This window comes from Cnephaeus nilssonii (genome assembly GCF_951640355.1).
Source record: "Cnephaeus nilssonii genome assembly, chromosome: 16".
Taxonomy (NCBI): Eukaryota; Metazoa; Chordata; class Mammalia; order Chiroptera; family Vespertilionidae; genus Cnephaeus; species Cnephaeus nilssonii.
The window spans coordinates 61,030,831-61,101,844 of NC_137087.1; the positions used below are offsets into that span (position 1 = coordinate 61,030,831).

The 71,014-nt window shown below is 50.1% G+C and overlaps 2 protein-coding genes across 5 annotated transcripts in view; both read right to left on the reverse strand.

Moving 5' to 3' along the window:
* Positions 1–222: 222 nt before the first annotated feature.
* ZRANB1 (zinc finger RANBP2-type containing 1) lies at positions 223–47,720 on the reverse strand. Of its 4 annotated transcripts, XM_079793206.1 has the most exons (12): positions 27,352–27,409; positions 25,132–25,200; positions 17,230–17,350; positions 15,360–15,491; positions 13,370–13,557; positions 11,103–11,256; positions 9,719–9,790; positions 8,997–9,195; positions 4,208–4,328; positions 2,943–3,072; positions 2,621–2,850; positions 223–1,768 (listed from the first exon to the last, which is right to left on the reverse strand). In XM_079793206.1, the coding sequence occupies exons 4-12, from the start codon at positions 15,403–15,405 to the stop codon at positions 1,550–1,552; spliced, it is 1,359 nt and encodes a 452-aa protein (XP_079649332.1). In that variant the 5' UTR covers positions 15,406–15,491; positions 17,230–17,350; positions 25,132–25,200; positions 27,352–27,409; the 3' UTR covers positions 223–1,549. The 4 variants fall into 4 exon arrangements, with proteins under 4 accessions (XP_079649332.1, XP_079649330.1, XP_079649331.1 ...); XM_079793204.1 differs by lacking the exon at positions 25,132–25,200 and having other exon boundaries at positions 27,352–27,490; XM_079793203.1 differs by lacking the exons at positions 15,360–15,491; positions 17,230–17,350; positions 25,132–25,200 and adding an exon at positions 47,314–47,720 and having other exon boundaries at positions 224–1,768; positions 27,352–28,202.
* A 12,124-nt stretch (positions 47,721–59,844) lies between these two features.
* Positions 59,845–71,014, reverse strand: part of ABRAXAS2 (abraxas 2, BRISC complex subunit) — a 19,006-nt gene continuing 7,836 nt past the window's right edge. Inside the window, exons 4-9 of the mRNA XM_079793615.1 lie at positions 68,920–68,986; positions 65,817–66,007; positions 64,875–64,994; positions 64,327–64,411; positions 62,342–62,456; positions 59,845–61,926 (exon numbers count right to left, since the gene is read on the reverse strand). Of these exons, the coding sequence (XP_079649741.1) occupies positions 61,460–61,926; positions 62,342–62,456; positions 64,327–64,411; positions 64,875–64,994; positions 65,817–66,007; positions 68,920–68,986 (1,045 nt within the window). The 3' untranslated portion in view covers positions 59,845–61,459. The remainder of the gene's footprint in view (positions 61,927–62,341; positions 62,457–64,326; positions 64,412–64,874; positions 64,995–65,816; positions 66,008–68,919; positions 68,987–71,014) is intronic.

Sequence of the window (71,014 nt, forward strand, 5' to 3'; positions counted from 1 at the left end):
ATGCTCCTGGCTTTAGAGTTCGAGCTCGCGCACATCCTGATACCGTCGTAACCAGGACTTGGAAACAAGCAAATATTCCGAGGTTTTCACAGCCTTTTCATCAAAAGGAAGGAAAACTCTGTGTGTGTGGGGGGGGGGGGGGGGGGAGGGCTGCTTTCTGAATTCTCTGCCACATCAACCATCTACTGGTCAGGACATGTCTGTGCCTGAGATGGTCTGAGATCCTGACCCATCTGAATGGATGGGGTACCTGACGCAGTCAAATACTCCTGATAGGAAGTCTTTCTCACTGAAGGTTATAGTTTTAACTTTTTTTTAAATATATTTTATTGATTTTTTACAGAGAGGAAGGGAGAGGGACAGAGAGCTAGAAACATCGATGAGAGAGAAACATCCATCAGCTGCCTCCTGCACTCCTCCTACTGGGGATGTGCCCGCAACCAAGGTACATGCCCTTGACCGGAATGGAACCTGGGACCTTTCAGTCCACAGGCCGACACTCTATCCACTGAGCCAAACCGGCCAGGTCGGCGATATAGTTTTAACTTTCAATAAGGATGGCTCTCGGACTGCTCACTGCGAAATTCATTCAGACAATGCACTGACCACCTTACTGCGTTTTAAATCTTTATTCTGTACTGAACTGATATTCCCAAGTAGGCGAGGCAAAGGCATGCCTTCTAACACAATTTGCTTCAAGCAGAGCTGAGGATACAAGACACCAGGACCCGAGCCTCCACGGGGGCTGGAGCACACGCTGTCCAGTGGGCAGGCGCGAGCGCGCCTCTGCTCGCGGGGATGCTGCCCGGCATCCGGCAGAAGCACCTCGTTGAAGGGCGCTCTTCCAAACAAACAAACACCAAATACTGGACGGGGCAGGTCGGCAACAACAGGAACAAGACGAACAGCACACGAAACGAGAGGAACCCAAACAAGGGAGCAGCGTCCACATGGAGTTCATTCAATAAAAATTCTTACTTTCCTTGTAGTTTGTTCCTTAAAGATCGGGTTTTATTGGGCACAACAGGAACTAAATTATTAATAAAATAAGTGTTTTATTTTAATGTTTTGCTGTGGACAATTTGTACAAAAAGTTTGCAATCTCGAAGGAGCTCGAGTGAGGCTCGATGTAATAGATCTTTTAAGATGGAAAGAGGATGCCAGGTTCTACTTAACAAACATCTCAAAGGAACAAAGTCATGTGCCTGTGCTTCTGGAGGGGCCCATGCTGAAACTCCTCGGGGACATGGAGGTGCTGGTACGACTGTTCCTATCACACAAGTTCTTACACAACCACATGCGCTACATTTATAGACAGGGTTACGACTGGGAAGGCAGAGTTCTGTCTGAATGGAATTGGTTTTTACAGGCTGTCGTCCAAGCGAAGTGCTGTCCTCGCTCGGCAGACGCGCCACCTCCACTGGGTGTGGGTCAGAGCCCTCCAGGCAGGTCCTGCGGCCGCTCGGTCCCACGCCGGGCCTCTGCCTGGAGCAGCAAGCTCGCTGGGGGTCACCGCAGAGCCGATACCTCGGTCTCCTGCTCCCGGTGCTCATTCGTCTTCGTCGTCTTCGTCTTCCTCTCCATCAGACAGGGACGTGCAAGGCCGGATCTGCCGGTAGCGGTCGAGCCACTTCTCGACCATGTGCGTGACCAGGGGGTGGCTGCGCCGCCGAGAGCTTTTCTGCATGGCGACCAGCACGCCGCCCTCGGTCACACAGCAGTCCAGCCACTCGCGGAGCAGTCTCTCCTGCTGCTCCTCGTTGCCCAGCTTCCGAGCGAAGGGAAGAAAGGAGACAATGCAGCGGTCAGACTGGCGCCGGTTCCCAACCGAAAGGCCAAAGCAGCTCCCTGTGCTCACGTGGCTTCACCTCTCCTCCGTTTCTAATTAAAACCCAGCGTCCCGTGGCCACCAGGAGAGACAGCAGGGACTGGCAGACACCGCGAGGGAAAACGCCCCGTGACTGACAGACAGCCCCCGCCGTTGACAGGGCCGTGGCCACCGGCACAGGCGCAGGCGCAGGCACGGCCCTCTGCGCGGCGCCCGGGCTGACGCCGCAAACGGTGCTCCGAGTGCTCCCTCAGGTCGCCATAAGCCTCACCCGTCAGCACATGCAGTAAAAGCAACACTTCACACGCGGGCGGTTTCCCCGTGGGCTTCACTTAGCACGTTCTCCCTTCTCGGCCTGGTCTCCACCTTCCTGGACCGGCCAGGTCCTGGGTCCTGCCCACGCCTCTCCCTGCGGTCTCGTGTCCACTGAGCAGCCTCCTCAAGGCAGACTGGCCACGGGCGTCCCCGCTTCCCGAGTCAAGGCCACAGCTTCCCGCCACGCTGAGCCGCCCTCCTCCTGCCCAGCTCCCCCGCTCCCGACTCGGGTGTCACTTCCTCACGACGCCTTCCCTCACCACCTTCTCAAATCGGAAACCCCGTGTCCGCCTGCACCGCCTGGTCCCCTCACCCTGCGCGAGGGAGGGCAGGGACTCCCGTCCTCGCTCCACGCTGCCCCACACAGCACCCCCTGCGGGGCAGCTCTGACCAGCACAGTCCCACGGTACCGGCGCCCCTCGCTGCGTGGGGGCACGGCGTCCCCACGTTCAGGGGCCGGAAGGCGGGGCTGCTTACCTCCTGCGCGGAGAGGAAGTGCACGTGGAGTAACTTCCTCTCGCTGTCCACCAGAGGCAGGAAGGTGATGGTGACGTCATCGTCGGTGTTCAGGTTAGCACCAGCGCCGCGGGTACCGTAGCCATCGTTTTCCATGGCAACCAGAGCAGAGAAGTGGCCCCTCGTATAGCCCAGAGCAATCGGACTTTTCCAGCAAAAACTCTGTTCCCACAACAAAGGCAAATACACACCTGGGGGAGGAGAGAGGCACACGATTGCGGGATGTGGTGCGACGGCGCTGAGCTCACCCGGTGAACAGGCCCCTCCCGCTGGCCAGGCTCACCTTGAAACCGAGTGTATCCCAGCGTCTCTCCCCGGAAGCTCTTATAGTACTTCACGCCATACACTATGATTGGGCGCCTGAGGATGTGCGCGAGCACAAAGATGTGTGTCTGCTCCAGGCTTGCTCCAGGCTGCGCAGGACAAAACGAGAGTCATTTCTCTTCAAATCACTGACCACCACACCCTGGGCACCGGCCGTAAACACAACGCGACCCGCCTCCGACTCTCTCGATGCAAACGCGTTTCTTCAAAAACCTCTCTGTCAGCTGAAGCAGCACTGGGTTCCTCCACCGCCGTCTGCGCAGGCGTCCCTGACTCCCACCCGGGTCCCCCAGGAGCGGCATCCCACCGCCGGGCCTGCTGCCACCTGCCTTCGGTCAGCCCCACAGAAGAGCGGCCACAGGGCCTCGGGGAAGACGGGCTGCCCGTCCTACACACTGACCGGCAGCGTCGCTCCCTGAAAACACTCCGGGCCACCCTCCGACGACTCTGACCACACGTCCTCAGGAGGCCCCGGCGCAGACGCACAACAGCCGCTCGGGAATGACTCTTGTCTGGGCACCTTCTCTGGGGCCCAAGTCACAGGAAGAGCCTCCCTGGGAGCAGCCAGGTCTCCGCTTGACCCCCAGGGCCAGAGCGCGCAGCCCAGCGCGCCCACTGCCAGCCCAGGGCCCGGCACCGGATGGGAGCTCACCAGCAGGAGGGGAAGACGGGCACACAGCCGCCTTCCCGAGAGGAAACACGAGAAAAGCAATCTGAACACACGCAGTGCTTACACACGCACACGCACACGCAGTGCTTACACACGCACACACACACGCACACGCAGTGCTTACACACGCACACACACGCACACGCAGTGCTTACACACGCACACACACGCGCACACGCAGTGCTTACACACGCACACGCAGTGCTTACACACACGCACACACGTGCGCACACACGCACTGCTTACACACGCACATGCACACGCAGTGCTCACACACGCACACGCAGTGCTTACACACGCACACGCACACGCAGTGCTTGCACACGCACATGCACACGCAGTGCTTACACACGCACAAGCAGTGCTTACACACGCAGTGCTTAGTCATCCCAGTCCGTCACCGGACAGACTGCGCCCCTCAGTGAGGAAGCGGCCACTGCCCCGCGGGCGCCCTGTGGCCAGAGTCTGAGCAGCGGTGGCTCGCGCCTGAGCACCCAGGTCCAGGCGGCTCGCCCACGCCGTGCTCACGGGCAGCGTGCGCCGCAGCTTCTCACCTGGCTGGCGAGCGAGAGGATGAAGGCCCAGTCTTCCTGCCACTGCTCTTCCCGCAGGGAGAAATGCAGGCCGAAGCTCTGCGAGTACCACGACTCCCAGTCCTTCCAACGTGTGTAAAACCTACAGCAAGACAGTGCAAAGCAAGCCTCTGTGAACAGGACGTGTAACGTCCAGTCATTCAATGTCATTTTTAAGCATCTCGAGTGAAGATTACCCCTTTTGTTCCTTTTACCTGGCTTGCAATATGTTTTTCAAATTAAAAATGCGTCCACTCTGCTAGCAGCCATCTTTTAAGACCTCCTCAGACATAACGTGGCTCACTACCCTCCAATCTTCACCAAGACTTCCAACGTTAGTGAGAGAACAGTTCATTTCAATTGTCTACTATTGGTCTACAAATTAAAAAACAAAAACAAACCGAAAACACTCAAAATCATCCGAGAAGCTGAATCCAATCAAACATGCCTCTCTCCGTGAGCGCACGGTGTTCATGCCTGGTCACTAACAACAGCTGGAAACAGCCTCGTGTTCCTGAGAACATCAAAGCCACTTCTTTGAGATTTCTTGCACTAAATAGAATTATTTCTCTATGATTATCTACAGAAACAATTCCTTCTTTATATTTAATGCCCCCCTAAATACTTCAGCCTAATTAAGAAGATTGAAAATCAAACTGGGTCATTGGTAGACTGAATTACTAAAAACAAAATCTATTGTTCTTTACATCAAGTATAAAATTAAGCAAAACAAGATATAATTATGCTCAAAATTGTGATTCACTGTCTTACAAAACGAGCCAGCCAAGACCTCTGCAGTAAAGACAGACATTTAACCTGTCCCATCACCTTTCTCTCTCATCCTATATAATAAAAGCCTAATATGCTAAGTGTCTGGTCGTCCAGTTGTCCGTTCAACCAATCAAAGAATGATCTAAGGCCACGCAACTGCTCACTATGACGTGCACTGACCACCAGGTGGTAGACGCTCCAACTGGTAGGTTAGCTTGCTGCTGGGGTCCGGCCAATCAGGACTGAGAGAGATGGGCTGGACACGCCCTGGAGCCCTCCCATGATCCCTCTCCGGCTGGCCAACCTCCCACAACCCTCCCTGGCCCCAATCATGCACTGGTGGGGTCCCTCGCCCTGGCCTGCGCCCTCTCACAATCCGGGGATGTCAGAGAGCCCGTTTCGGCCCGATCCTGCAGGCCAGGCCCAGGGACACCACTGGTGCACGCATTCGTGCACCGGGCCACTAGTAAAGAGCTAAAAACCAGGTCCGTTCTTGTATGTGTGTGAATTCCATCAGTACACACACACAAAGCAGGTCAGGGCGGCTGGGTCACCGTGTCTCCACGGGCGCTGCCTGGGGACTCGGGACAGGAAGTGCCTGTAGCTTACGTTTTCTAAAACACCCGGAACAGATGGGACAGGGTCTAACTCTTGGTTGGTTAGAAAGAATTCTCGTGTGGGATGGGGATGAGGGGATGAGGACAAATATGTGATACCTTAATCAATAAAGAAATTAAAAAAAAAAAGAAAGAAAGAATTCTCTACTCCACGTAATCAAGGTGGGTTTTTACCAGGAGTGTAAGTTTAAATGTCAAGTGTCTTAAAAATAAAATATGGATATCCCTCTTTTAAAATACCTAAAAAATGCAAAAGTAGGTTTGAGTGCACCAATAACAAATGCACTGCTTTGAAAAGTTCACGGAGAAATACCAAAAACCTAGGAAGTTGCTACAAACCAAAAGATGAGCACAGCTGGAAATGAACTGGTTAGGTCCTAGAATCCTACATAATAAAAAGGCAATATGCAAATTGCATCACTCCGCTACGCCCACGATTGGGCCGGCTGGAGGCGCGGGGGGGCGGGACTCAGGGTGGCCGATTGGCTGGCAGTAGGAGCGGGGGGCGGGGACTCGCGAGTCCCCGACTCCCGCTCCTCCCACCGGCCGTTAGGCCAACGCTGCGGAAGGACCCATGGGGCCTGCGGAAGACGCTGGTGGTGGCCGATTGCGTGGCTGCTGGCAGCAGTTTTCCGCCAGCACCAGTTTTCCTCTGGCCACCCGCCGATCGGAGCGCCTCCCGATCGGAGTTCCTCTCGGGTTGGCCGATCGCGCTGGCGGGAGGCGCTCTGATCAGCGGGTGGCCAGAGGAAAACTGGTGCTGGCGGAAAACTGCTGCCGGCAGCCAGGTGAAAGTCTATTGCACGAAACTTCGTGCAACGGGTTTCTAGTCATTTTATAAATGAGATTGCTAAATCTGCATGAAATTAATGATGATGGGGTATTCAGAACTCCTCAAAGAAGACTGTAGGACAAGAAAATTCAAAAAATACGTCCTTTAAAAAATAAGCTAGTCAAATAATCATGCCCACAACACAAAGACATAAACTCTGAAATACCAGCTCGTTAAGAACAGACAACCAAACTAAATCCAGGGACAGCAACGCGAGTTTGGCTTCACGTTCAGAAATCCACTCCACGTCCATGGACCCAATACCGTCAACCTGATGGTGCTCTGCAACTCCACCCACAGGGTCAGGCGATCCCGATCCAAGTCCCAGAGGAGGATTTTGCAGAAATTGATAATATGGATCCAAACTTTAGATGGAAATCCAAAGGATTCAGAGCAGCAAAAAGAAGACAGTACCAACAGCACAAGAACACAGGGGAAACAGGACACCCTGAAACTTGCCACAAGCTCTCCTCCCCAGACAGGCCCCCAGGGGGAAAACAGAGTTCAGAGACAACCTGGACCTTGTGGTCAGATCATGGTCAACAAAAGTCCAGGGCAATTAAATGGGAAAACAAGACTCTCTTCCCTCAATGACCCTGGCACAATCAGACATCCACATGCAAAGCTCGTGGTTTTAAACCTCACACCTCTCATAAGAATTAGCTCAAATCAGACCAGAAACACTAAATGTGAAAGCTAGACCTGTAAAGTTCTTAGACAAAACATAGGAATGATGCTTTCAAATGTTACTTTTAAAATTTAAAACCACCATGATTCATATGCGAAGGGCTGTAATGGATACCAGGACAGCATGCAGGAACAGATGGCACTGTAAACAGAGATGGAAATGCTCGAGATGAGAAACCCCAGACAGAAATGAAGAATGCCTCTGAGGGGCCTGTTGGTGGATCGCCCAGCTGAGCAGAGACACCCTCAGCTAGAGGGCATGACAACAGAAACTTCCAGAACGGGAAAGAGAGAGAACGCAAATGGAGAGAAGAAAAAGAGAATTCCAAACAACTGAGGGCTACAGACAGTGTGATCTGCAGCCTCGTGGAAATAATGGGGAGGTGGGGGACAGAGAAATATTTGAGACACTAATGACTGAGAACTTCCCAAACTAATGTCAGACCACACCACAGATCCACGAGGCTGAGAAACACCAGGAGGAAAAACGCCAGAGAAGTTAGGAGGAGGCCTATCGCATTCCAACCACAGGAAGTTAAAGAAGAGTCCTTGGGCGAATCCTCCAAGGCAGACCTGTAAGTACAGGGCCCAGACACCACCAGCCAAGAACAAAGAAGTCATTACTTCCAATCCACCCTCAGAACCCGGGCAAACAAGAAGAAAATGGAGTGAAATGTTTTTAAAGTTTGGAGAGAAAAACACCACCCAGAATTCATCCCGTGAAATTATCCTTCAAAAGAGAAGAGCTAAAGACTTTCTCAGTCAAAAGCTGAAAGAATTTGCTGCCACACTCCTGCCTCACAAGAAATGTCGAAAATTCTTCAGAGGAAATCTATATATAAATCCGAAGCTCTGAGCTACATGAAGAGCATCAAACAGCAAAGCCGTAAGTGAAGGTAAAGTGAGCCCCCTTCTCTGAAGGTCACGCCCCTCGGGTGACACGGGCTGCTTCCGTGCCGGCGGATGGGGACTGCGCCGCGTCGTGCCTGCAGCTGTGGCCCAGCTGCTCCCGGACTCTCACTCGAGAGAGGCGTTCCCTCAGCGAGTGCTCAGCGCACGATCTCTGCCTGTCAGGCTACTGCCGGCACCGCAACTCCCGCAATGAAGACACCACCTCTCGTGGCGGTCACAGTCTAACGGACTCCATGTCACCTACACACCGGCAGGAAGACTCACGCTGGGCAGTGCGTGCTCGGGAAGTACACCAAGATCGAAGGCAATGACGGTGTGTGGAGGAGCCACTATCACTGGGTGTCAGCATTCAATGAGGTGTATGAGAAGAAAGGCCCATTTTGATACTGAGGTAGGGAAAACAGGACACGTTTTTAAATGACCCCTGCTACTTACTACCGTCGACAATGTAAGTTTAATTTCGCCTCTTTCCGCCTCCCTTTTCTCATTTGTAACTGACTGACACCGTAAGTGCAAAACCAAGGGAAGAGCCTGAGGCAAACCAATGTCAAGAGCAAACTGCTGCTGCAGAAACAGGATCGTGTCCAGTGCCTGCCCGCTCCGTGGGTGACCTCCGGGCCAAGCTTAGTCCTGTATTTTGTCAGACGCTGCCCTGCACCATAAAGACCTGGTCTCCAAACCACCTGCGCCTCAGAAGAAAAAGAACTCACAGTACAATGTCTACTACCTTTTAACGGGAATGAAATCCTAACCGCCTACAAACAGGAGCAGAGACCGTACTAGTGTATAAGGCTCCTCCTTCAACTTCAGGTATTTCTACTTTAAAGCTCAGCAAAAAGGCATAAAATCCACTGAGATGTTCAGTGTCTCCCTGAGCGTCCACAGAACCCGGAGCAGCCGGGCAGCGCCCGCCCCCGGCGGACTCGGCAGTGGGAGTGAGCGGGCGGCTCACCAGTGGGAGCAGTCGTGCAGGCTGTCGTGCAGGGCCTTCCGCAGCACCGAGTCCTTGTCGTAGATGCCCCAGGTCGCTTGCAGCACCGAGTCCAGCAGGCAGTCTCCCGCCGTCCGGTTCCAAAGGGCGTACAGCCGACTGTCCAGGCGCGTGGCCAGCTCCAGGGACCAGTTGATGATTGGAGACTCCTCCTCGAGCTCTAATGAGGGAGGGAGACAGCACGTTCATTCCTCACCCACAGGGGTCAGAGCCGTCGATGGAGGAAGGGGCTGCTTCTCCAGGTGCTAGTGGTGTGTGTGTCATCTACGAATAAGCACCTAAACCAATTTGTCAGGTGAAATATTTACCCTCTGAAGAGCCCAAACCGCTTGTGGCTCGAGATTAAGTAATTTGTTGATTGCTTAAGTTCTTTACAGCTTATTTTCTAAGGTCGGTGTGGAATAAGAAGCAAGCCAGTCCAGCACCCTTCATACCGCGACTTGGTCACGATCACAGCGAAGAGCGTGAGTGCGCACTTCCCCGGAAGCACAACCACCAGAACGAGCGTTTCCACAGCGCCCACGGCATTCTCCTAAGGGTCCTACGCTTTTAATTTAAGTTGAAAATAAAACAAGTTGGCACACACTGACCTACTGAAACCAGGCCACTAGCAAAGCACAAAACTAAGGACCAAGTTTCCGGAAACCGAGGCCAGGTAACAGCCCCCGCGGCGCCACGCCCACCTTTCTGCACATCTCGGTCCAGCACCTCGTCAAACACCTTTTCCTGGACTGTCGGGGGCAAGTCTTCGATATCTGCAAAGAGAAGGCGTCTGAGGAAGTCTGCACAGGGCTCACCTCCAAGCTGCCACTTTAAATACCTGTTCCTTTCATGTCAATCATAGCTCAATAAAGATGAAAGAAAAGGACAAAAAATAATAAGGCTATCTGATATTCAAATAATAATAATTAATGACACAAAGTTTTATCTATTCTCTTCCAACATTCTCAATCTCTGTGTGGCCTGTTAATTTTTCAGACTTTAGAATCCTCTTATAAAAGTTACTACCCCAGCCCTGACAGTGTGGCCCAGTGGTTGAGGGACCCATGAACCAGGAGGTCGTGGTTTGATTCTCAGTCAGGGCGCAGGCCCAGGCTGCAGGCTCAATCCCCAGTAGGGGGCGTGCAGGAGGCAGCCAATCAATGGTTTTCTCTCGTTATTGATGTTTCTATCTCTCTCTCCCTCGCCCTTTCTCTCTCTCTCTAAAAAAAATCAATAAAAACATATTCTTTTTAAAAGGTTTAGTTATTATCTCCTACCATTTGTAAATGCTCCTGTTCACATCTGAATACAAAAGCTGAAAACACTCAGAACCAAGAAGGAAGATACTTGAGAAACTTTTGGTGTTTGGTGCATTTATTCAATGCCAACTAACAAAAAACATCTAAGGCATTTCCCAATTATCACTGAATGAAAAATGAAAAGTTGCTTTAAAGATACAGTAGAAATCAATGCAACGAGTAAAGAAAGTAAATGATCCTTTCAAAAGAATGCCAGTATCTTTGATTCAAACAAGGTGATCTTTTTTTTTTTAATATATTTTTATTGGGTTCAGAGAGGAAGGGAGAGATAGAAACATCAATGATGAGAGAGAATCATTGATTGGCTGCCTCCTGCACGCCCCACATTGGGGATTGATCCAGCAACCCGGGTAGGTGCCCTGGGCCGGAATCAAACCTGGGACCCTTCAGTCCGCAGACTGACACTGTGTCTATCCACTGAGACAAACGGGCTAGGGCAAACAACTTGATTCTTAGTTTCAAAGTATTAGGCAGGCATGAAAAGAAGAAAAACAAAGGAAAATGACAATACTTTAAAATAAAGCCAAAGGGAAAAACAAATGGGCTAGGCAGGTTTTTAAAAATCTGAGGCCCACAAAGCAGCCAGTCACCAGCGGCTGTCCTCCTCCCAGACGCACCGTCAGGTCACTGGTCGCTTCCGTATACACAGGAGAGTCAAGTCCTTTCAGATGCACACAGACCAGCTTCCCAACAGAATCACTTTCTAGGCCTTAAAGGAGCTACTGTAATAACGGAAACGTCTTTTCCCACGGAAATGTGGAGTCACCTGCCGGCAACGTGAACGTGACGAGGTCGGTGAGGAAGTAGCAAGCGAAGTCCCCCTTCCGCTGGTGCAGAGAGGCCGCTATCTCTCGCCGGATCTGCTCCGTCAGCTCGGGACACACCATGGCTGGGATGCACTTGGCTGCTTGCTGGGACACCTTCAACACAAAAGACACGTTCCTCTGCACCCCCGTGCCAGCAGGAGCAGGACACCAGTGTTAACAGGAATTTACCAGCAGGCCCAGGAACTCCAGGGGGTATTTTGTGTGTGTTTTTAACTTTAAACTGCATTGGGTATGGGTATCATTTCCTTACCGTGCAGGGAGGCATCAGTACATCCTTCCAGGAAAACAGCCAGTTAGCCTCTGGCTCAGCAATTTCTAAGAATTTATTCCCAAGGAAATATACAAAGATGCACATATGAAAACGTATGTAAAATGGTGTTGTTCCCAAAGGCTCATCCTAGGGCGGGGGGGAGGGGGGGAGGACAATACACAACCTACATAAGACTAACCATCACGCCCCCAATAAAAACGTTCTTAAAAACGGGGAATTCCAGCTCATGGGGGAAAGCAGCAACATTCCTCTCCCGCTCTGCCAAGAATATTTCAAGTACCCCGACCTGGAAAAATTAAACACGCTATTTCTAAAGGTTAGTTCCTGCTGACTTCAAATCCCTGCCCATTTTTATAATCCTGGATTTTTACCAAAGCATCTGGCTTCCCACGTGTGGACCAGGCAGACGCTGGGAGCCCGGCCCTCAGGAGAACAGGAGCGCTGGCGCAGTGCGCACCCGCAGAGCGGCCGGGAAAGGCTCGCATCTCCTTTTCAATGACCAACAGCAGCCCTGACCGGTGTGGCTCAGTGGACAGAGCGTTGGCCTGCGGACTGAAGGGGCCCAGGTTCGATTCCGATCGAGGGCATGTACCTTGGTTGCGGGCACATCCCCAGTGGGGAGTGTGCAGGAGGCAGCTGATCGATGTTTCTCTCTCATCGATGTTTCTAACTCTCTATCCCTCTCCCTTCTTCTCTGTAAAAAATCAATAAAATATATATTTTTTTTAAAGTGAAAATTCCTTTAAAAAAAAATAATAAATGACCAACAGCAGCAAATGACGGAAGGTCTGATTCCCACTGAGGTTGGGCTCCTTGCATGCAGAGAATGCGGGTCAAGGCTGAGTATGGACAGGAGGAAATGCGTGAGTGCAGGGTGGCCAGACGGCAGCCTCGACCCAGCGGGCTTCCCTAATGGAGGCTCCCAGGCACAAGTGGGGTCTGGAGCCAATCTTCTAACAAGCCGCCCAAAGAGTCAGTTTTACGGGTCATGTCACCTACGTAACATATGCAGAGAACTCAACTGTGATTGCTCCTAAGGGAAGTAAACCGTTTCAATAACCCTGCATCCCCCACCCAGCCACCAGTGTGTCATTCTGAAACTCTCCATGAAAATTCGGTCCCACTCACCTGATGTGATGAAATTCTCACTACATCTTAACTCCAGGAACCCAATCTTTAAGTGACAATGAATTATATAAAACCAAATATTAAACATGTTCAGAATATAATTGCCTGTTTCACACCAGTGTTGAAATGGATCCCAAAAGAAAATTCAAAATTAGCTTATTCCAATCAGCTAACCTTCAGTCCCTTTCCAAAAACCTGGGAAATTTTTCCAAAAAACGACTTGGACTGAAACAGGAATGCTGCAAACAGCAGGAGTGGCTCCAGGCCTCCCCGCCCCCTGGAGCATGAATGTCCCTGAACCCTGCCCCCACCTCTGGCCTCTTCCACCTCAGGACTCACCCATCTCCTTAGGCCAGCAGCCCTTAACTTCAGGCCCGTGAACTTGGCAAGGGCCCATGAACTTGAATAGCAATTTTAATTAAATTTAAATCCTCCATTTTTACTAACCTTGTGCCTAAATTTAAAAGGCATTTTCTTATATATCACAAATTTGATTTAGCATTGTGATAACTATATTTCAATATACGGTTGAACTTTCAACAACACGGGTTTGAACTGCGTGGGTCCACTTACATGTGGATTTTTTCCGTGAGTACTGTAAACATGTACACAGTCATACCCCTTTTTTAGCAGTGCCTGGCACATGGCAGGTGCTCAGTAAGTATTTGTTAGTGGAGTAAGAGATACATCCCAGTTTGTAAGTCACATGTAACTCAGTACTGAACAAAAGCACACACACGAGAGAGAGGAAAACAGAAAACAAGAACACGCTCCCGTCCTGTGAAGAGGGCTGTGCTGCGCACTCACCTCCGTGAGCAGGATGGCGAGCATGTCCTGCCTCTGGAAGCGGATGGCCAGGTGCACCAGCGTGTAGCCAACGTCGAAGGCAGAAGGGCGGTTGAGCAGGCGCACCTCATCCGCAGAGAGCTGCCGGGCGATGTCCCCTCCCGATGACTTGTAGGCTTCGATAGCAGCTAGATCGCCCTCTACCACCCCTGAAACAGGCACCAAGACAGAGAGTTCAGCTCTGGTTTTCTTCAGAAAGCAGGAACCTGCAGCGTTCCCTCTGAACTCTCTCTCTGTGCTCCCTGGGTCCTGGCACAGCCTCAAACGCCCTAAAGAACTCCAGTCAAATCAGTGGGTTCCCTCCCTTCACCTTCTTTCCAGAACGGGACTGCCTGGCCAGGCACCGGCACTTACCTTCCCATCAGCGCGCGCCACGCTCGTGGGGGTCAGAGGCGTGATCAGAATGAGTGAGTGGTCGGGTGGCAGACCGATCACCCAGTGAGGAGGCGCCCTCACGGAGACCTGGCGCTGCCCTGCCCGCCTCTGCGGGAGCCAGAGCCAGGCTGCTTCCTTGGCACTGGGCGCCCGCCCTTTACGCCGCCTTTTCAAAGGTCAATCAAATCAAAGGCTGCGCCTTCCCCACTGCGGCAGCTTTGAGACAATTTAGAGCAATTAAAGCCAGTTTCAATGTTAGGTGCAAGTTAGCAATATTCTGATTTCAGAATCTCTCGGGTCAAGTCTTTCTTACACCCATTAAGAATTATTAAAACTTCAGTAAAACTTGAAGCGGATGATTTTGAACAAAAATGTGCTAAAACAAAACATTAAACAGCAAGTGGAGCCGGTGTGGCCCAATGGATAGAGCGTCAGCCTGCGGACTCAAGGGTCCTAGGTTTGATTCCAGTCAAGGGCATGTACCTTGGTTGCGGGCACATCCCCAGTAGGGGGTGTGCAGGAGGCAGCTGATCGATGTTTCTCTCTCATCGATGTTTCTAGCTCTCTGTCCCTCTCCCTTCCTCTCTGTAAAAAATCAACAAAATATATATTTTTTAAAAAACAGCAAGTGGAGAGATAAAACAAGTAAGTATCACCTTTCCAAATCCATAGAGAACTTTCCATTTCCACGGAAGCACATTATTAATCTCACCACAAATTACCGTGGGTGGAAACAGGAACCCTAGTTGCGAAGCCTGACAGAAATAGAGGTGCTGGGAGCTTCCGGTGCACCACACAGCCGGAGAACAGAGCACAGCGCCTGGACTGCAGGACCGTGCACGTGTGTGTGTGTGGGGGGGGGGGGGATACTAACACTAATTCAAAACGTTCTCAGTACATTTCCACAGTCTTTCGTTGCTCTCCTGAATTAGGAATTAGATAAATAAGAGCTGGTCCTTGGAGTATGACATTGGCACAGTTATTAAAAAGGACTAAGCTTTAAAATGAGAACTCGATTCCCACACCACTCAATGCCTGTGACTCGCAGAGCGCTACGCTGGGCAACGTGAGAAACACCAAGACAGTAACACCTGGTTCCTAAACTCAACACAGTCCTTTTGCACCACATCGGTCAGCCAGAAAAAGCCCGCACTGACGCTTCAACCTCGGGGGCCAAAAACCCTTTCTGGAAACCTACAGCCTGTCCCCGGAAGAATGCCCCCCCTTTCCAGCCACACAGAGCTCCAGTGAAGAATCCACGGTGTCAAACGGGAATGCCTTCTCAGAGGGCGTTTATTCTCGCAGCAGCGGAGAGGAAGGCATTCCTCAACGTAAAGGCCACGGACAGCCGGAACCCCCCCCAGAACATAAAGGGCTTTAGAACACCCTGTGCATGTGTGTACACGAGTCGTTTCTTTGCATGACATACATGCTCCCAGCACTTCTGCAAGCAAACCAAGGACCAGAAAGTCCGGTCCCTGACCTGAGAGACCAGGCGGAAGGCCTGCACAGCACGGGTGTGTGTACAACATACAGCAGTTCCTGTCTGAAGACAAAGTCGGGCACCGAAGCTAACCAGCGCTCTCTCTGGAGAAGGGGGTCCTCCACACCACAGTGCTCATCCTCTAGCGGCCTCCGCTGGGACTCTCCTGAGACAGTCTTGCTTAAGACTCACTTCCTCTCTCACGTTTCTGAGGGATTTCTGTAACTAGAAACGAAGGAGCACAACGTGAGAGGGGGAGGACAGACCAGACACCAAATAGCATGACAAAGGGGGCCAGAGGCTTCCGAGTCGCCGTTACAGTGTCACCGTCTGCCTCCAAATACAGGGTTCAGAACTGTCAACAGAACTCTCCAAGGTGAGCTGTGTGTCACCTGAGCGGACACGCGTGCGACTCCTAACCCGACAAACCAAACACAGTTCCCGGCTGGCCCAGCCCCAGCTCTGCACAGCCTGCAGGGGGCGCGTCCCGGCAGAGGGCGAGGTGAACAGAGACGCTGCTCTCCATTCTTCAGTGGGAAATTCTCCAAACTTCTCAGAACATGAAAAACACAAATTTAAGTATAGGCACAAGGTAATATTTAAAGAAAAGCAATTTATTATCTCATGTTTTGGGAATATATCTTTTTTTTCATGAACCATAATTAAAAGCTCATTAGTTACTGGTGAGTTTTCAGCTACAAAGATGAGTAAGTTCATTACAAATAATATTTCACAAGAGAATCACTGACCTGTCCTCATTTCTGGTATATTCTATCACACATTGTTCACGGGGAGCCACTGATCAAGTTTAGACAGTTTCTTGAAAGGTGGGTATCCCTGTACACATGGTGTTCAAGAGGGTTCGGATAATTAAAGTCACAGCTACCACATGGTCTCTACTTGGGGGGTAAACAGGGTCTGTGCACAATAACTTATAAATGCCTTGGAGTTCCCACATAACACTGCATGTCCACCCCTTCTTCATCTTAGGGAATAGGGAGTAGGAAGGTAGAAGAGGTGGTAGGCAGCGAAGGAGCAAATAACGGTCAGGGGCAAAACCTCAACATCCGAGCGCGGGAGCAGGGCCGTTCGGGCGGGGGAGCCCAGAGGCTCTGGCTCGGACAGCTCACCTGCCTCCAGAGGAACGGAGCTCCCTCCTCTCACAAACGCTTTCCCACGACCCGTCCCTTCCTCGGTCACGCTCAGAAGCCAATGAAGGACAGCTGAGCCCCTCCGAGAAGATTCACTTTTAGGGCTTTAATTCAAAACTGATGGAATGAATACATGACTGGCTAAGCAGTGGTGCAGTTACAGACAAAGAAAGGTGTTAGCAGACTTTAAAAACATGAAGACCAGAGAGTAAATGAAAGATACTATATTATAGATTATCTACATAGATAGATAGATATATTCTAATTAGAAGGACGACCTTCTGGATGAAGCCGGGGCTGTGAGGGAAACGGGGGTCCTGGGCGCCAGAGGGAAGCCGGTGCCAGCAGCCAGGGGAAGGAAGGCCTACTCTTGCACGAATTTGTGCATCGGGCCTCTAGTAAACTATAAACTTGTTAAAGAAAACAAATGTGCATATTATTGTTGTGTAAGCTGGGCCAGGCTTTAATATACAGGGTGGGCAAAAGTAGATTAACACTTGTGAGGATGCAAAACCGCTTATCCCTGTATTGTTGCTGATTCGTTGCTGTATTTTTATTACGAGCAGCTGTACACCTGCTCCGGCTCCCCTGCGATTGGAGCCACAGGCATAGCTCGCAGGGGCCTCATAGCTACTATGGAACTCCTGGTCGGGAGCTGGAGCTGGCTTGTAGATGTTTGGAAAACAGACTTCTTTTTCCCCCATGTATGGCACCGTTTTCAAAGTTTTGCCTTATTTTCTTTTATGACAAAATCATAACGGTAACTAACTTTGAAAAGAATGCCAAATGGTTTAAAAAAAGCCAGGACTTACCTGAGCCCACACGGGCCAGCCCACCACTACCCTGGAGTTCTATGGTAGCTGTGAGAGCACAGCGTGCTTATGCTGGGGGGTCAGGGTGCACTTGGAGTCAGCTTGCACACTGTCAGGAGCCCTTAAAGAGAAAAGTGGGTTTTAAGTGGGAGTGTTCAGAACCTTCACCGTGGGCAGCAGAAAGCTGCGGCTGGCTAGTGTCTGGGTGCCTCCTCCTCTAGCGGAGTTCACTCACTCGGCTGGTTTTGCACATTAACAGGAAGCTAGACCACCCTGAATGCCTCTTCTTTATACTCCTTCCTATCTGGCTACAGTTCAATCAGGAACTTGGTTTAGTCACAGCAATCTCTTCCCTTTTTTTTTTTTAAATCCTCATCTGAGAATATTTTTCCATTGATTTTTAGATAGAGTGGTAGGGAGAGGGCGAGACAGAGAGAGAGAGAGAGACATCCATGTGAGAGAGACACATGGATTGGTCGCCTCCTGCACGCACCCGACCAGGCCCAGGAGCCAGCCTGCAACCAAGGTCCATGCCCTTGACCAGAGCATAACTTGGGACGCTCAGCCCCCAGGCCAATGCCCTATCCAATCAGCCAAACTGCTTAAACAGGAGCTGCTCTGTAAATAAAAGAGCAGCATTTTTAAGTGTATCTTCAGGTGGTGCAAGCTCCGTGGCAATCCCCAAAATAGTTTGAGCAGACAGAAGAAATCCCCTCTAGATGTATTTTTCATACACTAACCCAGTGATGGCGAACCCATGACACGCGTGTCAGCACTGACACGCGTAGCCATTTCTGATGACATGCGGCCGCATGCCGAGGATGAAACATTTGCGAAATAATGTTTTTTCCTCAAAGTGACACACTACCCGAGTTATGCTCAGTTTTTTGGTGAAGTTTGACACACCAAGCTCAAAAGGTTGCCCATCACGGCACTAACCAATGGCAACAAGTTAAATCTACCATTTCTATTCCCAGAATAGTGCTATAAAACCATAACCCTTTCAAAAGGCCAAGAGATGAACATCACAATTGGAAATAAATCCTTAATTTAAACTAATCTATACTATATCGAGATGAGCGTCTACTCAACTCATTCCATAAACTCACCCATTATGAAAACATCCTCTTTAGAAATGTAAGAGTCAATGACAGGAATTCAGAAGAGGCTCTAATTAGGCTTTTAAATGTTCTATTATTAATCATGACAAACTATGCCAAGCACAGTTTATCCTTTGGAGATCTTACCTCCTCCTTCCCTTTGATCAGACTGTTAACCACCCAACTGCTGTGGGAATGTAAATGCCCAAACCCGGACACAAGGCCTGAGTGCTGGGAGCCCCCCTGAGAAGGCGAGGCTCGCACGCGGGAGGGCGGCGCTGAGCGCCGTGGGGGACTCACAGGAGCACGTCACAAAGCTCCTCTGGACGGTGACAGAGAGGAGAACACGCGGTCACAGGTTAAAAAGATGATGTGAGTTCTGATTACAAAGTTCACTTAAAACTTCGCCAAGGGAGTCACCGAGGGGACCCTGTGGCTCTTAAAGACCCAGCACTCTTGTCACAAAACAGTGTCAGCAGGACCTCACTCCCCACGGAAATCAAACCCCAAAGCTCTTCTGACTTCAAGTCAAAATTCCTCCTGCTGCCCTAGCTGCTTTGGCTCAGTGGACAGAGCGTCAGCCTGCAAACCTAAGGGTCCCGGGTTTGAATCCATCAAGGGCACATTCCAGGCGGGGATGCAGGAGGCAGCGGGTCAATGGTTCTCTCTCATCATTATGTTTCTATCTCTCTCTCTCCCTCTCCCCTGCTCTCTGAAATCAATAAAAATATATTTCTAAAAAATTTTCTCCTGCTATGCTGCCAAGTTATCCTGGCTGAATTTGAAACCAAATTTTAGATTTTTAGAAAAATGCTATTTTAGGTAGGCCTGGAGAAACAGAAGAGCCTAGCCCACCCCCGTTTCCGGTGAGAAAACCAGAGGGCAAATGAACATTCCAAAGCAGGTGGGTGTGGGGGGAGGGGAAATAAAAGGAAAACCTCTCATGAGAGAGAACTTTATATTGTTCATATTAAATCCCTATCTTTCTTTTAGCAAAATACTCAGAATTGAAACAGAGACTCAAACCGGAAGAGATGTTGAAAAGCCATTTGCCACCCTGAGGAGGTCCCGGTGGAAGCACAATGCGAGAAGACGGCCATAATCCGCCTCTGAGGCTGAGGTCCCACAGCGGCAGTAGATTCACGGCCTCAGGGCCCAAATGAGCTGCGTGGCAATTTCCCTCAAAGTTTCAGGTCCGCACACCGAACCACCCCCTAGACAACATGTCTAACGGGCCCTTTCCACCTCCCGTGTTTGGGGAAATACTGCTCTCCAACCCGAGCGTCCAACCCAGAAACCTGGGTAAGATCTTGAATGCCTCTCCTCAGCCCCAATATCAATCTTTTCCGTGTTGTCCATCCACCTCTTAAGCTCTCTCAAATCCATCCCCCTAAGTGGATAAACAAAACGCGTTACATACATATGTGGGGGAGGGGAAACTCTCCTGTTTTCCTAGTTCTGGTTGGTCTAGTACCAAATGGACATGTGACAGATGAACAGGAGAAAACCACCCAGTGAAACTGTGTGTGACATGCGGGGCTCCGGGAGAACGGGGCCGAGGACTAGCCGGCACCAAAGCCATCTCGAGCTGAGGACCACGGGTTCTAGTCTGGGACTGCAAAGGGGAGGAAGGCAACTGGCGCGGAGAGGGAAAAAAAAGCAAACGTCTGCTGGGCCATCTCTGACGATGGGGCCCTGAGGGCTTCCATCCATGGTACACTATCGCTCAGACACCGGGACAGCTCCCCGGGGTAGGCCCTCTAGCTAAATTACCCGGGACAGCCACAGAGAGGTCAAGGTTCTTTCTGCGTCTTCTGTTTCTTAAAAAGAACCAGCTTAGCCCTGACTGGTTTGGCTCAGTGGATAGAGCGTCGGCCTGCGGACTCAAGGGTCCCGGGTTCGATTCCGGTCAAGGGCACGTGCCTTGGTTGCGGGCACATACCCAGTGGGGAGAGTGCAGGAGGCAGTTGATTGATGTTTCTCACTCATCGATGTTTCTCACTCTCTATCCCTCTCCCTTCCTCTCTGTAAAAAATCAATAAAATATATATTAAAAAAAAAAAAAAAAGAACCAGCTTAGCCGAAACCGGTTTGGCTCAGTGGATAGAGCGTCGGCCTGCGGACTGAAAGGTCCCAGGTTCGATTCCGGTCAAGGACATGTACCTTGGTTGCGGGCACATCCCCAGTGGGAGATGTGCAGGAGGCAGCTGATCGATGTTCTCTCTCATCGGTGTTTGACTCTCTATCCCTCTCCCTTCCTCTCTGTAAAATATATTTTAAAAAAAAAAGAACCAGCTTAAAAGAATGAATATCCCCCCAAAAATGGTGGTAACCACCCCTCCCTTAAAATAGAATATTATTCAGTCTTAAAAGGGGAATTCTGGCACATACTACAACATGGATGAAGGTTGAGACATCACACTAAGTGAAATAAACTAGTCACAAAAGGACAATACTGTACAAGTCCACCTGTCTGAGGCCCTAGAACAGCTGGTTGCTCAGAGACAGAAAGCAGAGTGCTGGTTCCCAGGGGAGGGGGATGGAGAGTGAGTGTTCATGGAGAGAGTTTCCGTTTTGCAAGAGGGATCTGGAGATGGATGGTGGTTACAGGTGCACAACAATCTATAATAATAAAAGGGCAATATGCTAATTAGACCGATGTCATTCCGGACAAGGGGGGGCCGAGGGAAGCCGGTGCCGGCAGCTGGGGGAAGGAAGGCCTGCTCTTGCATAAATTTCGTGCACCAGGCCGCTAGTGTGAATATATTTCATGCCACTACACCATACAGTTACAAATGGCCAACATGGAAAATTGTTACCTATACTTTACCAAAATTAAAATAAATGTAAAGAAAAGAAAAAATGATAAAAGGGTATTATTAAGAGATATTAGAAATGTTGTTCAAATATCACCTATGTAGCATTCCTTCCTCCCCCCGCCCCCCAAAAAAAAAGATAAAATGTTTAAATTTTATGTAACCATATCCTAACTGAGGATCACTCGGTAAAATAAATGGCCTGGCCTCTGAAAATGTTCATATCATGAAAGAGTAAATAAGGAAGACAAAAACACTGTTTATAGGAAACTAAAGAGAGAAAACACTAAACGACATGTAGACTCCGGGGCTGAATGGGACCGCAGCAGCAGCTGTCAGTGTCACTACTGGTGGAAGTAAACAGGGACTTTGGACATCACATTTTTCTGGAGAATTACACTCTCTGGCTTTGTAGAGAAATGTCTTAGTTTTTAGGACATACACACGGAAGTACTTAGAGGAAAAATGTCCAGACATCTGCAGCTAGATCTCCAAGGGTTCAGGAAAAGCTCGCACGGAAAGACAAACCGAGCCGGAGAAAGGGAGAGCAAAAGTGGGACATACTAAAATCTAGGTCAGAGGCCTGTGGTGTCCATGCATTAGACGTGTCTCTTTTCCACGGGTTTGAAACTTCTCAGAATAAAAGGTTGGTGGGGGGCAAGTGGTTGCCTCTGCATAGCAGGGTTGAAGGTGGAGAAAAGAGAAAACACCTGCTTCTCTTCATAACGCTTTATCTATGTACTGCTTGATTTTTTAGGCCTGTGCATAGTTCAGTAAATGTTTAAGATTAAAGTTATTTTACGGTAAACAGTAAAGTCCTCTGGAGTCTAAACATCTTTCTATATTTAACATTTAAATGACATATCCAGATTTCCTAGCTCAGAGTGTTCACGTGATGCGGTGCTTTTAAAAACGACGCCTTCACTAAATAATGATGCATATTCAAGGTCAGTGTCCCGTTACCAGGCCTCACCGTCGCACTCCCGTCCTCAGCACCGGAGACACACGGCTCGCCGGCAGGCTGTGCAAGCCATCATTTCTAAAGCCAGGAGTCCTGCCTGCGACAGGAAAGGCGGCCAGAAGCACGTTGCGGGCCTTCGAGTTCAGCCACTGCGTCCATCTGCGTGACACGCCGCCCCTGCCAGACCTTGGTCTCAGGAGTCTCCCCCACTTCCAACAGCCAGGCTGAACTGGCCATGGGAAAGAAAACGCGTGTGTACGCCCCAGACCGGGATCTTTATATTGCTGAGAATTACCGCAATTCGCTTAAAAACCAGGACATAACTGCTGTTGTATAGCCAGAGTTCCAACGTCACAAGAGGAAACCCTCAGAAACCAACAAGCACCTGAGCTGACACTCCGTTATGGTGCTGAGATCATTCTGTTCCTGTAACATCAGCGGCTGGGACAGGATGGGCATGGAGTGAGAAGACCTGAGGTCTGGTTTTGTTTTCAATCCTCACCCAAGGTTAAGTTTTAACTGATTTTCAAGAAAGAGAACGAGAGAAACATGATGTGACAGAGAAACATCAACAGGTTGCTTCCCATGGGTTCCCCAAAACCTTGGTATGTGGCCTGACTGGGAATCGAACCCACAACCTTCCTGGGGTACAGGACAATGATCAACCAACGGAGCCACGTGGCCAGGACAAGACCTGAGTTTTTACAGCGACACACACACATCCCCGGTAAGATGAGCACACAGCGAGCCAGTACATACCAGGCCCTGCCGGCAGGCTAGCTCTGTTTTCCTTTTATGGACGCACTGCCCAAGATCTGCTGCAGGAGTCTGTGTGTATTTTGGATTCTATTAAAAGCTTTTTATAGAATATTTTAACTCAAACCATTTTTGTTTTTTAAATGTTATTTAAAAATCTAATCATTTAAAAGTCGAAGACTCAAGCCCTTTTCCCCAGGCTCTGCCTTCACTCATTAAGTGAAGCGCCGTGTTAAGGGAAGAAGGGCACCCAACCAAAGAGGATCTTCCAGGAGAACACTCAGTCACAGTCACCATCAAACAAAACGGCCCATGAGCCCCCAGAGTAAATCCTGCACCTAACACATCCCGTAACTTAGCCATCAGGTACTGAAAATAACGGAGACACTCCGTAAAGTATACGGCTGCCTAACCACTGTGCTGTACACTTGAAACCAATACAAAATAATACTGAATGTAAACTGTAATTGAAAAATAAAATGTGCCCTGACCAGTTTGGCTCAGTGGATAGAGCGTCAGCCTGCGGACTGAAGGGTCCCAGGTTCGATTCCGTCAAGGGCATGTATCCTGGTTGTGGGCACATCCCCAGTGGGGGTTGTGCAGGAGGCAGCTGATCGATGGCTCTCTCTCTCATCGATGTTTCTAACTCTCTATCCCTCTCCCTTCCTCTCTGTAAAAAATCAATAAAATATATTTAAGAAAATGTAAAGTCATTTTCAGAAAACTAAAAAATAACCATAACTTAAATCTATCAGAACAATGAACAATTTCATTAGCTTCCTCTCTAAATTCCCAAAAAGATGATCTCCAAAAATTAAATATTAGAACACCGATCTGCTACTGGGCTTGCAACTCAGAAGTGGTAATTAGCACAAAGCAATTCCACAGGCAGAAAAAAATCTAAAGATAGAAAGTTGGTTGTGCAAACAGCTGTGGTATACCAACGTGAAAATAGGCAAACACAAGCAAAGAAAACAGACCAAGCACTACAGAAATGCCACACTAAAAACCCATTTCAAATATTGTGGCCTAACCATGGAATGCTGGGAAATAGCTGTAGGTGACAGACTCCCTGGGACCTAGCCATCAGCTTCATACAGGCATATTCATCTGGCTGTCCTGGTATCAAATGTGATTCAAAAGGTCAAGAAACAGCACTCCTCTCACCGCCGTGAAAATCTCACACACACACACACACACACACACACACACACACACACACACACCACCGCCGTCCCGGGAAGAGCCTCGCTCAGTGCGGCTGAGGCTCGGTTCACCTGTACCTCCTCAACAACACCATCCTCTCTTTCCCATTTTACCGGCTCCAGAGCTGGCCTACGCTGCGCTTTTATTTTCCAATTTCTTACTATTTAGTGTAAACTTTATAATAAGTATACATTTTAGACTTAGTGTACATACTTTGGAGATTTTCTTTTTAGTACATGTGCTGCCAAAGCGAGTGCTGAAATGATTCTTTTAAATGCGTATCAGCAAGCCATAATACAACATACCTAATGAAACCTGGAGAACATGAGGCCAGCAGAAAAGTAAAGATCAAATTTCAGTAAAAGTGAACTTCTGTTAATTAACCCAACAAAATATAAACACAGAATGTTTTTAGCATATTACAGAGAACTGGACGTGAATGCCTAATAAAAACAGGACCATAATCTTTCGTACAACATTTTGGAACCATATTGTGCAGTGAAGAGTCAAAACTAGTTCCTGGCAGAAAAGACAGAATCCACATTACCAAAACCAAGTACAATCAATCCGTGGGCCCACGCACCTAGAAACTCTGGAGTGGGTGGGAACAGGAACTTAATGACAAAAAACTGATTTGTCAATACAAGACCCGATCCACTACAGGTCATGCTGGTAGTAGTTTTTACTCCACCTTTAAAATGAGCTCACAGCTCCTAGAATTTGAAGAGGTACAAGGATGTTTCTTTAAAAGAAGAATGGCATGGCTCAGTGGTTGAGCCTCTATGAGCCAGGAAGTCAAGGTTCGATTCCCGGTCAGGGCACATGCCTGGGTAGTGGGCTCCATCCCCAGTGTGGGGCGTGCAGGAGGCAGCCCATCAGAGATTCTCTCTCATCATTGATGTTTCTATCTCTCTCTCCCTCCCTTCCTCTCTGAAATCAATAAAAATGTATTTTAAAAAAAGGAAGAAGAAAAAATATATGTAAAGAAATAAAAGGTAGCAGCAAGAAGACAGAGTAGTCGTAAGACAGGAAATAATAGCCATAAAGACAAGGTAATACTTACTGGTCTAACTTGTGTTTCAAGGAGAGAAACTGCTTCAAAGCAAGAGTTCTCATGCTGAGATCCACTAACCTGAAGAAACAATGAACCTGATTCCTAAAGAATTCCATGGCCCCAAGAGAGGTTAAGAATCATTGTGATGTAGTTCACTTCCATCTATAGACTCACGTGCACTGCACCACCCCTTCCCTTGTAGTGAACATATGCACAGCACGCTACTGCTTGCAAAGTGATTTTAGAAGTGTTCCAAAGGCACGCAGCTACACCAAAAGACAAGCTGAGATACGAAAGGTCGTATCATGTAAGAGTCCATTTATATGGAACATCCAGGAAGGGTAATCCACAGGAAAAGAAAGCACTGTTAGTCCCCAGCAAGGCTGTGAAGTAACTGCTTACTGGGCACAGGGCTTCCTTTGGGGTGATGAAAGTACTTCAGAACCAGACAAAGGTGGTGGCTGTACAACACTGTGAATGCACTAAATGACACTGAATTGTTCACTTTCAAAATGGTGAATTTTGCTCTGTGAATTCGACCTCAATTTTAAAAATTAATAATACCGTATTTTCCAGTGTATAAGATGACTTTTTAACCCAGGAAAATCTTCTATACGCCCAGTCGTCTTATACGCCGGAAAATACAGTTAAATAAAACTCTTTTGCCCTAGCCGGTTTGGCTCAAGTGGATAAAGCATTGACCTGCAGACTGAAGGGTCCTGGGTTTGATTCCAGTCAAGGGCACATGCCTGGGTTGTGGGCTTGATCCCCAGTGTGGGGCGTGCAGAGGGCAGCCGATTGATGATTCTCTCTCATCTCCCTCTCCCTTCCTCTCTGAAATCAATAAAAATATGTAAAAAAAAGTTTTTAAACCCTAATTAAAAAACTTTTTAAAATAAATAAATAAAACCCTTTTGTATTTCCTTATTAAAAAAAAAAAAAAAAAAAAGACAACCACTCTCTAAGTGTTACCCCAATTCAGGGAGGGGAAAGAAAAGCCCAGGATGAACGGGGACAACACCGATAGAAGCTGAAGGGGCTTCCCTCCCTGGTCCTCACACAGGGGTGACGTGGACTAAGTCACAGTGCCGACTGCGTTTGGTGGTCAGAGGGCTCATCTGCAAGACGTTCTTTTTGCCAGAGCAAAACTAACACAAAAATCTCAGTTGTTGTTTTTTTTTAATTTCCTTTTAGGACTTGCAGGTTTCATACAGTTATGTCTTCTGTATTCTAGGGGCTATATTCAGGGGGATAAATGAAAGAAATTAATACTAGGGAAAATGTATATACAGATAAGCCATGTTTAAAGCCAAATATCAATGTAAAGCACCCCATCCAAATAATCAAATTCAGGTAGCTAACCTCAAAACAAAAGAAAAGAAAAAATGTGGCTCAGGTGATTGAGCATCTTCACATATACCATAAGGGTGCAGATTCGATTCCTGGTCAGGCCACATACCTAGGTTGTGGGTTCAATCCCCGGTCAAGGTGCATACGAGAGGCAACCAATTGATGTTCCTCTCTCATATCAATGTCTCTCTCTCTCTCTCTCTCTCACTCTCTAAATCAATTAACATATCCTCAATGAGGATTTAAAAAATGAAAGAAAACATGGAAGAGTCAACTGCTTTTGTGAATTATATCACAAATAATTAACTTACAATATGTCTACCCTTTTAACAGCTCTTAGCCAGTAACTGGGACCAATATTCAGAACTTCCTTGGAAAAGCACTAAAACCACAAAACACGCAAATCATGACTGGACCTGTGGAATCAGTTGGCCTTGTGAAGCCAAGTTTCACAAAGTCTGTAAGTATTTACTGCCTGACAGTCATGTTGGACTGACATCATATTTTCAAGGTCAGTATTATGTTTGTGTAACTCCTCGGAGTCATACATTTTTGTGATATTTTTAACATCTGACTACAGCTCCCTCATCACAAGGTGCTCGCACTGTTGACCACACTGAGCAGCAGCTGTGTTCCTGTCCCAGCTCATTCCCGGCATCGAGCAGCGTTTTCAGCCCCAGGTGTACATTTTACTGCTAAGGCGCGGAACACTGCTTTACCGTACAAGTTCTGGCCCCTACTGATGATTCTCTTTAGGACCAAGTTATAACAAGATCATGCTGCATGAACTAAATGCTAAGTCACATTGACCCTGCTTATCTCTTTCATGTCACTGTCAATATCTTTTCCCATCCCATTCAATAAAATGCAAAAACTTACCCACACAAGCATTGAGGAACAGCCAATCGGTCTTTTTCATCCTGTTTTTAATTTGCTTTAGCTTTTTAAAGTCCACTTCAAGCTCCTCCTTGCTGCCAACAGCGCCAGCCAATTCAATCCTCTGAAAATCCATCTTCACGTCAGAGTCTCGCTGCGTGGCGGGAGGCGATCTCCTCTGGCTGTGACTGCTGCTGCAGCTTCCCCTCCACCGAGCCCTGTCTTGCTCGTTTATTATTGAAGAAGCCTCCTCAGTCTCTGCCAACGCTATTGCTTCAATGTTATTAGGTCTGGGATGATCGCAAACAACACATTTCTTAGCCTTGGCCCAGTTTTCATACGTGCAAATAGAACAAGTCCAATGCTGGGTCCTTGTGTTCAGTTTATTTCTGTCATTGTATTCCTCGCAAGGATCAACAGAAAAAGCAACTGGTCTTGAGCCAGACCCTGAGGATTGCGGAGACTCCGTGGGGCTCCTGGTCCTGCGCTGGGATAAGCACTGGGTGCATCTGATGGCTCTCGGCCAGTTCAAGTACGTGCACATGTGGCATGACCACTTATTCGCATTCTCCACGCTGTACGAAGACTTAACCCTGGGTCTTGCACTAGAGTCTGGGCAGATCAAAGGACTACTTCCTCCTTCGGTGCTGGAAGGATCCCAATCTCGACCAACATCACTGGAACCGCTTTTGAATGGATCTTCTGTGATGATCGTTCCACTGGGTCTCTGGGCACGACACATCGTGCACTTGATTGCAGATGGCCAGTTCTCATACGTACAATATTCACAAGCCCACTTAATTCCACGTTCTGACATGGTGCACTTCTTGAAGTGAGTTATGTCAAGCAGGAAGCTACAAATAATTAGGACATGGTCATTAAAACAATAACGACATAATTCCACCTCTGAAAAGATGCCCCCAAAATAAAAGTGTGCTTTCACTTACAAAATACAAATTTTTCCAAAGATGCATGTACGATTTCATAGTGAACTACCAATTTTCTCTTTTCAATTTCAGGCACTGGAGATAAATTCCCAAAGAAAAACCTTAGATCTCTCAAGATTTAATGAAATGGTATTTCAGAATGCACGAGAGGCAGGAACTAAGTAAGAGGTATGCTGTAGGAGGGAGGGGGCCTAAATCAGGGAAGCCACCAACAGAAATGTTTCATTTCAGCCAGTAATCACCGTCAAGTTAGAAAAGGAACCAACAGTTCAAAGACTCAAAGGGAGGGAAAGGAACACAAACCAAATATCTTAAACACACAGCCATTCTCAAATTATGAACACAGATTAGTATGCTATCTAGGCATAGCATCATAATGCTTGATTTACTAAAGAATTCAGAAGATCAAAGTCAATTCTCTTCTTCTTGCTAAGGGAGAAAAACAGCGGGAAAGTGCTAACTACCCACTGCTCCTAATAAGCACGAGTCAAAAGGAAAGACATTGAGGAGTCATCCTTACAATCACCCAGGTAACACTGAGCTAGAGAGAGAGCTGCTTGAGAGCCTACATATCCTCAAGTCTAGTTCTGTCTGAAACACATAAAATAACAAGTACAGATCACCTATACTTGAGACAATGAAATCGACAGACTGTCGCTGAGGTAACTACAAGCATATCACTCCAATATAATTTTGAATACTCATACTCAAAATACTCAGTATTTGAAATATACCAAAAATTATATTCATATTAAAAACATACTCACTATTAAAAAGTTTCCCAGGATTCAACACTGAGCCTAAAACTACACTATAATGAAGATTTCATTATTTAATGATAACTAATTTATGAATGATGCAACTGAAAAGATTAATTTAATCATGACTTTTTTTTAATGGTTTGAATGTAGTCATTGGCCACTAAAGCCAGCCTCTCCATTTTCTTACATCCCCTCTCAACTAAATTAATATCGCCTCCACCTATTTTTAACCAGAAAAGTAAAAGAAATCCTAGAGGGAGTAAGGGGGCTCTCCCAGGCGCTTTCTCGGGGTGTTTCCTGAACCTGGAGGCTCAGTCTTCCCCTTTACAAGTGCCCTGTCCCGCTCACTCGCCACGCCCTCACTCCCCGTGCAGTATGAACTGGTGAGAGGACAAACTCTCTACACGAAAGGCTACCATTTAATAGCTAAACTAAAAGCCACTTACTGAGACTTTAGTTTCCATGCTATGACCTCCACCTTGCACGTGATTAGAATAAACGTACGGTTTGTTAAGTCAGACCAAAGACAAGACTCGGTCTTCTTGTGGCTCCGATTCGGACTTCCTCAGTCTGTCTGACTGTGGACAGCTCTAGTCCTGTAAAGGAGGCCAAAGCTCAATTTCACTTGAAGCCTGCTACTGTACCCAAAATATTTTGAAAAGGCTTTATTTTAATCACTTCTCTATTTTAATCCTGCTCATTTCTTTTAATAATGAACTACTATATTTAGAATTTTAATTTAACACAGCAATAAAAGTAGCTGGTTGGGCTGGTCAAATTAGACAACGGAAAGACATTTTTCTATGAAACCTTAAACGGATGAGCACTGAATGCACATTAATAATAACTTAGTAGTGCTAGTCAATTCCCACCTGTAATGCTTGTTATCACTGAAGGGGGAAAGCTGGTATAAACCAAGTAAGTAAAAAACAAACACAAAACAACTATTTGCTTATATTTAGTTTCAAAGGTTTTCTTCTTCAGCAACGGTATTTTTCCCTGGCCCCGCTAGTTTGTATTTGCCTTGCTTAGAGTCTTAAATTCAGTTTGCACACACTGATTACACACGACGTGACAAGTGTTTTGAAAGTCAGAGAACTAGAATCATGTAAGTATCCCTAAAATGGACAATTGGGATTTAATGGCAGTTTTCATATTAATTAGGCAGTTTCTTCCTTTAGTTTCTCAGGGAAAAAAATAATTACTTGCGCATGCTATTGGAAGTTAAAATGAACAAGTAGAAACTCACACGACAAGAACAAATGGCAGGGATACTATAAGTAATCTCAGTATTCCATTTACAATATTCACATTCAAAAACCCATGCATCCTTTGACTACTCCTTACTGTGATATGTTTGTAGGCTCAACTAAACAGCTTACCTTACATTATTATCTTAGCTAATCTTCATGGAAACATGCCAGCATAACATATTTAAATGTCCATGTCTGACAAAAATGTTTGGCATAAAAAATTGAAGAATCAGTGTCATATATACCTGGTAAATAGCCCATCCCTTCCAAAAATCCAAGTAACTAAGCTAAACCAAAACCAAGCTCAAGAGGCTTAAGATAAGGGTATTACGTTTATACTAGAGGCCCAGAGCACAATTAAATTGTGCGCATGTAGGGTCGCCCAGGCCTAACCTGCCATGAGAGCCATGTCCACCGCCCTGCAAAGCCTCGCGTGCTCTGCGAATGCTGCCGGCACCCTGCAACGCTCCAAAAGTCCCGCCCGCCGTGGCCTCCACGGGACCCACCAAGGCCACCGCGGGACCCATCAATGCACCTCCTGGTGAGTCCGGTAGCGTGATGCCGTGAGGGCATCACGACCACAGGCCTTTTATGATATACACTAGTGGCCCGGTGCACGAAATTCGTGCACAGAGGGGGGTTCCCTCAGCCCAGCCTGCATCCTCTCCAATCGGACATCCCTCTCACAATCTGGGACCGCTGGCTCCTAACCGCTCACCTGCCTGCCTGCCTGCCTGACTGCCCCTAACTGCCTCTGCCTGCCTGCCTGATCACCCCAACTGCCTCTGCCTGCCTGATCGCCCCAACTGCCTCTGCCTGCCTGATCACCCCTAACTGCCCTCCCCCTACCGACCTGATCTCGCCCCCAACTGTCCTCCCCTGCAGGCCTGATCTCGCCCCCAACTGCCCTCCCCTGCAGGCCTGATCTCGCCCCCAACTGCCCTCCCCTGCTGACCAATTTGTTTCTGATTGATCGGTTTCTATGCCAGTCAGCATCAAAAGCTCCGCCTCCTAGGCATCCACTGGCTCCTCACAGTTCACCCAGATTTGGTTCTGATTGGTTGGTTTCTATGCCAGTCAGCATCTCCGGGCCTATCTCCAGGCCTGATCAGAGAGGCGGGGCTGATCAGCAGACCCTGTGTTGGCCCAAAGAGAAACAGAGGCGCAGCTGCTGGCGAAGCCCAGAGAGAAAGAGAGAGGCAACAGCTGATCAACAGCTGCCACGGAGGCTGCGGATCAGACCCTGCCTCTCTCTTCGGGCCTCTCTCTGGGCCTGATCCACAGCCCCCTCGGCAGTCAGTGCTGGGTTGCCATGCCAGCACCTGCAGAAGTCAGTGTTAGGTCACCATGGCAACCCAGCACTGACTGCAGGACTGACTTCCGGTCGGTTGAGCCTTCAGTCGTTTTGGATGTTACGGACCCTGGGTTTTTATATATTAGGATTAGATAATGATAGATACAATAGCCACTCTATGAGAAATTTTAACTTGGAAAAAATACTGCTTTTTGGTAACAGAAAGCTAAAATTCACTGGAGAGGATTATCTGAGGGAGCCATTTATACCAGTGGTAATCAGTAAATGGAATGTAAGAGAAAAGATAACAACAGCTCAACTATGTGATTTTGCATTATTGAGATGAAATTAACACTAAGTACATTTTTTTCTTCCAGATGTCAACATCCCTAAAAGGACATAAAATCTTTTTTAACAGCAACCAGCTATGTAAGTATTGCTCACTGAAAAACAACACTGTTATTAAATATCTTTTAAGTTATTAAGATATATTCAGATGCCCAAGTAAATTTAACTTTCAAGTCTGATTTTACATTAACGCAGATTTCCAGTTCTATCCAATGAATCATACTTCAATTAATTGGTACAATTAAGCAACAATAAAATCTGCATAATCTGGACCTTATTTAAGGGAACCAGACACAACTGCTACCCTTAAAACATATATTCCTTGGCTCAAATGCAACTGCAGCAGGTCCCACCCTGTAAAACAAAGGCCATGAATCCACTTGTGCATCAAGCTCTCCCACATGTCTCCAAGCACATCCACCATGTCCAGTGCAAATCCCTAACTGCTTTGAATTCTATCCTTCCCAGTTCAAATAATAATAAAAGCACAAGAATTATGGGTATATGGGTTAGTGGCTAGGGGAAAGGGGAGGGCTAGTAATTGAACATCTTTTATACTGTCATGCTTAATAACAAATTAATTAGGCCATATTTGTGAAGCTCTACTTAAACACTGTAGAAGACATATCTATACTGAAGTCTGTACTACAAATTCCCCCAACCTACTGACACCTGTGAAGGACCTGGAGAAGGGAAATAATCCTCAAGTACCAACTCCTTAAGAAACAAACAGAGAGAAGCTCAGCTGCCAGTTCCAAATGATAAATTACCCAAAGGAAGGACTGATCTCAGCCTTTCAGGTGCTAAGTTAGCTTTAGTAATATCAGTCTATATTTAGTAATAGAAGTATCTGTTAATGTAATTGTTGACATAGTATTAATTAATATAAACCTGTAGAGATTTACAAATGCTCAAAAAGCATCTTAGGGGAATACAGATGAAGCTAAAAACTAAAAGGATATTCCAAACATGTTGAATTTTCACGTTCTGCTAAAATATTGCAAGGTAATTAATTGTGAATTATAATATTTATATAAAGTACTACTTAACTCTTAAGCCAAAAATTCCAGTTATGTCCTCTTTTCCCCTCGCATCTTTCTACATCACTGTCTTCCTCAGCACAGTCACCTGGACAAACAACTGGTCTTGAGCGAGCCCATGGAGACCGCCGAGAGGCTGAAGCCTCTATCCTCAATCTGACCGCATTTCAGCGCTCCAACCGCTGCTCACAGCACACCCTACAGTGACCCTCTTACCTTCCTGACAACCCCCCCCCCCGACTTCTCCAGTCCCCACTGGGGACACCCTTGCACCAGCATAAACTCAAAATCATCTTGACTTCTGCCTTCTCCCCACATGCTCTCTGTAGTGGTCTCTGTCCAATCAGTTTTTTCTTCCCCTTCCAACTGCATCAACCCTGCCTCAGGCCAGGTCAGAACTCCTATCAGAGCCTCCTAAGCGCCTTCCCTTTCTAAATCTATCCAGGTCAGGGTCATCAGCACAAATCTCCCAATAACAAGACTTCCTGAAGCTCTTCAGCAACAGCACAAACCCTCGGCTCCTCCCCATCTGACACTCACTTTCGCCCAAACAGAACGCGCATACCCGAACGCGCATACCCCAGACTCATGCACATACCACCCCCCAATAATACACTTTAAGGCAGCGGTCGCCAACTGGTGGTCCGCGGCCCGAAAGGCTGGCGACCGCCGCTTTAGGCACCACCTGAGAAACACAAGTACTGCTTGTGTGATCCCTACCCACCCTGTAAGGCGCGGTTCAAGTCTCCTCTCTCGCAGGAAGTTTGTTTTTTGTTTTTGTTTTTTAATATATTTTATTGATTTTTTACAGAGAGGAAGAGAGAGGGATAGAGAGTTAGAAACATCGATGAGAGAGAAACATCGATCAGCTGCCTCTTGCACACCCCCTACTGGGGATGTGCCCGCAACCAAGGTACATGCCCTTGACCGGAATCGAACCTGGGACCTTTCAGTCCGCAGGCCGACGCTCTATCCACTGAGCCAAACCGGTTTCGGCTCTCGCAGGAAGTTTTTATCAAGTCCAAGCAATCACACTTCTAGAGACATTTGAAACTTACTGCATTTCCTCTTGGAGCTAGCTGGGTTCTGAACATGGTGTGTTCCCTGCACCATCCCCTCCCCTCAGTTTCAATCAGGCTGCCAAGCTTTCAAAACTTCTGGCTCGGGGGTTCGGGCATGGAATGTGAGCCGTTGAAGAGACCACACTGAGTGGCCTGAAGAAGGAGAGTAGCGCTTTGAGCAATCTCAGGCGAACGGAAGGAATTCTGGAGGATGGGACCCACTCCCGTGGCAAGAGCTCAGGAGAAAGTGGCTGCCACTAACAAGGAGCCACAGGCGCTCATGATGTGGTGAACTCTGCAATCCCTGGGACAGATACCTGCGAATTTAACTCTGCTGATCTCTCCATATGCATGTAGTTCTTCATAGTGAAAAGTTTTTAAATCAGGAAGGTAACAGATGCTGTTCTAGGCTGAAAACTAATGCTTAGGTTGCTAAGGCGAGAAAAGGAGCAGGAAGCAGCATACTGCAGATTGTTAAGATGCTACTCAGAACTGTTTGAGAAGCAACATTGAAACATTTGGAAACTTAAGAATATAGCTTCTTTCACCAACTCAGGTACAATTCACAAAAGAGAGGAAATGTGTCAAAATATGAATCAAAGTTTCTTTCATCCTAAACTTGCACAGATGAATCACACTTCAGAAAACCTAAAACAGACTTAAACTGACGTAATAAAATCTGTCTTTGCAATGTCTCTCATGAACACAGATGCAAAAATCCTCAACAAAATATTAGTAAATCTAACCCAGCAATGCATAAAAAGAATTATATACCACACCTAAGTAGAGTTTATCCCAGATATGCAAGGCTCATTCAGTGTTTAAAAATCAATAATGTAATCCATCAGCAGGATAACCACCCCCCCCCCCGCAAAAAAAAACAAAAAACCATATGAACACATGCGGAAAAGGCATTTGACAAAATCCAACACTCATTAATGATTTAAATTAAAAAAAAAAATTTCCTAGAGCTAACTGGTGATTACAACAAGGTTACAGGATACAAGGTTAATATACAGAAGTTAATTACCTTCCTATATACCAGCAATGGAATATGAAATTAAAAACATTAACATCAGCAAACTCAAAATTTGAAATACTTAAGACTAACTCTAACAAAATATAAACTCCAGGCCTCTAATGAAAGAAGTCAAAGAACTAAAGAGACATTCCATGTTCATGGATAGGAAGACAATATTGTCAAAATCTCAGTTCTTCCCAAATTGATCAAAAGATTCAATGCAATCCCAATCAAAATCCCAGCAGGTTATTTATCAACAAACTAATTCTAAAGTTTATATAGAGAAGTGTAAGACTCAGAATAGCCAACAGAGTACTGAAGAAAAAAATAAAGAGGACTGGCTACCCTGACATCAAGACTTAATATAAAGCTACTAGAGGCCCGGTGCATGAAATTCTTGCACGGATAGGGTCCCTAGGCCTAGCCATTGATCAGAGCCAATCAGGGCCTCCCGGCTGCCAGGTGCCGGCCAGAGCTTTCCTTCATTCCATGCCGCCCCCTGATGGTCAGCAGACATCATAGTGAGTGATCAAACTCCCGGTCTCCCAGTCGAACCCCCGAGGGGACACTTTGCATATTGGCCTTTTATATATATAGATAGTAATCAAGACTGGGATACTGATAAAAGAACAGACAAATAGATCAATGGAATAGAAAAGAGAGCCCATAAATAGGCTCACATACATAGTCAACTGATCTTGGAAAGCAGTAAAGGCAATATGATGGGGAAAAGATGGTCTTTTCGAAAAGTGGTGCTAAATAACTACACATGCATTAAAAAAAAAAAAAAAAGACTCTAGACACAGACCTCACACCCTTCACAAAAAAAGTCAAGCACAGCTTGGCCGGCATGGCTCAGTTGTTGAACATCAACCTATGAACCAGGAAGTCATGGTCAGGACACATGCTCAGGTTGTGGGCTCAATCCCAGGTGGGGAGCATGCTTTCATTGATAGGCGGGATTGGTTCAAATTAAAAACTGCTTTGCAAAACACACTGTCCAAAGAATGTCAAAAAAAGCCAGAGAATAGGAAACTATATATGCAAAAGGCACATCTGATAAAAGACTGTTATCCAAGATATACAAAGAACTCTTGAAACTCAACAATACGAAAACAAACCACCCAATTAAAACATGGGTAAAAGACCTGAACAGACACCTCACCAATGAACATATGCAGATGGCAAACAGGCATGAAAAAATGCCCAGTATCTTATGTCAGTAGGGAACTGCAAACTAAAACAGCAATGAGACGCCACTACACACCTACTACAACGACCAAAATCCAGAACCCTGACGACACCAAACGCTGACAAGGGACGTGGACCAGGTCCTCTCTCACTGCTGGTGGGGATGCAAACGGGACAGCCGTTTAGAAAGAGAGCCTGGCAGTTTCTTACGAGTCTGAACATGCTCTTTCTTACCATAAGACCCAGCAATTGTGCATCTTGGTGTTTACCCAAAGGGGTTGAAAAATTATGTCCACACCAAAGCCTGCACACAGACATTTACAGCAGCTTTATCCATATCTGCCTATACGTACAAGCAACCAACACGTCCTTCCGCAGGTGAATGGGTAAGTAAATTGTGGTAGAGTCAAACAATTAAATACCACTCGGTACTAAAAGGAAATGAGTTATCAAGCCATGAAAAGACATGAGGAACCTTAAATGCATGTTACTAAGCAAAAGAAGCCAATCTGAAATACTTACTATATAACTCTTATTCCAACCATATGATATTCTAGAAGAGGCACACTATGGAGACAATAAAAAGATCGGGTGATGTTAGGATTGAGGGAAGGATGAAGAGGCAGAGCACAGAGGATCTTTAGGGTAGTGAAACTCTTCCACATGACATGATAATGGCGTTACCTGTCCTTTACACCGTCAAAGCCCACACAATGTACACCACCAAGAATCAGCCTCAATGTAAACCAGACTCTGGTTGATCAACGACGTGCCAGGGAAGAGTCATCCCTTTAACAAACCCATTGCTCTGCTTCGGGATGCTGGGAGTTGGAGCAGGTATGCATGTGTGGGGATGAGAGCTATGACTACGCTACTTTCTGCTCAATTTTGCTATGAACCGAAGCTATACACACTTAAGTCTATTTTTAAAAAAATATATTTTATTGATTTTTTACAGAGAGGAAGAGAGAGGGATAGAGAGTTAGAAACATCGATGAGAGAGAAACACCGATCAGCTGCCTCTTGCACACTCCCTACTGGGGATGTGCCCGCAACCAAGGTACATGCCCTTGACCGGAATCGAACCTGGGACCCTTGAGTCCGCAGGCCGACGCTCTATCCACTGAGCCAAACCGGTTTCGGCTTAAGTCTATTTTTTTAATCTACTTCTTAACTAAGTTGTTTAGTCATTAATATACAGGAAACATTTTTTAAAATACCATCAGTTCTCAAAGAAATGAGGAGTTTTTAAAAGGCAAAGGAACTTTTAGTGTGAACCTAAAACTGCTCTAAAAAATACCCAATTTCAAATATATTCACACCTAATATCGTAAATTTTTTTAAAAAGGACACTGAAATTAGCATGAAGGGTTCCCACTGGTCAAATCTGAATCAACTTGGGCATCCACATAAAAAAATAACAGTAAAGGATTTTAAAGCATTGAAAATAAAACAAAACTCCATGTCTACACAGGTGTAGATAAACAAACAAATAGAAAGATTTTCCTTACAGTAGAAATCCATCTAATAAATGAAAACAAGAATAACTGGATTAGAAAATCACCATTTGTCAATCTTCACAACAGATTCATAAAATAATCATCGAGGAATGTTAAAACTAGTGGGCAGTCCAAGCCAGTTTGGCTCAGTGGATAGAGCGTCTGTCTGCAGACTGAGGGGTCCCAGGTTCGATTCCAGCCACACATGCCCAGGTTGTGTGCTCAATCCCCAATATGAAGTGTGCAGGAGGCGGCCAATCAATGATTCTCTCTCATCATTGATGTTTCTATCTCTCCCTCTCCCTTCTTCTCTGAAATCAATAAAAACATATTTACAAAAAAAAAAAAAAACTAGTGGAAAAAAGTTTAAGTATTAATAGGATATTTAAAGAGTCTCCAAATATCCCTCCTCAAAAATAACGGGTATGTTACAAAACCTAGTAGAAACCTTAACCAATCAGTTAACCACACCAGTAATCACATCATCTGCCTCTTGGCATGCTGTAATAAGAACACAGCATCACTTCTGTGGTATTCTTGCCAAAAAAGTGCATATTCTAACTTTAATTATGAGAAAACATCAGACATACTGTATTAAGAGACTTTCTACAAAATAACTAGTCCTATATTCTTTAAAAACAACATCATGGCCCTAGCTGGTTTGGATCAACGGATAGAGTGTCAGCCTGCGGACTGAAAGGTCCCAGGTTCGATTCTGGCCAAGGGCACATGCCTGGGTTGTGGGCTCGATCCCCAGTAGGGGGCGTGCAAGAGGCAGCCAATCAATGATTCATATCATTGATGTTTCCATCTCTCTCTCCCTCTCCCTTCCTCTCTGAAATCAATAAAATATATTTTTTTAAAAAAACAACATCATGAAAAACACAGACATTACTATTCCAATTAAAGAAGCTTGATAACTAACTGCCACACAAAAAAATCTGAAGTTTTCTTTTGTCTTTATAAAAAATAAAACATTAATCGGACAACTGACAAAATCTGAATATGATTTGCGGAAACTCATTCTTATTAAGAATTACATAATACTATTATACAATGTTAATTTCCTGACTTTGATCACTGTATTGTGGTTATGTAAGAGAAAGCCCTTATTCTTACAAAATACACACAAATATTTAAGGATAAAGTCTGCAAACAACTTTCAAACAGTTCTAGGGAGAATATATTTGTGTGTGTGTGTTTGTGTGTGTATAGGCACATCACACAATAAACTAACAATTTATAAGATACTTTCACAGCCTTACATAGAAGCTAGAGGAGTCCTTAGAAATATAAATCAATTCACCAAACAAGGGCATGAAATTCTCTAATGGCTTCCCCAAGCCATTCGGAATAAAATTGCAATTCCCCAATCTTTTTTGCAAATCTTTACACAAAGTGGGTTTTGTTCCGTTCCTTACCCAGCAAGCTCGTTCTCACCTGAGAGGTCTGTGTCCTCTGCCTACAAGGCTCTTTGCAGACTGTGCCAGGGCCAGCTCCTGTCACGGAGACCTGGTTACGCAGCTGGTCCTCAGAGAACGGTCCCTGACCACTCCAGTCATTCTCCGCCACATCACCCCACTTTCCTTATCTGCAGAGCACTCACCCACCTGCCTTTCTTCCCTTTTCTTTTATTTGCTCCTTGATGTCTCTCCACACTAGAGTGTAAATACAAGTAACACAATGTCTTTTCACAGGGTGATCTCAACATCCAGTACAGTTACTCTCTCAAACACTTAAGACTGAACTCGTCATAACTCAATGTTTTAACGTCAGTAGCCTTTGGAACAGTTTTTTGTAATGTACTTTTTGAGAATCCTAAACCTCAGATCACAGAGTAGATACCCAGTAATTATTAGCTTAATTTGTTGAATGAATTTCTATAAAGTATATGGCCTCAGATTTTCAACTTCATACGAGTGCTCTTCCTGAGTGTCAAGAGGACCCACACTGAAGAGGATCACTCCTCTTTCCTCAATCCCAGCCCCCGCCCCCCCCCCCCCCCCCCCCGACAATCCTAGCTGCGGGGGACAGGCCCAGGCCTGGAGAAGGAGTGAGGCAGTCACAGCCCGGCCAGCAGTGCCTTTCCCCCGACCCCCGTCAGCCCACGTCTCCGTGCTCCCCTCCCACACTGTTTCCTTCATGTGCTGGCCTGGATTTCTATGTACCTTTTTATTCCTTATTCTGCTCCTATTAGATTTTTAAGACTCTGAGTAATGGGTATGCACCCTAAACCTGTACCTATAGAGACCACATATCATATATTCAGCACTGAAAATATGAAGACCTACTCTGACAAAGCAGTTTGGTTATAGATGCATTCTGGGATATACAGTTTGTATTCTCTAAGTATTGGGGTTTCTGGGATTTTGATGATTTATGGGACAAAATAAATATTTGAAATAATGGCTGTCTCTAAAATAATTGGGGGGGGGGGGGTCTGCATGTTTATACCTCATACTATATTAAAAAAAAAACACCTCAGAATTATTACAGACCTACATGTAAGAACTAAAATTCTTAGACAAAAACAGATGTGCATCTTCTTGACCATGGATTGGACAATGGCTTCTTAGAGATGACACCAAAAGCATAACTGACAAAAGAGAACAGGTAAGCTGGCCTACACCAAAATTAAAACCTCTGTGCTCCAAAGGCCACCACCAAGACAGAGAAAAGACCACCCACAACATAGGAGAAAAATATTTGCAAATCACTTACCGGACTTGTATCCAGAATATATAAAGAACTCTTACAACTCAACAGTAAAAGATAAATAACCCAACTGAGATATGGGAGCAGGATTATAATAGACACTTCTCTAAAGAAGAGCTACAAATGGCCAGTGAGAACATGAAAAGATGCCCAGTACCGTGAAGAAAATGCAAATCAGAACGGGGAGATGGCACTTCGCTAGGAAGGCTGTCATACAGACTGACGGTAACATGTGGCTGTAGAGGAATGGAGCCCTCATCAGTGCTAACAGGGTGAAATGGGGCAACCACTCTGGAACCCAGCCTGGCAGTCCCTCGAAGGGTAAACAGAGTGACCCTATGATCCAGCAAAATGCAAGCATGTGCCCACACAAAAGCTCGTACACACATTTTATAATAGACAAAAAGTGGAAACAGCCTAAATGTCCAATCATCAAATAGGTAAACATTCAATGGAATATTAACTATCTACACTAATAAAAGAGAAACATGCAAATTAACCATCACTCCGCTACGCCGAGCCACACCCACCAGCCAATCAGGAGTGAGTATGCAAATTAACCCAACCAAGCTGGCGGGTTGGGTTACCCCCAAAGGCCCCTGCCATCCCATCCTGGCCTGATCACCCCCCCGGCGGCCCAAGGAGCTGGAGCAAGCAGGAGGCTTACGTTGCCCCCGGCGATGGAGGAAGCCAAGCTTCCTGGCTGGCCCTGGCCTCTGCCCAAGGCTACAAAGTTTCAATTATAGAAGATAAATAAATCCCAACAAAAATGGCAAGCAGCCATGGAGCTGGAGCAAGCAGGAGGCTTGGGTTGCCCCCGGTGATGGAAGAAGCCAAGCTTCCCGCACACCCTGGCTGGCCCTGGCCTCTGCCCAAGGCTACAAAGTTTCAATTATAGAAGATAAATAAATCCCAACAAAAATGGCAGCAGCCACAGAGCTGGAGCAAGCAGGAGGCTTGGGTTGCCCCCGGCGATAAAGGAAGCCAAGCTTCCCGCACGCCCTGGCTGGCCCTGGCCTCTGCTCATGGCTACAAAGTTTCACTTATAGAAGATAAATAAATCCTAGATACTTGCTTCCAGCCGGCCCTGGCCTCCACTCAAGGAGGTGCTGAATAAAAAAGAAAAAGAAAAAAAGGAGGGGCTGGGACCTTGGGTCGCCGGGGGGGGGGGGGGGGGGGGTGATCAGGCCAGGATGGGATGGCAGGGGCCGTTGGGGGTAAGCAGACCAGCAGGGAGGCCAGTTGGGGGTGAGGAGGCCATCAGTGGGGGTCAGTTGGAGGTGATCAGGACAGCGGGGGGGGGGGGCAGTTTGGAGTGAGCAGGCCAGCAGGGGGGGCAGTTGGGGATGAGCAGGCCAGTGGGGAGGGGAGGTGGGGGTGAGCAGGCTAGCAGGGGTGGCAGTTGGGGATGAGCAGGCCAGTGGGGAGGGGAGGTGGGGGTGAGCAGACTAGCAGGGGTGGCAGTTGGGGGTGAGCAAGCTGGCAGAGGGGCATTTGGGGGCGAGCAGGCCAGCGGCGGGGGGCAGTTGGAGGCGAGCAGGCCAGCAGAGGGGGCAGTTGGGGGCAAGCAGGCCGGCCGGCAGAGTGGTTAGGGGCAATCAGGCAGGCGAGTGGCTGGAGCCAGCAGTCCCGAATTGTGAGAGGGATGTCCGACTGCCAGTTTAGGCCCGATCCCTTTAAATCAGCAGTAGGACATCCTTCGAGGGGTCCCATATTGGAGAGGGTGCAGGCCGGGCTGAGGAACACCTCCCCTCTCGTGCACGAAGTTTGTGCACCAGGCCACTAGTTCAGCCATAAAAAGGAATGAAACACTGATACATGCTGTAATACCGATAATCCTTGAAAACATTATACTAAAATTTCCAAGCCAGACATAAGAGGTCATATATTGTCTGACTCCACATATAAGAAATGTACAGAATAGGCACCTCCCCAGAGACAGAAAGAGATTCGTGTTGCCAGGAACTCCAGCAAAGGAAGAAATGACTGCTAATGGGTACGGTCTCTTTAAGAAGATAAAAATGTTCTGTACAGTGTCGCTGGCCACACAACTCTGTGAATGCGCTAAAAGCCAATGACGTGCATACTTTAAAAGGGTGAGCTTAAGGGTGAATGAAATAAACCTCAATGAAGCTGTTATTTAAAAAGAAACAAATGGCCGAAACCGATTTGGCTCAGTGGATAGAGCGTCGGCCTGCGGACTGAAGGGTCCCAGGTTCGATTCCGGTCAAGGGCACGTACATTGGTTGCGGGCACGTCCCCGGTGGGGGGTGTGCAGGAGGCAGCTGGTCGATGTTTCTCTCTCATCGATGTTTCTAGCTCTCTATTCCTCTCCCTTCCTCTCTGTAAAAAATCAGTAAAATATATTTTAAAAATAAAAATTAAAAAATAAATAAATAAAAAGAAACAAATGGATACTATGGGGGTCCAGAGCAAGCCCCCACAAAATGCGCCTCAGTGGCATGCAGATTATTGTGAGCTAAAGGCAATGTTAGCTTCAGGCTCAAGAGAAGCTTCTGCTACTGCCCTGCAGCTACCCAGGGAAATGTGAATTGGAAAAATTATCAGAGGTAACGTCTTTCGACCCATCTGCAGGGCAGGGCAAACCTCTACTTACCCAAATCCAACCTTCCCTCAACCCTAGCTCAGAATGCCTCAGATACCTCAGCCAGCCTTTCTGTCTCTGAACCTCTCCTGCAGGTGGGGTTCCCGTGCAAATGATTCAATGTGATTTTATATTGTCGACCTGCCTCCTGTGGATGTGCTTATTCAGCGAGCCAAAGAACCAGAGGAGGGAAAGGGGAAAGTTTCCCCTTCCCCACAACCCGCAACTGATTTCCAATAATGCCTTATCCACCAAAATATTTTCTAATGATTTTTAAATTGATTTTAGAGAGAGAGGAAGGGAGATCGAGAGAGAGAGAGAAACTTCCATCGGCTGCCTCCTGCACACCGCCTACTGGGAATGGAGCCATAACCCAGGCATGCGCCCTGACCAGGAATCCAACCAGCGACCTCTCCGTGCACAGGACAACGCCCGACCCACTGAGCCACAGCAGCCAGGGCCAAGTATTTTTTATTTATATGAATTCAATCCACATAAAGATCTGACCTGACAAAGGGTAAAAAAAAATTGTGTTAGTTGAGGAGGGGGTGAAAAATACAGAGAATTCGTGTGTTTTTTTCATTACTAAAAAGTTCAATTTCACCAGGCTGAAAAAGTATCAAATTTCTATTCAATTTACCAGACCAAATCCATTTTGAAATTCAAACTGATGGTTCGTGTCAAAAATCTCAAAATACCACCCTTTCAGAAAACAAAGAATGCTAACTGATCCAGATTTCTCAAGAGGCGGAATTACTGGTATAATTCTGTGAAAGTATCTTTTACAAATCCAAGCAGTGTATGTAAAAATGGCTAGCATTTCTGTAAAGTTTATTAACAGGCTAATTTTAGCTTCAATTAGGCTAAAAAGGTTTCTGAAGCTTTAAAAGTTATATAAACTACTTCCTAAAAATCAGTCTATTTCAAGGGGTAAAATAGTTTGATGAACTGGAGGAAGAGGACAAGTTTCCACATAGGTGCATCAAGATGGTTTACTGCTGCAGCGAAACCTGTTTGGCTCAGTGGATAGAGGGTCGGCCTGCGGACTCAAGGGTCCCAGGTTTGATTCCGGTCAAGGGCATGTACCTTGGTTGCAGGCACATCCCCAGTAGGGGGTGTGCAAGAGGCAGCTGATCGATGTTTCTCTCTCATTGATGTTTCTAACTCTCTATCCCTCTCTCTTCCTCTCTGTAAAAAATCAATAAAATATATTTAAAAAAAAAAGATGGTTTACTGCTAAGAGACTATGTATCCATAAAATGTATCATCAAATGCCAGGCCTTTTACTCACACTCACAGCACAACAGAAACACACACTCCTGTTTCCCAACTACATCCGCATCCGCCCATGGACTCCATAATTACATGTGTCACCCATGGCACACAAAGGCACGCGGGCCCAGCTGGTCGTGTTTTCTTCACACAGTGCTGACAGGTAGCAGTGAATCACACATTCTGAGTCTCATCTGCCTCGTGATCAATGACACTTGCCCCCAACATCTGAGGTTAAGGATGTAAACTGAGACTGCAGATCATTTTCTCTTTCCCATGAGGCTCCACGTTACCCTACACTACAAGTAGGGAACGACCACCCTGAGCGTCACTGCTGCCCAACTCCAACAGCAGTAACTGTCCCAGACTCAAATCTGAAGCAAACGATGGAACTGCAGTACTTTTCATTGAATAAGACAGGACCATTATCAAAATGTTGAGCATCCTCTACAGGAAGAAAACTGTGCTGATGATACATATAAACACACTGAGCACCCCCCACAACATTTTTAGAGACCGCCATAATTTCAAATATTTTGTCTCACAAATCATCAAAGTCCCAGAAACTTCAATACAAACTGCATATCCCCAAATACCTCTATGACCAAAAACACTTCGGCAGACTAAGCCTGCACGTTTTCATTGCTGAATATGTAATAGATGGTCTCTATAGAGTTTAGGGTTGGTACCCATTTCTCAGAGGTCTTAAAAATCTAATGGGGAAGCAGAATAAAGACTTTATAAAAAGATAAACTGAAATCCAGGCTGGCATGTGCTAGAAGAAGAAAAAAAGATCAAGTCCTACACAAGAGAGGAATGAATAGATCCCTTGGGTTTGAAGTCAGCAAAAAGGTTTCTCAGGAGACAAGCACCAACTGAGCCCAGAGTAAAGAATATCCATGGATACAAGCGGAAGAGGGTTTAAAACAGAAAAAAAAAAAAAGGGGGCATAAAGAAAGGCCAACTGGAGGCCCTTCGCAGTAACAACAAATAAGTTCATTTGCTGGAACTAAGGATTCACAAAGGGAAAAAGGAAGAGTTAAGTCTGGAGAATGGACCAGATTATAGAGAAACTTGACCACCACACAAGGAGCTTAACCTTTACTCTGCATGTAGTTAGGAGTGCTCTGGAAGTTTTTACATTATGATCCGAGGAAGTGAGAATGTTAAGATGTGCAAGATCTTATTTACCCAAAGCATAAGCAGAGCACAAACATTCCAAACGAAACACGGCATCAGGGGAAAACGGGGTCAAACCCCTCTACAAGAGGCTGCTATGGGGGCGGGGCATGAGCAGCAATCCTCCAAAACGGGCAGTGGGTGGAGCTAACAGGTGCCAGGGGTCTGCTTCTGCAGCTGCCACTCACTCAGTCTCCACTTACCATCAGAGTGACGTGAGGATAAAGCGGGTGACGCTGCTCTCACCGTATCGATCACACATAAGGAGGCAATCTACCCAATACTGTTCGACCAGACGGTGAGTTCCCAAATCATGTTCATCCTCGGACTCTGGATGTGAGACAGGCCGTAACCCTGACCAGTGTGCAGAGCTGGATCCAGACCATGAGCTTAAAATTACCCTAAGCACATACCAAGAGTAAACACATGGGTGTCTGAAGCACTAATAAAAGGTGCTGAAACATCAACGGAAACAGAAATCCCTCAAGACAAATAACATCAGCCCCAAAATGAAGATATCAGGGCAGTCCTCTTAGTCCCCTACCACCCCAACAAAAGCAATGTTGTGAAAGTTTAGCATAAGGAGGTGACGGACTGCATATCTTGTCATAAGAACCAAAAACCGAGGAGGCGCCCGGTTGCACACTTCTTTACAAATCGCCTCATTTAACTAACACAAACGAGGAGAGACCCAGCTTTATTTTTCACGTAGTTTCGGTGACTTTCCCAAGGCCCACGGCACAAGCCAAGATCAAAACTCCTAATGGCTTCCCTGGCTTGGGGCTTGTCCACTGAGTCATCCACGTTTGATCCGGACAGGGGTCCCCTGGAGGTCACACGGGGGATAAGGCCGCCAACCCCAAAGGGCCCAAACAGGACCACTCACTGCAACATGGCCCGGAGCTGAGCGGTCTCCTCGGCTGCGTTCCTTACTGCCAGCCTCGCAGACCACACAGACCAAACACTGGGGGGAGGACGGCGTTTACCCTGACGGTCTACGGGGTTCTGGAAAAGGGGGACCAACCGACTGGAATTCAAAACCCTCAACCCGACAGCTTCAAAACACCGGTGGACGTCAACGACCCCGGGCCGGCCCAAACTTCCCGGCGGAACCTCGCTGCCTGCCCCGTGCCGAACGCAGGTACTGCCTACAGCCCTTTTGTCTGCGACCGGGCCCCACGAGCTGCACCGAGGGAACAACGTTCTTGCTCCGACAGTCGTGACCCGCAGCGAGAGCGGACAGCCGGTCCCCGGGCCGCGGCTCCTCCATGCCCCCCCTGGGGCCCCCCACCTTCATTTTCCTGAGACGGAGCTGGCAGCAGCCCAGGCTACCGCGGGGGGCGGAGGAAGCGCCCGCAGACAGAAACGCAAGCTTGGGGGCCAGCACCAGCCGGTGACGGTGGACCTGGCCTTCCCGGGCCTCCTGCGGGGGGGGGGGGGGGACCCCACTCGCGTCCCCGCTCCCCGCCCCGCCGGGCGGCAGGAGAGCGAGTGGGGGAGGGGAACCTGGCGGAAGAGGCGGCGGGGCAGGCGGCGCGTCCAGCCCGGAGCAGCGACGGTCTGTAAACAAGCGGGCGGACCCACCCTCGCCAGCCGGGCCTGTCCCCGCACCGGGAGGCCCAAAATGGGGCGCAGCGGCGGCAGACGGGCCCCTGCCCCGGCCTCCCCGCGCCGGCCGTGGAGCGCGGGGCGGGCGACCCGGGACCCCGGGGGCCTGATCGGGCGGGAGCAGGAGGCCGCGGCGGGGCTGCGCGGGGCGCCCTCCCGAGGCCCGGTTACCTGGCGGCGGCGGCGGCGGCGGCTCCTCCTCCAGCTCCGGCTCCTCCTCTCCGTCCGAACCTCGTTGCCCGGCGGCGACTCCCCGAGCTGCCCTCGGTGGCGAGCCGAGCCCGGCCCCTCTCCGCCTCCCTCCGCGCCGCCTCCGCGCCCCCTCAGTCAGGACATGGTCTCCGCGGGCCCGCGCGCGGCTCCCGACCGCCGGAGGCGGGGACACAGGGGCGCAGAGCGGGCGGCGGGGCGCCGCGGCGCGGGGGGCGAGAGGAAGGGGGACGACCTCGGACGCTGCGGGATCGTAATGGCGGCGGTGCGGGGCCCCGGAGCCAAATAAACCCTACGGCGACCAGCACAACGTCAAGGCCGGACCCCTCCGCTCGCCGCACCGTCATTGGCCCCGAGGCCGCCAGCGGCGCAGCCAATGGGCGGCCGCTTCTTTCCGGGCGCAGGAGGCGGGCCGCGGAGCGCTGACGTCACGCCGGCGCCCGGCCCTGATTGTGAGGCGGCCGGCGAGCTCCGCTGCGGACTGTCGCGGCGTGCGGCGGACGCCAGAACGTCGGGAGGGCGCGGGGGCAGGGCACGCAGGCGGGGCGGGGCCTGGACGGGGCACGCAGGCGGGGCGGGGCCTAGCGGGGCACGCAGGCGGGGCGGGGCCTGGACGGGGCACGCAGGCGGGGCGGGGCCTGGGCGGGGCACGCAGGCGGGGCGGGGCCTGGACGGGGCACGCAGGCGGCGCGGCCCCGAGGGCGTTCCCGCGCGCCGGGCCCTCCCCCGCCCCCTCCCTGCGTCAGAGCCGCCTGGGAAAGGTCCGCCGGGCGCTCCGTGTCCGGAGGGCCGGCTTCCATGCGGCGCCCGCTTCCCTCTTGCTCACCGTCGCTCACACCAGGAGGATAAAGGCTGAGGTTGTTTCCGTTTAATTCCTGTGTCTACTTTTCACCTTCGGGGCGGTGTGTGTGCGTGTTTATAATCTGTAGTACGTGTGTATGTACGTATATGCATGACGGACAGCCATGGAGTTCTATGCCATATATGCCAATGGTATCTCCATAAAATAACTTTTTTTAAAAACTCTTTTCTGCTATTTCCTAACTTGGAGATGGTTACCCTTTATTTTTTCACCCTTGTTTAAATTGTAAGTTTAAGCAGAGCATAAAGGACAGCCATGAAGGAAACCCTGCAGGAGGCCCAGCGCACAAGCTGTAAGGAGAACGCTACCTGGCGGTGCTTTGCTCGCTTCTCTCCTCTCTGTGCCTGTGGCCAGTCAGCCACGTGGCCGTTTGCTGAACCCACAGGGATGTCCAGTGTTCCCGCCAGCGGGCTTGGTCTTTTCCCAGCGTGACGTCGCCTTGCATTTTTCATACTTAAGATTTTTTTCAAGAATTTGAAAGACCTTAAAACATAGCGACTCTTGAAACATTGGGAAGCCTTTTAAGTTACTGGCGACGAACTGGCGCCGTCAGAGCGCACCGGGCAGTTGCATCTACACCTCCCCTTCAGGAAAAGGCTGTTCCTCAGTTTAATGGGTTTTAAACCTGCGTGGAGCCCTCACTCAGTAAAACTATTATTAGTATTATTCTGGATGGCGGGAGGGAAGCCAGATTCCAGAAGCTGCAGGCTGGTGGGCCTCGGGCGGGAGCTGGGGGGGGGGGGGGGGGCACCGGCCAGTCCCAGCCGCGGGCAGGGGGCAAGCTGGAGAGAGAGAACTGACGCGGGGAGGGGCGCCGGAGAGGGGGGAAGGGTTTGTTTTAAAGAACTTTTGTCAACAGGAGACAGGTGGAGAGGGGACAAGACTGAAGCCCAGGAGGGAGGTCGCCCGGAGCGCGGGGCGCCCAGGGAGGTTCTGAGGCCGCGAAGGGCCCCGGGTCGGGCCTGCTGAGGCTCTGTGTGTTGGGGGGGGGGGGGGGGCGGGTAATGAAGCAAGTTTCAGAAAATGGGTGAGCTTCCCCAAACATATCCTAGGAAGTTCCGCTGTGACAAGAACACATTGCCAGCCGCCTTGCAGAAAACGTCTCCCACTTGTCGTGTGTGATCCACAGGAATCCTGGTAGCAAAAGCTCCTTCCAGGAGGCAGCAGAATGATAGCGCTGCCTGGTCCCTTCTCAGCAGGAAACGGCAGTTTGGGGGAACCTGGGCTCATCCCGGGACCCTTCTGGACGCCAACCCCAAACCTGCCTGCACAGTGTCCCCCAGGGGCAGCGCGGACGGCAGGTGCCCGTCAGAGGACAGCTCCGCGCACCTCCCCACGCCCAGGTCTGTGCCAGGACCTGGCTCATCTCCACGGGTTGGAACTGATGCTCCTGGCAACCACCCCCTAAACTTAGAGGAAGACCTGTCCACACCCTTCAGCGGGGCGCCCTGTGCACTAGCCTCGCCGAGGGGGGAGAAGATGACGGAGGTTTTGAGGGGTCTTTTGGAGAAGGTGGAGGCCTCAGGTAGCTGAGACAACTCCGCTGTGTCTTCTCTGGGCCTGGAGAGCTGTGTGAGGGGCAGTGTGTGCGATGGGAAGACGTGGGCCGTGGAGCCAGACAGACCGAGTTTAATCCTGCTCTGCCAGCTGCCCCAGCAAGCCCGCTCCTGGCCTGAGAGACGCAGGGTTGTCTCCCCCGCAGTCCGGTGAAGATGCGATGAGCTGAGGCAAAAGGCCTGGCGAGAAGCAGAAGCCCTGGGAGATGTCGGTTTCCTTGCTCTGTGTTGTGCTGAGCTCAGACCGCATTCATTAAGGAGTTACCCCGCGCCGGGCACTGGGCCCAGTGCTGGCTGTGCAGGCGGACAGGGGGCCTCTGTGCCAAGGGGCTAAGGGTCCGGGCGGGGACGCGGCTCTCACTGTGGTCCCCATGCCCTCTAGGGTCTGTGAACGCAGAGGCAAGAAAACACACCTTTATCCTTTATTTCCACCGGTTTGTTTATTTTCTTCAGAGAGGAAAGGAGAGAGAGAGAGAGAAACATCAATGGTGAGAGAGAATCATGGTCCAGCTGCCTCCTGCACGCCCCACACTGGGGATCAAGCCCACAACCTGAGCAGGTGCCCTTGACCGAATCGAACCCGGGACCCTGCAGTCCACAGGCCGACATTCTAAGCAGCTGGGGAAGTTTCTTGTTTTTATAAACAAACTTCTTCCCACTTCTGTGCTGATAAGGCGACACCTCTGCCACCACCCCCGGTGTGCCGCCCCCCCCCCACACACACACACACACACACAAACTACATGCAGGTAAAACACACCGACCTAGGCCCTAATCCTTTATTACACTTCTTATTAAATAATGTTCAAGGAATCGAATATATTCTGCTATTTTGCCAAACACTAAAATGATGAATTATCTAAAAAGTCAGGAATGCCACAATATTTCTCATTCCTTTCAATCATTTCAGAGATGACATGGTCTGAAAATATTTCAAAACATTTGCAAGTACTCGTGATGTCATTCAAAGATTTCTTAAGTGACTACGTGCTTCAGGAACACGATTTCGTTTTCTTCAAAAACAATATGTAAATTCAAATCGAGAACCAAAGAGAATGCGCTGGGAGGGAGCCTTAAAGCTCGCGGCGCTGTGAAGCTCACAGAACCTGCTCCCCTCGCTGGGAAGGGTGTGGCAGCCATGAACCTAAAACCCACAGGCTGGAGTTAAAGAGGCCGAGCAGGCAGAAATGTCGTTTTCAGCCAACACAGAATTATTCGGTTGCTCCTCGGAAGGAGAAAAGCGTGAATCATAACTAATGAATGAACGATTGGTTGCTAGTATTCATACACTACTTGGAACTTGAACAGTTTTAACAATGACTAGAAAGCATCATCCCTCTATTTTATATATTTATTACTTATTTTTAATATATTTTTATTGATTTCAGAGAGGAAGGGAGAGAGAGAGAAACATCAATGATTACCGAGAATCATGGATCGGCTGCCTCCTGCACGCCCCCTACTGGGGAGCGAGCCCACAACCCAGGCATGTGCCCCTGACTGGAATCAAACCTGGGACCATTCAGTCCACAGGTCGATGCTCAATCCACTGAGCCAAGCCAGCCAGGGCCATCCCTCTATTTTAGATTCACAGACGTCTCCTGAGCACCTAGATCAATCCTTGGCACCTACAGGTGCTCCGGAAATAGTGACTGAATGAATGGATTCACTTTCTTGATTTTATGCTTGAGGATATTTTCGACCATCATTATTCTAGTTCAATAACGTATTGCATTCCAACTTCATTCAAGAACCTAGAGGAGTTTACTATTTCTTTTGATTCTCTTTCAGTTTTTAATTTATGTATCTCCTCCAGACGACCCGCATTCAGGCTCCAGATGTGGGAACCCCTTTCACGTTCCGTGTGGTCCAGGGTTCCAGTTCAGGGTTCGGGTTCTGGAGGCCGCACACAAATGAAAAGAGACTAGAAAAGCATTAATTTGGGGAATGGGGGCCAGGCGGGAGCCCAAGAGAGGACTACCACCAGCTCTGGCCTTGCTATCCCCTTTGATTAAGACTAGCGTTCCCGTTGCAGGAAAAATCCTGCAATAGGGTTTCCTGCTGCACTCTACCCCGCCCTGCCTGCTCTCCTCCCTTGTCCCCCGCCCCGCCTTCTCTGCCAGCCCCCCTGCTTTTCTCCCTTCTCCCCCGGCCCGCCTCCGCTCCTTCCTCCCCCGCCCCCCCTTGCTTGCTTGCTTCTCAGCAGCTTTGCTCCCTTCTGCAGCTCTTGGCTTCTTTCTACGCTGTCTTGATATGCAAATTAGCCGCCATCTTTGTTGGGGTAATTTGCACTCATCCTGATTGGTTGGTGGGCGTGGCTTGGCTGGTGGGCGTGGCATGGCGTAGCAAAGGTGCGGCAATTTGCATATTTGTCTATTATTAGGTAGGATTATGGGATACACCCATATCCCTCAGGCAGGAAATTCCAATAAAAGCCAATCAGCAAGAATTTACAGAAGACCAGGTGGAGGTTGCTTCAATGACCAATGTCTCAACTAAACAATGAGTGGTTAGCGCCCGCATCTCACACACACACAAACACACTCACACAAACATACACACGTAAACTCACACCCTCATTCTCACACACACACACACACACACATAAACTCACACCCTCAAGACGTTCACACACACTCACATACTCACACACACACATGCACACTCACACACAAACTCACACCCTCACATTCACACACACACATAAACACACCCTCAAGACGTTCACACACACATACTCTTACACACACTCTCACTCACATTCACACATACACTCAGACACATGCACACACACATTCACACATACACTCAGACACATGCACACACATACACTCACAGACACATGCACACACAGACACATGCACACACACACACTCATACACACACATACTTACACACACACACTATATGTGCATCTCAGCATCTCTCTATCTCCTCTACTTCTTCATTTCTCCTCATTTTCTCTTCCCTCCCCCCTCCCCTAGCTCAGCCCTCTCACCTGTCCACCCCCAGGGCACCTTGAACTTCATCTCCGTCGGGACTTGACACTGTCCGTCCGTCTTTCCTGCAGACGGAGGGAGGGCCCGGCCATGGCGTGGCCTCAGGACCGGGCGCTCCGCGCAGGCAGCCGTTTGCAGTTTTGCTGGATTCAGGGCAGCAGGGCCTGTGCTGTGCCCTGAGGGGCCCCTCGGCCCGCCTGGCCCCACCTCGGCCTCAGCTCAGAGGACAGAGCGCCCCCCACCCGGTCCGGACCCTGAGCACAGCACCTGCGGGTGGCTGCCACCCTGAGCCCTTTCACAGAGGGGGAAACTGAGGCTCTCCCTCCAGGAAGCGGGGCGTTCACAGGTTAACCTGTGTGACTCCGACCCTGTTTTCTGTCCTCTCCCAGATCGTCCGAGGAACAGCGGAAATGACCTGTGTTGACCCAGCAGTTTGCTGCGAGCGTGCGCATGCGTGCGTGTGCGTGAGATGCGAGCGCTCGCGCGCATGCGCAGGCCCCGCTGCCTCTGGGCGCACCTGCACCTGACTCAGCCTCTGAGCCCATTTGACAAAATCCAACACTCATTCATGATTTAAATTTTTTTAAAAAATTCCTAGAGCTAACAGGTGATACGGCAAGGTTACAGGATACAAGGTTAATATACAGAAGTTAATTGCCTTCCTATATACCAGCAATGGAATATGAAATTAAAAACATTAACATCAGCATCCTCAAAATTTGAAATACTTAAGACTAACTCTAACAAAATAGTCCCCACGAGCTGCACCGAGGGAACGTTCTTGCTCCGACAGTCGTGACCCGCAGCGAGAGCGGACAGCCGGTGCCCGGGCCGCGGCTCCTCCATGCCCCCCCCGGCGCCCCCCACCTTCATTTTCCTGAGACGGAGCTGGCAGCAGCCCAGGCTACCGCGGGGGGCGGAGGAAGCGCCCGCAGACAGAAACGCAAGCTTGGGGGCCAGCACCAGCCGGTGACGGTGGACCTGGCCTTCCCGGGCCTCCTGCGGGGGGGCGGGGGCAAACCCCACTCGCGTCCCCGCTCCCCGCCCCGCCGGGCGGCAGGAGAGCGAGTGGGGGAGGGGAACCTGGCGGAAGAGGCGGCGGGGCAGGCGGCGCGTCCAGCCCGGAGCATCGACGGTCTGTAAACAAGCGGGCGGACCCACCCTCGCCAGCCGGGCCTGTCCCCGCACCGGGAGGCCCAAAATGGGGCGCAGCGGCGGCAGACGGGCCCCTGCCCCGGCCTCCCCGCGCCGGCCGTGGAGCGCGGGGCGGGCGACCCGGGACCCCGGGGGCCTGATCGGTCGGGAGCAGGAGGCCGCGGCGGGGCTGCGCGGGGCGCCCTCCCGAGGCCCGGTTACCTGGCGGCGGCGGCGGCGGCGGCTCCTCCTCCGGGCGCCCCGGGACGGGGTGAGGGGAGGGGGACAACCTCGGACGCTGCGGGATTCTAACGGCGGCGGTGCGAGCCCTCGGACCTGATGGTGAGGCTGCCGGCGTGCGGCTGACCTCGGGAGCGTCGGGAGGGCGCGGGGGCGGGGCACGCCGGCGGGCGGTGACGTCACTCGGGCGCCCGGCCCTGATCGTGAGGCGGGCAGAGTAACGGGCCGATCGGCGGGCCGAGCGGGGCAGAGCCGGGTGAGAGGCCGCCGCCTTGCACTGATAGTGTAGCCTCCGATCCCGAGCCCAGAGGCTGCAGGTGTGAGCTCGGCCGGGCCGGGCCTCCAGTAAAAATATGTTCAAAGGAAGGAAAAGTCACAAATACTTTACAGAACGGCCCAGGGGGGGAGTCTGAGATCAGCCTTTGTCAATGCAGACTGTGGGGTGAGGCACCATCGCCTTCCCATGGCTCCTTCCCCGGCAGCAGGCCGCTCCGCGCAGCACCGGGCTCTGGGCTCTGGGCTGTGGGCTCTGGGCTCTGGGCTCTGGGCTCAGCACCGGATTCTGGGCTCAGCATCGGGCTCTGGGCTCTGGGCTCTGGGCTCAGCACCGGGCTCTGGGCTCTGGGCTCTGGGCTCAGCACCGGATTCTGGGCTCAGCATCGGGCTCTGGGCTCTGGGCTCTGGGCTCTGGGCTCAGCACCGGGCTCTGGGCTCTGGGCTCTGGGCTCTGGGCTCTGGGCTCAGCACCGGATTCTGGGCTCAGCATCGGGCTCTGGGCTCTGGGCTCTGGGCTCAGCACCGGGCTCTGGGCTCTGGGCTCTGGGCTCTGGGCTCTGGGCTCAGCACCGGATTCTGGGCTCAGCATCGGGCTCTGGGCTCTGGGCTCTGGGCTCAGCACCGGGCTCTGAGCTCTGGGCTCAGCACCGGGCTCTGGGCTCTGGGCTCTGGGCTCTGGGCTCAGCACCGGATTCTGGGCTCAGCATCGGGCTCTGGGCTCTGGGCTCAGCATCGGGCTCTGGGCTCTGGGCTCAGCACCGGGCTCTGGGCTGTGGGCTCTGGGCTCAGCATCGGGCTCTGGGCTCTGGGCTCTGGGCTCAGCACCGGGCTCTGGGCTCTGGGCTCAGCATCGGGCTCTGGGCTCTGGGCTCTGGGCTCAGCATCGGGCTCTGGGCTCTGGGCTCTGGGCTCAGCACCCGGCTCTGGGCTCTGGGCTCTGGGCTCAGCACCGGGCTCTGGGCTGTGGGCTCTGGGCTGTGGGCTCTGGGCTCAGCACCGGGCTCTGGGCTCTGGGCTCTGGGCTCAGCACCGGGCTCTGGGCTCTGGGCTCTGCACCGGGCTCTGGGCTCTGGGCTCTGGACTCTGGGCTGTGGGCTCTGGGCTCTGGACTCTGGGCTCTGGGCTCTGGACTCTGGGCTGTGGGCTCTGGGCTCAGCACCGGGCTCTGGGCTCCGGGCTCTGGGCTCTGGGCTCAGCACCGGGCTCTGGGCTCTGGGCTCTGGCTCAGCGCAGTTGGCAGATGCCTTCCTGGCCCTGAGGAAGCCCAGTTGATGACAGAGACGATAAGACGCTCCCAGGATGGCTTCCGGGCTCCTCCAGGTGCCGCCTGGCTTCTCGGCCCCGCACCTGGAACCCATTAGAATGAAGTCTGGGCGGGCGGGAGGCCTGGCGGCGGGTGCCTCAGGGCACGAAGCTGTGGTCCTGTTTCTCAGCGCCCCCTCGGCCACCTGCAGGGCACGCTGCCCCCCCCCCCTGCCGTGCTCACGCCCGTTTACTGAGGAGAAGGGGGCCGGAGGGGCTGAGAGCTGCTCCAGACCAGACGGCCATGCACTCTCCGGCGTGCCTCTTACCCTGGGGTGCCTGGACACCTCTCCCTTGAACTGCAGCGTGGCCCCCACAGGCCCCCGTAAGAAACGGTTACGTGTGGTTTTTAAGTTGACGTCCTAAGACCTCTGCTGCTGCTTCTATTTTTTAAAAATGTATTTTGATTGATTTCCAAGAAGAAGGGAGAGGGGAGAGGGAGAGGGAGATGAAACATCAATGATTGGAGAGCATCACTGATCAGCTGCCTCCTGCACGCCCCCTACTGGGGATCGAGCCCGCAACCTGGGCCTGTGCCCTGACCGGGAATCGAACTCGTGACCTCCTGGTTCATAGGCTGACATGCAACCACTGAGCCACACAGGCCGGGCAGGAAATGTTTATCAAGGTTTTCAGCGCAAGGGCGTTTCAGGGAAGTCCAACGTCTTCCTAGTAACGGCTCCTGACCTTGGCCTTGGTCGTACGGCCTGACTCTTCAGGAACAAGCCAAGTGATGGGCAGTTCTATTCGGGCCCTCTCCTTCCACCTGACACTCAGGCAGCACGGATGTGCCCACACCATCCACGTCACGCCGTGCCGGTGCCGGGAACCCCGGGAGCCTCCGTCCTGCCCCGCCCGGAGGCGTCCGGGCCGGGGAGGAGTCAGACCTCCCTCCCGCTCCCGGCCAGGGCAGTGCTGGGCAGCCAGTCCTCGGGCTGCACTCCCCGGTGAGGCCGGAAGGGCCAAAGGGATAGAGGGGCCTCGCCGCTGGGCTTCACACAATGACGACGATTGTGACAACGAGGATTGTGATGAACTTTTTAAGAATTCGAGCCCTCGCCAGTGTGGCTCAGTGGATAGAGCGTCGGCCTGTGGACTGAAGGGTCTCAAGTTCGATTCTGGCCAAGGGCACAGGCCCGGGTTGTGGGCTCCATCCCCAGTGGGGGCGTGCAGGAGGCAGCCGGTCAATGATTCTCTCTCATCATTGATGTTTCTCTCTCTACCTCATGCTTCTTCTCTGAAATCAATAAAGAAATATATTTTAAAAAAAGAATTCGAGTTGCATAAAGCCTCCCTGAGCTCCCACCTCGCTGAGCCAGGCATCGGCCCTGGCCTCAGAATTCCTAGAGAGCGGCCACGTGTTGTCCTGAACGCCTCCCGCATGCCCACAGCCCTGTGGGGAAGGTCTTCTGGGGGCCACGTCTGAGTGCAGCCAAACCACACGTGTTCCCAGCCAGTCAGGGCTAATGGCTAAGGGCGCCCAGCTCCACCACGCAGTGCCCACGACAGGCTGGCCACGCCAACGTCCCCGCCAGCACGTATTTGCTCGGAAGCCACCACTCGCGGCCTTGTTCATGGGCCTGCACCGCCTCACGCCTCCCCGGGCAGGAAGGGCTCGCACCACAGAAGTCCGAGAGCAGGACACGCAGGCCGGGCAGCATCGTCGGCAAGGTCAGGGCAGGCCTCCTTCTATCCCCACGGCAGAGTCAGCACCTTAGCCCGAGAGAAACACCATCAAGAATCGCTCCAGGTTTGAGTCACTTTCCATCTCAGAAGGCATTTTTTTTTCTTTCTTTCTTTTATATTTTATTGATTTTTTTACAGAGAGGAAGGGGAGAGGGATAGAGAGTCAGAAACATCGATGAGATGCCCGCAACCAAGGTACATGCCCTTGACCGGAATCGAACCCGGGACCTTTCAGTCCGCAGGCCAACGCTCTATCCACTGAGCCAAACCGGTTTCGGCCAGAAGGCATTTCTTACGTGCTTCTTGGAAGCTTAGGAAATAGATTCCGAACCAGAAGAAGCTGGCGGCTCAGGGTTGGGGAGAAAAACCCAGTGTCGACGACAAGCAACAGGTAAGGGCATGGTTCCATCTGGAAATGACGTCAAAATTGATGCAGGGAAGTTAGCAGCACCAAGGCTGGTCTTACATTGACTACCAACATAGAAAAACTGAAGTGTGGTGGGGAAGAGACCTAGAGGGTCAAGAATGCTTCCAGAATCTTCTCTCAGATGGTGTACCTGAACTTATTCATGTAGCCAAAGACCCGCCAGGTCTGTAGTCTCTCATTATATAAACACATTGCAGAAAAACTAGAAAATGCAAACAAACAGGGAAAGTCGCCCGTATTGCCATGACCCAGGGGCACCACCGTGAACACTGGGGCACGCCCTTCCAGACTTTTCCATCAACAGCAAAATCACACAAAATTCTCCCCAACGAAAATCAGCCCGCACCTCCCATCCCACTCGGAAGCCTGGCTTTCTCCATCTGGTACCTAGAAACCGTGGTTCTAGGCGGAGAAATCTTTTTGACTCAGTATTTCGGCGGCTGCGGACTGTTTCCTCGGTGGCTGTGACACAAGCGAGCCTTCCGCGTCCTTAGCTCCACGGCATGGCCCTGCCCCTGGAACGGGCTCTGTTCTGCTGCGTCTGCACACAGAGGGCCACTGCCACGCACTGCATCCCGGGTCGGGTCGTGGGTGACACCTGGCACTCCAGGGGGCGTGTCCCTGGGGCTGTGCCAGGGCCTCAGTGCGAGGAGCTGCCCTCCCCCGGCGTCCAGGGAGCCCAGTAGCCTGAGGCCCCCAGTTGGGATGTTCTCTCTGTCCTGACTCTCCTGCCTTATTTTTTTAAAAACGTATTTTTATTGATTTCAGAGAGGAAGGGAGAGGGAGAGATAGAAACATCAATGATGAGAGAGAATCACTGATGGGCTGCCCCCTATTGGGGATCGAGCCCACAATCCAGGCACGTGCCCTGACGGGGGATTGACCCGTGACCTCCTGGTTCCTAGGTCGATGCTCAACCACTGAGCCACCATGGCTGGACCCTCCTGCCTTATTTAGGAACACACAACTCACTGTAAAAGGAAGACAGTTAAGCTAAGTCTCAGCACTTTCCCCCAATCCGTTTGTCATCAGGTAGAGAAGCTAACATTTTTGTTACTTATGCGCGCACTGCAGAGCCGGCCCCCTGCTGCCCCTGCCCTCCCCCCCTCCCCCCCCCCCCAGAATTAAGGGTCACGTGGGAAGGGTGAAGCAGAACTTTGTAAGAGAGTGCAGACCTTTTAGACACTGAAATGAAAGCTACAGTCAAGGCAAACCGGACCCAGAACACAGTTCACAACCGTTACCTCTCCTGCATTTCACTTACATCCCCCAAGACTGGACGGCCTCAAACTATGGACTCACAGTTAAACCTTTTTATTAAAGCGGTCACTGTCCCCGCCCCCCCTGGGCCTGGGATTTCCAAATGTATGTCCTCAGGGTCTGACATCTCGTGTTCACGCTTTGATCCTTCTCCGAAAAAGCCACTTCCAACCTGTGAATCACCACCTGCCGGCGCCCAGGGCAAGGGATCCAGTCTCCTTCCTCCGAGGCTGGAGACGAGCGCAGCACCGACAAGGCTCCATCCAGTCGAGGGCCCTGCCGAACGTGGGTGCCACGTGGGCGCGGGAGACCTCACCCGCGGGACCGGCTCCCGCAGGGCAGTGTCCGCGCTGGCGCAGAGGCCCATCCCAAGGCGACTGGGAACTCCGGAGACGCTCGCTCGGACGGCGCCACGCTCAGCCGCATGTCCACCGTCCGGCGATCCACAAGAGCAGTGCTCACGTGAAAGGTGCCCTGGGAACTTCCCAAGATCCCACTTATTCCCCACGGACGCCCAGTTGTCCTGGCTACTGGTACCCAACAGTCTCCTCAAAATCAACGGAAATGCTTCCGGAGGTTGGGTTCCTGGATTCCCCCTGAAACCAGTCTCACACACACAAAAACCACCCATGTGGAGACGAGCTTTTCTGCCCTTTAAAAGCTGTATTGTCTCCTAAGAACTGCCAGAATGGGTAAACTGAGGCAAGACCGTGTGGGTGTGAGACAGACGTGAAGACAGTGGTGCCAGGATTAAATGAGCTTTTATTGTCACATTTAACTGCTGGTCAGTGTACACCGTAGCTCTCAGTATGGCATAAAATAAATGTATTTCCGAAGGTCAAACATGAACAGGGAGATGGCAATGGCACTTACAGAAATTAACTTAAATCCACCCTGGTGCTGGGCCACGGGGGGAGGGGGGCTGATCAACCGAACACGCCCGGGAGCTTCCCATCACACGGGGTGGCTCGCGGCCAGCCTGGCCCACAAAGCGGCCGTGAACAGAGGGCGGCTCGGCGGCGCCCCCAGTCCGCTGTCTCACTGAGCACTGGAGCCCGACCTGGGAGTCCGCTCCCTCCCGGCAATGGGACCACTTCCCAACGCCGGACGGAAGCCTCGGCCGGACGGAAGCCTCAGCTGCGTCGCCCCCCCCTCCTGCCGGCTCAGCCCACAGCAAAGGCAGTGACGTTCCGCAGCATCAGCTCCGGGCTGACCGCCTCACCCAGGCGGTCTGCTCACTCCCTGGCCAGGAGCCTAACAGGCTCAGGATGTCTTCCTCGGTTTCACACATTCTGGGCAAAACTAGGAAACAAGCAGTAATTAAATAAAAATACAGGAGCATCCGAACAGGAAGTCCGACATTCACAATTCTCCTCCAAATGGCAGCTTAAAAAAAAGTATGGTTATTCAGACTTAAAATAAGTCTTTATTCACCACGATTCTCAAACAGCTTATTAAATGTCTTCCCCCCACAAATAAAGCTGACGCTGAGATTTGTCAGGCGGTCTAGAGGAGTCACATCCCGTTTGCGTGACAGCTGACCCCGCCCCGGGTCCTGTCCATCACCACGCTCAGCTCGCGACAGCGCTCCCTTCCGTGGCCACCGCCTCGTGTCCTTCATCTAAGGCTCCAGAACAGAGACCGTAACTGTGGCCGGTGCAACACAGCAGTGACTGTCATTCCACCAAAGAAAAGGAGTTTGTTTTAGGACATACTTATTTGGATGGTTACTTACTGGTAATTAGTACTTCTACGTGTCGTTAAAGGCAACCATTGTAAGTGACAATACGTACCAGGCTAGTGGAAAACAGTTAAAACTAAGCCCTCTCTTTGGCCTTACAGTCATGCAGACAAGAGAAGGTACAGCCGGTCTGTTCCAATCGGGCCTCTTGGAATTATCACAATTTCTTTTCTGGCAAAGATGAATTTGGCTCATCACAGAAAGAAGATTCTTTCAAGGCTGCTGCTAAACTCATTTCCCTTTGAAAAGTGAATTTCAAGGCATGATAGTGCAAGAGGTAAGTTTTGATTTACAGAACATTTATAGACTAATTGTGCTTAGTCTCCGATTTCCAATTTATTTTAAAGAACAGAAACTGTTGACAAGTTTCTCTGCCTGAATTTACCAGTATATCCATGAACCGCACCGGAAGTAGGGCAACTTGATTATCTTAATGATTCTGTCGTGACACCCGCCCCCGGCGACCGGGTGAGGCCCTGGGGATGCGCGGCCCGGCCAGTTCTGTGCCCGGGATTCTCCCGGGAGCCCAGGGTCGGGAAAGCAGTTCTCCCACCAGGCTCAGTCCTCGCAACGCTCTCCAGTCGTGATTAAGAGAGCAGTGCTGAGTGGAGCTCCTTCTGGGAGTCAAATCTGGGAGGTCTGAGCGTTCCTGGAGCCCCCGTCGGGGTGTGTCGTGGGCCGGGCATCCCTGGAGTGTGGGTGTTCGCTACTGGGGGGCTCTGTCGGGTCAATGAGGTTTTCATAATCACTGTCGTCCGACCCCTCGGCGCTGTCCCCCGCGGCTCTCTGGGAAGGCAGGCCCGCTCCACCTCCGGGGTACTTCAGTCCAGCACTGTTGGGGGCAAAGCTGGAGGAACCCACAGCTTGAGGTCGAGGCATAAAGACACTTGTTTCCACGCGAGAATGGCTCAAAGTACTTTCTTGATTGTTTGGGTGAAAATCTGAATAAGGGGGCGGGGGGTCAGCGGCCTCGGCCTCTGCCAGCGCACTTCCGCCGTCAGCTGCGAACCCCGGGTACGGCGTCCGCGGGCTGGGCGCCGGCTCCAGGCTCTCGGGCGGCCCCTGTCTGCTGACCGCCGCCTGCTGCAGCCCTGTGGGAAGAGAAGACACGGTCACTGTCTGGACTGCCCGGCTGCGCGTCTCCGTGTGTGACGCGGTCAACCTGAAAGTTCTGGAAAACAGCAACAAAGCAGGAAACTGTTAGTTGTTTCATGTCTGAATAGTGCTTCCTAATTTACAAAATATCTTTCTACACATGAATTCACTGAAGCTTCAGAGCCCTCTGCGATACCGTCATCATTACTATTAACGTTCCCATTGCCCAGGCAAAGCGCACAGCGTTCACACAGCACTTCCCTCTGAAAAGCTTGAAGAGACGTGGACTCCACTCCACTCAGCCTGCCTCAGGGCTGAGAGTAGAAGGACTTGTGTAATTCACTGTACAACCTGATGTTTAAAACCAGACACTTCCTTGACACCAATGAGTAAAATTAATAGGAAACTCACGTCTTTCTTGTTCCTTTTCATTTTTCCTCTGTGTGACTTGTCTTCTTAATTTGTCCACTTCGGCCTCGCAAGATTCCACCACTCGCTCACTCTTTTCCACATCTGCGCACACTGCCTGAGGGGAGGGCAACAGAACAGTTAGCGTGGGCCCGGGCCAGCACAGCCTTCATTCCAGGCCGGGGGCAGCCAGGCGTTCTCCCCGCAGTCTGGGAGGCAGTACTTATTCACTGATTTGCCTTCTTAATTTTGTTGAGATGATTATGCTATTTCACTTGTAAATTCTTGAAAAATAAGCGTAAGCTGGGAAAGATTTGTTTTCTCTGGATTATTCATTTCTATTGAACTAAAAAGAATTTTTGATACCAGTCTAGCATACAAAGGATGAACAAAATACAGGAATGAGATGCTTTCAACTTTTATTTATAATCAATAATCACAAATCAGATGACATAAAAAAGATTCATTTCATAGAAACTATTCATAACTAGGGAGAGCTGAAAAAGAAAACAGGTTTCAGTCAAGACTTAATAAAAGATAACATTTGAGGTCCATCTGTGTAATTAACATTCACACCAGGGCACGGAGTGGTGCTGGTGTTTTCAGAGAGGCCGATACAGCTGGCAATGACATGTGCACCAGGCACTCTGCAGTCCCTGGACAGAGCTGATAGGCTGAAAACAGCCTGGCCCGGCTGGTGTGGCTCAGTGGTTGAGCATCGACCTATGAACCAGGAGGTCGTGGTTTGATTCCCGGTCAGGGAGGTAGAGGCAGCTGATCAATGATTCTCTCTCATCATTGATGTTTCTCTCTCTCTCATCTCCCTTCCTCTCTGAAATCAATAAGAATATATTTAAAATATAAATAAATAAAAACAGCCTGTTCATGAATTCAGGGCAAAAAAACTGGTTTTCACTGCACGTCCTCTCCACCGCAGAAATACCAGAAAGCGCTGGACCGCAGGCCGGTGGCCAGAGCCTGACGAAGGCCCCTGCTGCACGCCCACGGCCCGAACTGGGACACCGACACTGGGAGCCGCCTGTGGCCGCCGTCCTGTTTGGGCCCGGCCGACCTCGGCCCGCTGCCTCCCTCTGGGGCTGCCTGCACGCTCCCTGCATCCGGGGCCTCTGCCCAGAGCGAGGGGTCTGCAGCTCCACCACCTTCCCCCGCGTCCTCAAAGCTCTTTGGTTCTTAGGGTTTTAGAGAGAGTCACTCCGCAGAGCGCAGAGGAGCGGAAAGCAGGTGGGAAAGTGCTGTTGGCGCTGGCTCAGTGTTCGGCCGGCGGGAGTGGTTTCCCTAAGTGCGTGCTGCATGAATAACTAGGAGTGAACAGGCTCCACGGGGATCCTCCCGCTCCATGGAGGCGCTGGGGCCAAGGGTGTGAACGGGAGGGGAGGCAGAGCTGCTCCGAGTGTGGTGTGGTCTCTCCTCAGCGTCCCGCTGATGAGACAGTTATGTACTCAACAAGCCTGCCTTCAACTCGGACGCGCGTCCCTAGATGACGCGCTGTGACAAGCGGGCCCCAGTTCTGAACGCAGCAGCGAGTCGCCGTGCTCAGAGCCCACTGCAGGCACGAGGGGCGCCGCCCAGGATGGCATGGCGGCCTCGCCACGCTGAGGCCACTGCAGGAAATACACGCTGACTTGGGGACTACGACTCACTTCCCCGGCGGAAGATTATCTTTTTTTTTTTTAATATATTTTATTGATTTTTTACAGAGAGGAAGGGAGAGGAATAGAGAGTTAGAAACATCAATGAGAGAGTGACATCCATCAGCTGCCTCCTGCACACCTCCTACTGGGGATGTGCCCGCAACCAAGGTACGTGCCCTTGACCAGAATCGGACCTGGGACCCTTCAGTCCGCAGGCCGACGCTCTATCCACTGAGCCACACTGGTTAGGGCTCCGGCGGAAGATTATTAAAAATTAAAGTAAAATTAAGAGCATTCAGGCAAGACAAGTAAGACACAAACGAGAAGTAGCTGTACCTGCACCTTCTCCTGCAGCGCGTTGTAAACCTGGTAGATGGCCCTGATGTCCTTCATGACTCCGTCCTTGTCAAAGAAGTCAGTGCTAGAGAACAGGCAGGAGAGAGGTCACAGAAAGGCAGCCGCCATGACCCTGAAAGGCACTTCCTGCCCTTCGACCGTCATCTGGTCTTAAATGGGAGCTCCCAGGTGACAGTGTCTCAGCCACAGTGTCACCCTACTAGGCTTGCAGGAGAGAAATAAAAAGGACCCACGTGACTAAGGCCATTTAAAAAATAATAGTGACCACAGCTTAGGATCTCAGAAATACACATACTCTAGCCAAACTTTTATATCGACTACAAAAACAGTTGTGGCAATTGATTTTTAAAAAAGTAATGGTAAAAGCGAACTACCTTTTCAATACGAATAAAATGTTGATCTATAGGGTGACGGTCTAAGAATTACATCCCTGCATGTTCAGTTTCAACCTGGACTTCCCATTTCCCATCACCCTTCACATCGTAACGAAAGAAAAGGCAGCCCTTTGGCTGGGCCTGGCCGCTCACCCGTGCTCTTTAATGACTCTGGCGTAACTCTGAGACGTGTTCGGCACCGAAGACACCTTATACTCTTGCTGGCTGGTGTTGCCCAGGTTGGGAATCGCAAGGGAGATCCTCTGATTGTACCTGAGGAGGGAAGATTCGAGAGCGAACCTGTTCAAGGCCCTGTTCGGACTGAAGACTTGGCCATGGCAGCAGGAGTCCGAGCCTCCTCACTGCGGACTCCCAGGTCTCACCAGCACCTGCTGCCGACCACCTGACATGCACGGATGAGGGGTGGGTCCTTCCCTTAGAGTGGGAACTCGACTGCAAACGCCCTGAGGGCAGAGGTCATGTTTTATATCTGCGCCCCCAGTGACTGACGGCGCCGAGGAGGACGTAAGTCCCAGGAAACACCGCTGGGAAGTCCTGTAACCCTGCAATGGCTACCTGACAGCAATGCTTCTCCCTGATGCGACTCCGTCTATTCCACCACAGGTGACTTTCCAGAGAAGCCTTTCTGTTTACAACAGGCCCATGGCCACAGGATCTTTTTTTTTTTTTTAAGACACTCACAATGCAAAATCCTCATTAGCCAGGAGGTGGATCAATTTTACAATTCTGTCTGAAATCTACGCTTTACAATTAAAATCAGACTTCCAGAGCAATAAAACTGTATTTCTACATAATGGATTATGGAGAAGCAAATGATGACTTCCAGCGGTTTATTCCTATAAGCACTTATGCATAATTAATACATCTTGCTAACGCTTTTTGATTCAAAACAATTTTAATTTATACAACTGACAGAAAAATACCTTCTCTAACTACAAAGAAAACTAACTAGAAGAGAATTATAAAAGCTTTTCTTTACAGATGCTATAAAATGCACATTTCAAAGTCACCAATCTCCATGGCCTGTTCCGACACCTGTCCTGGTTACGTGAGGCTGGGGGGTGCTTGCTTTACCTTCGGTTTGGTCTGAAGAGGACGTACTCCAGAGCATGCGTGGAACTGTTGGCAGTGGAGATGAAGCTGAAGAGGAGGAAGACGAGGTCGGGCACCCCCAGGATGCGGGTGAGCTGCTTGTGGAGGACCTGCTCCCTGTACGACATCTGCTGCTGGGTGTTCCGCCGGAACCTGTACCACCCGATCACTTTCTGCAGCAGAAGTCAGAAGGAAGGGTGAAAAGTCGCGTGAAATCTTATAAATTTAGTTCTGAAGGTGTCCATACAGACACCCGCGCACAAGTGTTCAAAGCAGCTCTACGTGCAATTGCTCAAAGCTGAGACCAACCCACTGTCCACCGACAGGGGAATGCAGCCACACACTGGACACCTGCTCAGCAATACAGCCAACGACTGCTACACCAACACCGACACGTCCCACAGGAATCCCACTGAGTGCAAGCAGCCGGACCGAAATGATAACGACAACAAAAACTTGCGCTGCAGGATTCAATTCCGGTAAAATCCTAGAAAATGAAAACTCATCTCCAGCGACACGGAGCAGCCCCCGCAGCTCAGGGGCTGCCAGGGAGGGGAGGAGGGATGGGAAAGGGCCCGGGAGGTCTGGAGTGACAGCCGTGGCGTCAGCTTTGATGACGTGGTTTCACAGGTGTACACACAGGTCCAGACCTACACAGCGAACTCCCCAAGTGCGTGCAGCTTATTGTACGCAATTACACCTCAGGGCAACGACTGGGAAAGCGAAGCTTTGTCGGCCTAACTGTCGGCTGCCCACGCTGGCTCAGGGGAGTAACTGCACGTTCTCGGAGAGTAGTCCTCCCAGTGGGCGAGGCCGGACATCGGCAGACGGGTGACCGACCAGGCCTGCGAGCTGCTCCAGTGTCCGGCCCCAACCTGCAGGCAGAGCTCAGGCCAGTCCCGAGTTTTCCTTGTGCTCCTAACGCGTGAGATCTCCGCTGTCGAGACAATTCATTTAATTCTTCATTAGAAGAACACTCTTCATATAGCTTCTTTCTTTGAAATAAACTGGGTGAAAATCCTGTTTTAAGATGTGAAGTAATTTAAAATTGTCATGTTAAAGTTAACAGTAAATCTAGATTAAGTGCTGGTGCGTTCACGTAAGAAGGAAGCGAACCAAGCTTCGCCGAGCCCCCGTGCCAGGCCCCAGCTAACGATGTTACAGATGCTTTAATGACTGATCACAGCCGCCCGCCCTGGGAGGCGAGTCACGCTTTCTCCACTGAGCTCAGACACGGCAGGGACGGCCAGGGCGCAGCGCCGGCCCCTCAGTGGTACCACTGAGCGCGAAGCCTGGCTTCAGATTATACTGGAGCAATGAATCCTGACATTCTCTAAATCAAAAGAAGCCCAAACATTTCTGAAGCATAAATCTCAGAGATGTTTTGTCCAAAGTCACAGAGATAATGAGTGATAGCCAAGATCTGCACATTAGCTTTAAAATCCCCATCAGTCACCCAGTGGTGGTCATTAAAAAAGTGAAAGCAACTTTCCTTTAAAACGTAAGTGGAAAGAAAAACCACCAGCTGGCCTGAGCCCGAAGCAGGACTCAGACTGCAACCTTTTGGTGCACAGTGCTCCCACTAACCGAGCCCCTCCCTGGCCAGGGCTGGGTCACATGGTTTCAATTTACGTTTCCTGATAAAGTTAAACATCTTTTCATTTACTTCTTGGCCATTTGTGGATTTCTTTTTTCTTTTGTGAATTTCCTCTTGATAATCTTTACTCATTTCTTTCACTTTAAGTTTTGTCATCTGTTAAAAAAACAAAAACCTTCTTGGACTTTTAATGCGGAGTGACCTCTGGAAAGCTGTGCTCCAGGAAGAATTTCCATGGAACAAATCTTAGTGTCGACAGCATAACGAAGACTCATGATCCGGACTATGAAACAGCCGGGCGAGGAGGCAAGGCGGCGGCGGAGAGGAAGGACGGGCTGTGAGAGCCCAGCGCATGCTCTTGGGCAAGTCACTGAAAAGGGAGAGCAGGAGGCCGGGCCGGTCTCGCTCCGCTGGCCCAGGAGGCCAGGGCCGGTCTCACTCCGCTGGCCCAGGAGGCCAGGGCCGGTCTCACTCCGCTGGCCCAGGAGGCCGGGGCTGGTCTCGCTCCGCTGGCCCAGGAGGCCGGGATGGTCTCACTCCGCTGGCCCAGGAGGCCGGGCTGGTCTCACTCCGCTGGCCCGGGAGGCCGGGGCCGGTCTCGCTCCGCTGGCCCGGGAGGCCGGGCTGGTCTCACTCCGCTGGCCCGGGAGGCCGGGGCCGGTCTCGCTCCGCTGGCCCGGGAGGCCGGGATGGTCTCACTCCGCTGGCCCAGGAGGCCGGGCTGGTCTCACTCCGCTGGCCCGGGAGGCCGGGGCCGGTCTCACTCCCGCTCCCAGGTGTGCGGCCACTGCGTGGTCTCTGAGCACCTGCTGGGCCTGTCATCATTCGCAGGCACCGTCCTTTCCTTCTTCCTTCCCCCTCCTCCCCTCCTCCCTTCCCCCACCAGAGGCACTGAGACTAAGCCTCACGGACAGCACAGCGCCCCCTGACTCCTGATGCTCTTCCTCAGACAACGAGGGACCAAGTCCCACCGCCATGGCTTCACCCACGGGTGACCCTAGAAGCTTTATTGCAGCACGTTTCTCGGCAAAGGCAGTTTTCTGTTTCACACACTGAACACTTTTATTGGTACTTTCTTCCTGAGCGATGGGGTAATCGATTTTTCTGGAATTTATATACCAAGGTAAAAATCATAAAATTAATGCACGTGTATTAAATAATTACAGTCTTCTTTTTTTAAATCACAAAGTAGAAAGATAAATCCACCTCGACTCAACTCAACTATTATTAATTTTTGGATTATAGTTCATTTCTTCTCTTTCTGATTTTTACATAATAGAGCCATACTATAAACATCTAAACTTTTTTCTAGTGATATACTGTAAACATTGGCTCACATCTGTAATTTACCTGTAAAATTTACTCAAGGTAACAGAACTCGTCTATACTGACATCAATGCGTTGCTAATTTACATTCCTTTGTTTTCAGCACGGGCGATGAGATAAGGAGTGATTTCCAAGTCGGAATGGGCAACAAATGTGACCTACCTTTCTTCGGTCTTTAAGAATCCTGTCCAAACTCTCTTCGTTAACTTTGCTTGCGTAGTCATAAAAACTGTTGTTTTTTTTTCAAAAGAGAAAACAATATTGTATTAAAATCACATGGTATTGTAACATGGCTATGCTTAGCTACGTGTGTCTATGAGTTAGTTATCTAGCCCAATTCTATCCTGGTAATAAAGACAGCATTGCTGTCACTAGGTATACAAAAAGAAATCAATCTAAATGTTTTACCGACAGGAGGTGTCTTTTGCATCAAAGAATACTCGACACTGTTACATCCAAAGGACACCACTTCCCCTGTGGGAGGTGCTGAACTAAGTATAAGCACGTGGGCTGGACAGCTTTCCCTGTTTCTAAGCATCAATCACTTATGAAAACAAGGGCAGGCAGCTCCTTCTGAGGAGGGAGGGAGGGAAGTGCGCACTTGCTGATGCTTCACCAGAAACCCCACCGCGTGCTTCCTCGTGTTATTTTATTCCATTCTTGCCTCTGTGATGGGAGGTGTTAGTTCAGCCGACAAGTCAACACGTTTGATTCCCACTTTTGTGGCTACAGATACCGAAGGTGCTTGCTCCAAACCACAGGGCCGGGAGCTGGGAGAAGTGGGATTTGAAGCCAGGTCTGGCTAGCTTCAAACTGAATGCACGCCCACCTAAAACAGACCCCCCCGACCAGGGCCCTGTGCTGCGCAGCGCATGCACCAGGATTTGTGGGCTTTCCTGCCAGTCGGGGTTTTAGGAACGCCGCCCTTCCCCCTCCTCCCACCACAAGCCCAGGCCTTCTAAGGCAGGGAGGAGTTCAAGGTGCAGTGAGAACACCAAACTGGGAGTCAGGAGCCTCCACTCGGGCTCAGTCCTGCTTCTCACTGAGTGACCTTGAGCACGTCCCTAACCCTATCTGCCCCATCCCCCTTTCTGCAAAGCAGAGTCTGGGGTAGACAGGTGATGTCTAAGGTTGCTTTCAGCTCTGAGAACTCTGAGTCTATGACCGGAGTTGAGTTCCATTCTTGTCTGGGGTGCCTCTGCTGAGGATGCTCTGAGAACTCCTCAGAAGGGCAAGGCCGGCCTGCCTAGCACAGCTCTGGACGGTGAGGGCCACACGGGCGCTCTCACGGAGCAGACACAGGCACTGCGTGGGCCGGCCTCAATCATCTTGTTTGCTCTGAGACTCTTCTCAAATGAACGGCTAGCTGCGCATCTTGCTGCCCACTCCTCTCTCGGTTCTGTGTAAACCCAGAACAGATGAGCAAATTGGCTCCTTCGAGACCTCGTCCTCAGGTAGCCATCGTGCATGAAGACAGAACTCTGAAATAATGAGGGTAGGGGTGTGTGTGTGTGTGTGTGTGTGTGTGTGTGTGTGTGTGTGTGACACAGTACAAGTCCCCAGGGGCTCGGGGCGCAAGAGGGCCGGCGCCTGCCAGCTGAGAAGGAACGCGGGGTTGGGGAGGCTGCAGGGAACACGCAGCAGGACAGCAGGTGGAAGGAGCTGGCAGGTGTTTAGAGAAGGAAGTGCTGCCCTGGCTGGTTGGCTCAGTAGATAGAGCGTGGGCCTTCGGACTGAGAGGTCCCAGGTTCGATTCCAGTCAAGGGCACAGGCCTGGGTTACAGGCTCCATCCCCAGTAGGGGGCGTGCAGGAGGCAGCCAATCAATGATTCTCTCTCATCGATGTTTCTCTCTCTCTCTCCCACTCCCTTCCTCTCTGAAATATATGTATATGTATATGTATATGTATATGTATATGTATATGTATATGTATATGTATATGTATATATGTGTTTTTTTAAAGAAGGAAGTGCTGACCAGGAAGCCCGAACTGAATAGTGGGAGCAGCACGCCCACTTCCGGGAAGGCAGGAGAACAGGCCTGGGGATTTTAAGAAACAGAGACATCCTCCTCAGACAGCCTCAGGAGGAGGGTCTGGGGCTCAGGAAGGAGGCAGAGGCCTGGGTGGGGTTTGGGGAGCAGAAGGCGGGTGTGGAAATACCAGCCTTTTTCTCCCTCCCTCTCCCACTCCCCCTCCCTGTGTCTCTGTCATTTGCTATCTCTCTTCTGAACGTCTCTCCTCCTATTTTTTCTCTCT

What these genes read in the sequence shown, in the direction of transcription:
- ZRANB1 (XM_079793203.1), bottom strand. Translation starts at nt 28,165, where the DNA reads ATGTCAGAACGTGGAATTAAGTGGGCTTGTGAATATTGTACGTATGAG. An exon ending in GGACCGAGATGTGCAGAAAG is followed by an intron (nt 9,196 to 9,718) that starts GTGGGCGTGGCG and finishes CTCCCTCATTAG; the next exon opens with AGCTCGAGGAGGAGTCTCCA. An exon ending in TCCTCTCGCTCGCCAGCCAG is followed by an intron (nt 3,073 to 4,207) that starts GTGAGAAGCTGC and finishes TGTCCTGCGCAG; the next exon opens with CCTGGAGCAAGCCTGGAGCA.